The 51,264-nt window shown below is 40.3% G+C and overlaps 1 protein-coding gene across 3 annotated transcripts; it reads left to right on the forward strand.

Moving 5' to 3' along the window:
- The first annotated feature begins 921 nt into the window (after nucleotides 1–921).
- On the forward strand, nucleotides 922–35,895 carry CNOT6 (CCR4-NOT transcription complex subunit 6). 3 transcript variants are annotated; one of them, XM_067304592.1, is made up of 13 exons: nucleotides 922–1,113; nucleotides 2,925–3,304; nucleotides 15,964–16,077; nucleotides 19,374–19,560; nucleotides 23,625–23,710; nucleotides 24,694–24,798; nucleotides 24,890–24,958; nucleotides 26,513–26,670; nucleotides 27,183–27,337; nucleotides 28,265–28,419; nucleotides 29,416–29,646; nucleotides 30,927–31,129; nucleotides 31,826–35,895. In XM_067304592.1, the coding sequence occupies exons 3-13, from the start codon at nucleotides 15,966–15,968 to the stop codon at nucleotides 32,036–32,038; spliced, it is 1,674 nt and encodes a 557-aa protein (XP_067160693.1). In that variant the 5' UTR covers nucleotides 922–1,113; nucleotides 2,925–3,304; nucleotides 15,964–15,965; the 3' UTR covers nucleotides 32,039–35,895. The 3 variants fall into 3 exon arrangements, with proteins under 3 accessions (XP_067160693.1, XP_067160694.1, XP_067160695.1); XM_067304593.1 differs by lacking the exon at nucleotides 2,925–3,304; XM_067304594.1 differs by lacking the exon at nucleotides 922–1,113 and having other exon boundaries at nucleotides 2,663–3,304; nucleotides 24,694–24,783.
- Nucleotides 35,896–51,264: the final 15,369 nt, after the last annotated feature.

A 51,264-nucleotide genomic window follows, 5' to 3' on the forward strand; every position in this document is an offset into this window, starting at 1 on the left:
ATCTCTTACCCTAGCATCTCTTGTCTTACTGTAAAATCTTTTGGCACGGTGCTGGTAGTAGCAACACTTAACGACAATGTCCTTTATTTTTCCAGATATCTTGGTATACAGCCATTAACTGGTTCAAGTAAGAAACTAATGAGAGACCTAAGCCACGTTTCACACAGGGTGCTGATGGCAATTCTGGTTGCCATTTTACTGTAAACATTGTTCATGCAAATGTTTTGTAGCAAAGGATCTGGGGCGCTGTTTTGTTATTAAAGATGCTCACGTATAAAAGACATCTCCCTTCATAAAAGGCATTTGACACACTATCCGCATTTTGTCTGAGCACGTATACCGCAAGTTTCAGTTCTTATTGATTCTTATCTAGGCAGGAGAATTTAAAGTTGCTAAAATAAATGATTATTTTAATTAGGCTTCCTGGACTTGCGCTAGGAGCTGTTTCACTGATACATACTGATACATCACTGGGTTAATATTTGAAATATAGACGAGAGGTTCCTCTTCTGCCCCCTCCGTCCTGCCGTTCCCCCAGCTCCCGGCGCAGGCCCAGCTGGAGGCGCCCTTCCCTAGGGCAGCCCCCCCCAAACCGCTCTCCGCGCCGCGCTCCCGCTTCCCCAGCACCCCCGTTTCTGCCCGGATCTGCCCCAAACCGTCACCCCGACCCGTCTCCGCCCCGGGGCCGTTTCCCCCCCTCCATTTCCGAGCCCGCCCGGTCGCACCGGGCTCCAGCCCCGACCCCCCCCCCCCGCCCGCCCGCCGCGGCCCGGCTGCCCCGACCCGCTGCCCCCCCCCCCCGCCGCGGCCCGGGCCCTGCTGCGCGGCGGCGGCGGCGGCCATGGCGCGGGCTGTGGGCGGCGGCGGCGGCGGCGGCGGGCGGGGCGGCGGGAGGCAGAGCCGGAGGAGGCAGGGCCGGCCCGCCCGCCGCCGCCGCTGCCGCCGCCGCCGCCACCATCACCGCCAGCACCGCCATGATGCTTGTTTGCTTTCAATGAGTGTGAGGAGGAGGCGCGGGGGGGCCGCTCTGCCGTCCGGCCCGCGGCAGGAAACAAAGAGCCAGGCAGGCGGCGGAGGCAGGGCGGCGGGGGGACGGGGATGCTGCAGCCACAGGTAGGGGCCGCCGCGGCGCCCCGTCTCCCCTCGCCTCGCGGGGGGGCTCTTGCTCCGGGGGGCGCTGGGGGGGGAGTATTAATACTCGGGGGGGGGGGGTACCACGGCCCTGGGGGAGGGGAGGAGCGTTATTACGGCGAGCGGGGAGCGGTGCCCGGCGGGGGCCCCGGGGGCGGAGGTAGCGCGGCGGGGGGGGCGGATCTCCTCAGAGTTTGGAGGGGGCGGCGGGAGGAGTTAGCTGGGGGGGGGGAGGCTCCCCCCGGGTCGGGGGGGCGCTGCGCGGTTCCCGGGAGGGTGTCAGCGCTGCGGGCCGGGGCTGCTGTGGCGGCCGCGGCGCAGGCCCCTCCCGGCGCGGCGGGGAAGGGGAGGGGAGGGAAGGGGGTGCGGGCCCGGGGCGGCGCGGGGGGCCGGGGCGGCGCTGGAGGCCGCCGCCGCGGGGGGCGGGGGGGGGTTCGCGGGCCCCCTGCGCGGGGCGCTGCGTCCCGCCGGCGGGCGCAGGCAGGTAAACACCGGCGCGGCGGTGAGCGCGCACGGGCAGGGGAAGCGGGGCGGCTGCCGCGCTTATTTGCGTGGGGGAGGCAATTAAGAGAAATTAGCCTAATGACATCTGGAAGCCTGAAGTTTTTATTTATTTATTTATTTAACTGTGCAATTGAGTTTAAAATAATTAAACAAAGACGGCGGGGGGGGGGCTGGGAAATGACATCAATCTGACAATCGTCCGCCCGCACTCAGAGCGCAGTTTCCCACTTCCTGAGAGCGGCGAAGCGGGTTCAGCGCCGGCGGCGCCCCCTCGCACGAGACGCGGGCAGCGCCGGGGCGGTGCGGTGCGGGGCGCCGGGGCGCGGCTCGGGCCGGCGGCGGCGGCGGGCAGCAGCGGCCTAGCTGGCGGCGCGGAGGCCGGAGCGGCCCTGGCAGCGCTCGGCGGAGGGGAAGGGGGGAGGGGGGAGGCGTGACGGACGGCGCGGCCGGCCAATGGGGGCCGGCGGGGGGCGGGACTTGCGCGGCCACGTGAGGCCGGGACACACACACATGCGGGGGTAAACAGAGGGGAATTGGGACGGCGGCGGCGGCCCCCGGGGGTCGCTGCCCCGGCGGGGTGGGAGCTTCGGAGGAGGCCGTTGCTCTTTAATTGAGCTAATTTGGGGGGGGGGAGGGATCTTCACTGCCTTCGTGAGTCCCCCTGCACCTGGCCCGGGGTCTGAAAACCGGGGCTGGACGGGAGGCTTTTTGTGCCGCCTGCGCTCTCCGGGCGGGAGGAATCGCGCGGGGAGCCCCCGGGGTCCGTCTGCAGGGCTTGCGTCGTGCCGCCTTCTCTCGTCTTACAACGCCTTAGAAAATTTTAAGTCTGGGGCCGTATAAGGCTTTTAAAAACCCCATTTCTGTGCCTCTGTATTGCCAACGCGTTTCATTAGTAGCTTTTCCGCGAACGTTAAAAATTTGTGCAGAGCTTCCTCTGCTTTTTGCAATATAAAAAATGTATTCAGAACAAACATAGTAAAGCAGGCTTGTATTTTTTTTTTTTTAATAAACGTCTGTATTTCTGCAGATGCACAAAAAAATGCATTACTGAAAATATAAGTGCATAGGCAGGCATTTGCTTTGTGATTAGCAGGTTTTCTGGGTTTTGGTTCTTTGACTTTTTTGAGGGTTATTTTCTCAATCTAGATTTTGCCACGATGGGTAACTGTAATTCAAAGTTCAAGGGATTAAGAAATACCTGTGGTATTTATCTGGCTTAAATATGAAGATATGCAAGTGTTGACTGGTAATTGTATTGTATCTTGCATTTTTTTTTTTTTTCATTCTAGAGCAGGTCTCGTAATTGGGAATTTATCAACATTTCCACTGGGGTAATTTTACAGGATTATCCACCCTCTGTTCTTCCTGCTGGTTCATCTGGACTCTGTGGAGTTTGCTGCTAGCAATGAAGCCTTCTGTGGGGGTTTATTCATGCTATTACTGAAATGGAGCCCTTCGCGTTTGGATTAACTCTTTATTCACTTTGCACCTGAATCGCTTGGATCAGTCCATTTCTAAAAAGGATACTACCATGCATCTCTTTTCTGTTTGCATATTGAAGTTGAACTCTGAGTACAGTCTTGATGTGTTCAGGCTGTTTGCTTTGCTTGAATTTTAGAGGAAGAACTGAAATATAAAGATAGATGAGACTGTAATACTGCATGGGCAGGTAAATACTTTTGACATTTTATATATAAAGACTGAAAGACATGTCACAAAGGGTCATAAATTGAATGAGCATGGTACCCGTAGAACTGTTCTAGATATTAGGAGGACTTATTCTTCTAAACAAGTGCAATGTTCATGATGGGAAATGCTGCCCTTGAAAGGGGGCAGAACGCTCCCAAGAGCGAACAAACTGAAAACTATTTCCCAACTCAATGACAAAAGCATCCATTTTGTAAAGCGTGGCAGTGTAAATAAAAACAGGCTCTAGCCTATCACTAGGAACACCAAAATGCTAAGTATTTTTGTCTGCAGTGCAGTGTGTCTTATTATTTGGATTACCACCATGCCAGGTGGTGAACCTGAATTCCTCGTTCCGGTTGTGCAGCCCCTGCTGCAGAGGCTGCAGACCCGCTTCTTCTGTTTGCTAACAGACTATTGACATTTAGAATTATTCTCTTACTTGTTTTGTCATGTAATTTTGGCTGTACGTGTGAATATGAACAATTTGTACTGTAACATCCCTGGTCCAAAGGGGACCAATTTAAGTGAAGGCTGTGCATAGACTGTATTTTTATGAATGAAAGCTACTTTCAATCTTTAGAATCTAGGTGCATGTTTTATGAGCATTAACCCCATAACTTTTTTTGCTAGGAGAAATGTACAGTGCCCAAAGGTGGTAATTATGTATGAGTTGGAAAAGTAACCCAGACCTTAAAATCCCACAAGAATAATCTCTGCAGACCCTGTTTTTAGTCCTAGTTACATGAGAGAGAGATTGACCCTTGCCCTGTGGCATACAATGTATCTTGTTTTTTTTAATCTGTGTATTGAGATTTTAAACCATGAGGAGATCTTTAGACTGGATTCAGTAATGTTAGTTAAGCATTTTGACACTGAAAATACTGTGTGATTTTTAAAAGTCTTATAGTTAAGTACTTGAACTGGCTCACCATAGGGTTTAATCTGTTTTGTATTTCCTCTTTGATATTGGTGGTGCTCACTTGGAAGTGTGATTATTGTACAATATCCTGCAAGATTATTAGCACTGTATTAAGTCACGTAAGTTATGTTCCCACATTGAAATTAGGTTGTAGAAGTCCACTTAACAGGAAGGCTTGGCATAAACTTGGGTACCTGCATTCACAGTTTCTACATTGAGAGACTTCTGCAGTTAAAACCTTGTAGAGTTTAGAAATGCATAGGCAGTCCCTTAGAAAAAGCTGTTTAAATGCTTAACATGCACTTTTGCGCATTAATAACACTTCCAAGATGGTGCTCATTTAAAAAAAAAAACAAAAAAAACTTGGCAACAACTCAATTTTCTCTTTTGTAACACTGCAACATGAATCCTTTTTAATGCCTCAGAGGGCTTTTCTTAGTGAAGGAATCAAGGAGGGACGAGGAGCAGAAAATGTATACATAGTTGTTTACTTTGGAAATGAAGTACTGGCTCTTAGGATTCCAGTTCATGCTATGATGGAGATCTGCAGGAAGAGTGTTTTTTTTGGTTTGTTTGGTTTTTGTTTGGTTTTGTTCTAGACTGGGAAACCCCTTAGCTATTTTATGGAGGCTGTCATCTAGGTGTAGGTGGTCAGAGCTTTGACATTGCGGTGGTTCTCTTGTGCATCTTAGTTCGACTGTGTTCCTGATGTGCAAGCTTAACTCTGCAAGTTAAGCAGCTTCCTGTGTTAAGCCTGTTCTAAATATTTTATACCGTTTTCCAATGTCAGCATCTCCAAGGCCTCCTTCAGCTCTTTGCTGCCTTGTTAAGGAGAGGAAGGATGCTCAGTGTCAGCTTGAAGACTGGGGGTTTCTGGAACTGCTAAACCAATCTGGTGGTTCATGCCATTAGGATACTTCATCTTGCCATAGTTAGAAGACCATGATGCATACCATAATTTAATGTACTGCACATTGCAAGTGATCTGTGTAGCTTCACTGCTTCAGATATTTTGGAATATGTATTAATGAGCGAAGCACTGATCCTGCAATTTCATCTGACTTAAGTGGAGCTCCACAAGAGCACCCCTCTGCATAGATCAGTTTGCAGGGCCAGGGATCAGACACGACGCTTTAAGAGCTGGCTGCAGTTCACAGACAGATTTTTTTCATATGTATTTTGGAACACATTGAAAGGGCACCTACAAAGACGGGACTGCTTGAAACTAAACAAACAAAACTATGTTTGAGTGTATACAGTCTGATCTCTATCACCTGTCAGAACAAGGAGACTGCATAGCAGATGGCTAAATACTTAAAAAGTATTAAGACATTTTATGCCAAACTGTGACCATTAATACTTTTAATAATTTCTTAAGAAGTTTCAGCAATTGTCATCCACCTGTAGCTACACAACAGAGGATCTTTGCTTGACGAAGCAAAGGTCTGGTGGACTCAAAGAGAGGCATTTCAAGGCTGCCCTAATCATAATTGATCTGTAAATAGACAAATACTTCTAGGGACAAGTGTTTTTAGAAACAAGTGTTCTGGGTGAAGGATAATAATAAAGATAATTAAAGCTAAATCTTTGCTTGGCTGAGGAAGGTCATGAAAGATCCATCTCTGGAGATTTAAGAACTGATTTTACAATAATTGTCAGTCATGGCATAGGTGTAGCTGATTTTCCAGGAATGGGCTAGATAACCCCATGTTTTTTTCTGGTACCGCTGTTATACAAGTAGGAAATAAAAATAGTAGTATGTGAAGATTTTTCTCCAGTGGCCAAACTGGGAAAATTGCTACGCTGTTTACTCATTATGTACACACTGCTGAAAGCCAACCAGTGACATGATTGGATTTTTTTTCCTTTTTTCCCCCCTTTTTTTTAAAACAACAACAACAACAACAAAACTCGCTTCCTTACCTGGATGATATCGTTGTCCTGGTTTACATCATTGTCCTGCAAACAGCTGCATCGATGCAACTGAGGGGGGTGATGAAGTGGAACATAAGGGATAGGAAAAAAACCCTCAGGTTGTCTTTGCTGCTCGAGAGAGGTTGTGGAGCAGCGTTGTTGGACTTGTTGGTTGAATTTGAGGTGAAAACAATCTATGAATAGTCTGGCTGCTTGTAGCAGGATGTGGCTGGATAGGTACAGCGTGCGCTGTGTGAACGAGTTCTGTAATATGCTGAACTTCAGTTAGTTTAGCACCTCTAATATTAACAAGCATTTAAATAGCTAGAAATTGTATTTAGGAAGGGGAAGTATTTTGGAGCTAGATTCTGAAGTCTTTTGTCAAGCTTTTGTTCAGGCCTATGGCAGGAATGCTGAAAACGAACTAACGGGTGAATTTCATCCAAAATAGTTGGGTTATGTCTTACCCTCTAAGCTAGTTCCCTTGCAAGGCTAGGAGAGCAGAATAATGCTGTGTGCCATAACTTCATGTTTTCACCCCAAAACAACAGAACATGGAAATTATTCTGCAGATGCATAAAGGCAAATGTGATAAGGAAACTTAGGGGTGTAAATGCCTGTATTCAGAATGGTTTACAATTTGAATTGGACCATGATAACAAATTATGTAGTGCTTTTTCTATTCTAAATAAAAGTTAATTTGTTTCATGTTTTCATGAATAATCATAACTACATTTTCAAATATGATGGCCTGGGCACAATGTGTGGAATAAGAGATAGTATTACATCAATGTTTCAGAGCGTAAAACCATTTTCACTGGCTTTCTGAGGATATTTGTAAGTGAAGCTTTTGAGCCTTGGTCTCAGCACCTATTTGCATTTTTAAAATTGAGGCTGTGTTTTAAGATAACCCCTCAATTTAAAGCTGATCTTTTAGGTTCCATCTTATTATGCAGTATATAATTATGTAATGTAAGTACATTCTTAATGTAATTAGTTAACCTGGTCTTTAAATGTATTGACACTACAGAATATGGTAAAATAGAAAATAGGAAATTCTGAATGTTGTGCAGTACTTGTATTAACATACACTTCTAACTAATACATTTCAGCCAAAGTGTTTCTAGGGATACCAGTTAAAGGTCAGTCTTTGCTTTGCAATTTGGTTTTGCATTAGTGTTTGTTTTGTATACAGCAGCCTTTTACTATAGGCATAATTATGTATAATTGCTGATAATTAAGACAACTCTTGTAGTCATCTGGACTATATGTTATGCTGAGAACATTTGGACACAGTATTTCTAATGATTAGATGTTGTGCAGGGTAAGAGGCGGGAACTTGAGATATCATGATTCTGACGTAAATTAGGATGTTGTCTTGTAGATCTGACAAAAAGATGGAGCAGTCGAGGACCTGTTTGCCAAAACCTGCTTTCAGTACTCCTTGAACATCTGAGAGTTCTCTTTTGAGCCCAAACTGGCCTTTATAGCAACTGAACGTGGAAGTGAAAATTGCTTCTTTGCCTGTTTTGGCACTCATGAAACCATGGTATATAAGTTTTTCCGCTCCTTCCAAGGTTCAGAGGTGTATTCCCCTCCTCTCTCCATCAAAACAGTGAACTATAAGGTGCTCCTCTGTCAGCGGATCACGGTGGCAGGTACTGGAGGGGTCCTGCGGGAGGCAGAAGCAGAGGTTTGGAAAACAGCAATTCCCCTACCCTCACCACACACCTTATAACTCTGGAGTTTGCATTTCTGTAAAGTAGTTGAGAAGGACAAACAAACCTTAATCAAAATGCCCAGGGGTTAAAATCTATTATTAGAGTTGTCTTAAAAATGTGAATTGACTGATTTTGGATTTATTGCAACTTAGAGCCTGATCTAGAAGGTGCCATGCGGTTCTATTGTCTAATCACGTCATCTTCATTTGAAAACAGCAAATGTGTCCTTTAATTTTTATGGCTCAGTCAATCTAAAGCAGATGCTTTGCTTTTCTTACATTTCAGAAGGGCTGTGTCTCATTTTAGTCAGCTTCAGTTAGGTTAAGGACTTTGCAGGACTCCAAAATATTTGAAAGAATATTAAAATGTATTTGTTAACCTCTAAATTTACTGTAGGGGAATTTACTAATCATGAAATCAGGTAATTTGATTTTACTTGATTAATTATATTTCAGGCAGATTTGCATAAACTAATGTGTATTGACTTCACCAATGTCTTCTGTTTGTTTATCATTACGTAGCCATAATGCATATTCACATTCAGCCTCATTATCTAAGTCAGCAAAAGAGGAAGGGCAAGTTGTGGTTTTGTATTGGCAGTCATGTGAAATTCTAGTTTTAGAACTCCTCAAAATATGATGAAGAAGCATTACTTCCCTGATGAAGCCATTATACTATGCTAACAACCCCTAAAATGTGGTCCTACCAGGGAAAAGAGCACTTGGAATGAATCAATTGATTTAGTGTTGGGTACTCAACAGCATTTATTTAAGTTATTCCATCATTAGACTATAAACTGGGTTAAAGGAATCTAGGCTTTTTCCCACACATTATAGTTGAATCCCCCAGGGGTGAGGGAGTGTTTCAGGAATCGCGCTTGAGCTGCTTCCATGTTGTACTCCGGTTTCGCCTGTGCAAGCAGCTGCAATGTGCCGTCCCTCCCCACTCTAGGTCAAAGTAAATTTTTAATTCAGAGTATGTATTCTGAAAAAAATGAGGGTGTTATTCTTTAGCTAATAGTCCAGTCTCTTACATTTCCTAATTTTGTATTCTCAGTACTGTATACTTAGTGTAAAGAAAATTACTTGAATACCTGTATTTTAAACAATGCCAACAGTGTTTACACTATTCAACAAATAAATAGATGTTTATATAATGGGCTTGATATTTACCTAGGAGTAGCATACTAATAGGAAAAAACATCTGTGTTTTCTTGCAACACTGATGTTTTCTTTGTGTGCTTTAGTAGAGCAATGCTGTTCACTCATACAATATTAAATGTAGGATTGTATGTCAATACATAGGCAAGTCTTCAAATTTCTTTTTATTCAACATCAAAGTATGTATAATTTTAGTTCTAATATGCTTTAGTAAGGATTCCTCTGATTTGAAGAAGCTTTAATTCTTTTAGATTTTATCTTTTAGATGATGGTTTACACCTGCGTTTCTGAACTTCAGTTTACGTACTTGCACAGTTACGTGTTGTAGCAAAATATAACCACAAGCTATATTTCACAGCAGGATATGAGTACTGTTTCATATTACTGAGTATACCTGCTAATAGGGGAAATCCAGAACTGTAGGGGTAAGTTAAGATTTATTTTCAAAATGTGAAGTTTCAGTTTAATATATTCTGAATAACACATTGCTAGAAATAAGATTGGCATGAAATTTAGAAGAAATGTAGGAACAGTCTATCAGACATATGGAAAAAACATTTAATTCTTTACTATGTACACTTTAAGTTTTAGGATTTTTTTTTTTAACTGTCCTCCCAAATCATCTTAAATGGGAGTTAAACTGAAGTATGTAAAATTTATTTCATGTGACACTTGAGGTTCAGCTGGATTATGCTGAAGACTTGCTTCCTTTTTCATCGTGTCATCTTGCCTATGAATATATCTCCCATTGTTTTTAGGGTTAAAGATAATAATTTAATTATTGTCCATACACAGTATGGACTGAGGACAAGTACAGTCATTGGCTCAACTCATCAGTTCAAGCGTGTGAAATTCTGCAGGTTCTGAGTTTTGTCGTAAGCCTGTTCAACTTCCCTTGTTCTTTGTGAGGAGGAAGTAGATGTGGCACCTTGTCATCCCAGCCAGGGACGGTGCCTGTTTGCGTGGCGTTGTTGCTTCATTTGCCTGTTAAAGCTGAACTATAGTAAAATTACCATAGAACTTTGTAAAATGCCAACAGTGAGAGGACCAGGAAAGCAAAATAAGCTTGATCCATTTTAAAAAAAGAACTTGTTTAAAGAATGGATTGTATTTCTTTGACCAGAAATGAGCATACTTTAAGGAATGACTTATTTGGCAATCCTTAGGCTTTTTTATACTAATCGTTGATACACAATGTTATCAAATTAGCATGAAGGGGTTTTTTTTCTCCAAAGTGTAGTAGCTATTTTTTCAGATGTACTTCTGTCAAGCATTCCTGATAAAGAGGGTCACTACTTGGAGTTTAAAGCAGTAACTTGTACACTTCCTAATAAAACTCCACAGTAGAGATATTTTTAACCCTGTAAATACAGGTCAGCGTTTTTCATCTGCCTATACATTTTTAGAACTGCTGCAGCTTTAAGTTATCTAAAAAGCAGTGTACTTTGACTTCAGTTAGGATTTTAGACTTTGTTCAGTGTTACTATTTAACTAATGCATGGATGATGGCAGTTGGAAGCAAGATTTTGCTTCCTGCTGTGCAAGAACAGCTTTCAGGTAGGTGTGGCCGGGAAGACAATTAATGTTGTTGCTATGTTTGCAATCCAATCAACAGCTGTGCTGCAAATCCACACTCACATTACTAGTGTAATACACAAAGCTGGACACCCTGAAACCCTTTTTTTTTTTTTTTTCCCCCTTCCTTCTTTCTCCCCCTTAGCTTTAGCCAGTTTAACTCTCTTAACCAGCTCCTTTTGTCATCAGACAGAAGTCAGTGCTGATTCAAGAGCGAAGTGGAAATGCGCAGTCCTGGAGAGGAAGGAACTGCCGCAGGACCAGCTTAGTTCTGCTTAATCTGTTGTAGAACCACAGTGCAAGTGGCCAGGGGGGATGAAGAGATGGAGGAGGATCCTAAATTAACTTTGATTTCAAGACATACCAGTTGATTTAAGAAACACTTATATTTGTAGGAAAAGCCATTGGATTCCATTGTCAAAGGAAATTTTGGATTCCATGGAAAACAGCTTCAAGGTTAAAGGCGCAAGGTTGCAAGTGCATAGTTCGGTATGAACTTCCAGTATTAGAATTTGGAAAGAACAGCTCTCTCATCTGCTATCATTTTCTTACAAAGTCTTTGGCCAGCTAAAGGGTTTGTAATTAATAGGAAGTACTGCAGATTGCTCTCTTTTGCATTGCTGAAAAGTAGCAGGATAAAGTCATTTATTTGGTAGGTCATACTGCACTGCGTAGAAAAATGAAAAATGCACTTAAATTATCTTGTTACTTAAAATTTAACTTCATTAGATCTGGATTTGTATAGTTGATTCAGTATTTTTAATTAAAGTAACAAGAAGTTTGAGTAATTCTGTGCTTGATATGGTGCTGTTCTGCTTGGTTTATTTCTTCCTCTTGGCTGTCTTCTGATCTACATCAGTTCATTAGTGTCCCCTACCTCTTCCCCAAAAGTCAAAATAAGTAATCAATGTTTGTCAAGAAGTTTTGGAAGCAGGTTTCTGATCTTTCAGCGTAGTGAACATGAGGTATTTTAGAAGGTACTCCTATGTTTGTAAATGGGCTTGGTAGATGCTGCTTAGGAAGTACTCGGAGTTCTTTCTGAATGGTTGATTAGATCAGATAAAGTTAAAATTCCGTCTTAATATTAACTCACGGTGCTTTCACTTATTCATTGTTTTCTCTGAAGTTTTCAAATTCAGATTTTTTTGCCTCGTTTAAATTCTGATATGGAAGAAACTGATCTTTCTAGAAGAGTTTTTTTTTATAGTGAACTTGCTATCTGTATGTGTATTTATAATAAAGTTAACCCTTAAAGGACTGATAGCCCATTTGGCCTACAGTAGTTGTCTAATACATTTAGTTTTGAGATGGAGTTAATTCATCTGTCTTATTAAAGAAAGTATTTCAAGATACATAACTGCTGTAGTATTTTCTGTTTTTTAAAAAACTAGCTCTGTGCTTACTCCAGAAGTACTGCTTACCTAGCTGGTTCGATTAAGTCCTTCTCTCCACCACCCCCAATTTCATAAAAATGGCAGAAGGGGAGAACAGGAAAAAAGTCATACCCTTTTCCCTGACCTCAAAGCAGCTTTTCCAGACTATCCCTTCTCCATTTTAGAGGTAATATTTATTGGCAGTTTATATAGTTGCTTGGAGCATTAAATACCTTTTAGTCCAGTTTCCACCTTTTGCCTTCCTACAGGCTAGAAGACCACTAACCATTGCAAAGTCTTGTCAGGCAGTAGTCTGAGCTTTTTTCATTTGTCTGGGTAGTACTAAAGAGAGTTGGCCTTCTGGCAACCCCTCCAAATTCTTCTCTTCTAGGCAATAGAGTAAGGAGTGTTAATTCTGCGTTAGGATAGTGACCTGGGGTGGGAATGGACAGCCAGGTGTCTCTTAAGCTCTTGATTTCTTCTGTTTTCACAACTATTTAAATACAATTTTAGTAACCTGGTACAAGACAGTAAACAATTTCATTTGCTTATTTTCTTTCGTTGAATTTGAGTATGAATGCATATTTTCCTTCATTGAATTCGTGTAGTCTGGCATGTGTTCTGGGCGTCTCTGCTATATCTTTTATAAAGATTTTCTCCCTTACCGACTAGCTTGTTCCACATAATCACAGCCTAATTTTCAGTGGTGCTTTCCGCAGGCTGTGTAACTGAACAAATGTTATTATATTATAACTGCAAATAACAGGTGATAAGCTCTTTTGAGAAAGAGACCTAAATTGTCATCGCATTAGCTACTTATCAAAGATGCAGTTATTAATGGCTGTAAGTTTTTGTTCAACACTATTTTATGGCTCTTACTTAAAATTGCTTTAGTCTGACAAAACGGTATCGCTTAATCTGATGGTTTCCTTGTCAGATGTTTGCCTCAGCATTTAAGTTTTAACTATGGCAACCCAGCAGGTTTTAAATTGAGGAATTGGGGGATGGAGAAAGGACAAGAGACAGTGATGGCTCATAGAAGAGCCTGATGGTTTTCTTGAACTACTCTGTGCTGTGTGAAGTTGTGAAATGTTTCAAGGTACCGTACTAGTGTTTTACGATGACCTATGAAATATGACTCGCATTTGGCCTTGCTGTCAGGTCCCGAGGAGTCTTGAACTGTGCGTGATCGATAGAGGTGCACTAAAATGTGGCATGACAATTTGCCTCCTTTTCTGGAGTGGCTGGTATCAGAGGTGCCTGTCCGCGACTGAGCAGCTAAATGTCACCTTGTGTAGCAGCTCCAGTAGTCCTTAAGCAAGGAGACTCCCTCATGCATTTGCTGCTTTTTATCCTCTTGCTAATCCCAAATGCCAGAGAATTGCCCACTTTGAAGGGCAGCGGTGAGAAAGGGGAAAATGGCCAGAGCTGGGGTGGTGGTGGAGGGTGATGACGTGGATGAACTGGGTCACGAGGAGCCAACGTGAAAACCTTGGATGCTTAAATCTCCGCAAGTGTTACAGTGCGCATTAACAAAACCCACTGGAAAAGTATGTCATCCTCTCCTAGTACCAAGGAGGGAAATACACTGCTCAGCGAGTCTGTTAATTAGTGCGTGTGATTGACTGTGCTCTGGGGATTAGTTGTACTTCCATACTGAATGAGAGTTCCATCTCTAGTATACCTGCTTCATTTTTTTTGTAAGATTGGGACATATTTATTAAGGCAGGGAGCTGCAGGAAGAGAAAGCATCTAATGACCAAGGAGGTTCAATGATTCTTGAAAATCTACGGTGCTCCTGTGTGATACTGTCTTCATGGAAAAACTTACTCATTTATAGCAATTTCAGAAGAGATGCTTTATACATCGATTTTGCCATATATTATTACACTAGCTAGACTTCCCTTGGGGAGAAGTTAGGTTTTTACCTTTCTAGTGGTCAGAATTGAATCTTATCTCCTTTAATCAGCTTAGTTTAAAGAGAAAAGCGTTGTATTTTATGATTCTAGTGTTCTAGGCGCTCAAGTAGCTTGGTTCTTTAAGAAGCTGAACCCAGCTGGTATTTATAATTTCATCATTTGACCTCTAATTCACTTTTTAAAGGGGAATTTCCTTTCACTGTGTAAATCTGCTCTTGACCAACAGTGGGAGTGGGAAGGAGTGGAAACTCATAGAAGAAAGCAGCTGTTGTATTAAAGTAAGCATTTGGCACCTCAAAACTTTATTCTAATTAAGACACATAACTGGCTGTAAAAATTTTTTTAATGTGTGAAGTAAACATTTTCCAGCAAATTCAATAAACAGAAAATAAATCTGGTTGATAGTCTAATCTAGTAGGGATTATTGCTTCTTTATTTTGTATATAAGTACTACATTTCTTCTGATGTCATTTTAGCCAAGGATATGAAAAAATTGACACTGTAGAAAATATTAAAAGACATGTTAGATTATCTAGGAGTAGTTGTGGTTTTGACCAGTATAGCTTCCTCTGTACTGAGTGTTTTTAGATAGTTTTGTAATATTGCTGTAAACTGCAGTTTGGTGAGTATGACAGTATCAACTCCGAACGAACTTCTGAGGGATTCGTTTCTAAATCCTGTCTGCGTTAGTGTTGTTTAATTGCCTTGTCTATTGTATATAGATCATTTTATAGCTTGTTGCCTGTACCTTTCTGTATATATATGGATATGGCAGTTTAAGATGGTTGACTCTTTGAAATAAAAGCTTTTCGATATAGGTAGAGCCATGGAAAAGCATTACTTTTATTTGTGATAATTGCTATTTATATTGGAAATAAAAATGTAATTTAAAAAGCTATATAATTTAAAAACATGGGGCTAATATGTAAATGAATATTTATTTATTTAAATCAAAATATATTAAAGCTGTTTCTGCTCTTCATTTAAACTGACTGAAATGCAAATGTATTTCTCCTGGGATGGAGGAATAACGGTACAAGGAGGGTTGTAGCACGGGGCTCTAGTATTGAGGCAGGAATGGCTTTTTTCTCCCTTCTCTTTGCAGTGAGACAGCGCAAGTATGTCAATGTATAGGAGTGCTGGAAGGAGTTTTTTTCCGAGAGGAATTTTTGCCACTTCTCTTTCAGACTTCACCGCTGAATGTAGTAAAATGTGATAAGAGATTCAGAAATGCTTCTGGGAAAGTTAGCAGGAATGACGTGGAAGAGAATGAGAGCGATGGAGTTGCATTTCGGTGTTTAACACCTGGCAGAAATGAGAGGAATGTCGGCCTCAGATACAGTTTCAGATTCCAAAAAGTAGGATAAGGTTCAGATTGGAAATGCTATTATTTTGCAAGCTTGAACCGATCTTTCTGAAATCTTGCTGCTTTTCTTGGATGCCGAATTCTCTGAGGAGTTGAGAATTGCAGTAAAGCTGGAACTGATAGACAAGATTAATAGCAAATGTCTTCTTTATAGTTTATATGAAGGAGAGTCTTTTGTTGGTGTTCATCACTTTTTAAAGATGTACTGTTTAGAATAATAAGCATTTTTGAATTCTTTAACAGCTTTCTGACCAGTTGGGAAAATAGAAAGCCCAAAACTTATTTTTATGTCTTGGGGCAGTTGCTAGTGCTTTTATTTCTAGAAGTCAATGGTAAAGGAGACTGCAGATCAATGGATTAAGAGCTTTTAGAAGGGTACAGTGACATATTCATGAAAGATGTCAGGACAGGACATTTATATTGGTTTACGAGCAGATTTTGTTAAATTTGGGGGAGTTAGGCTGTAGTCTGTTGTTCTAAGACCATCAGGAATCTGTTTTTCTATTGTATAGCAGTCTTTCCTGCTCAGTGAAGTTTGTGAATGGACACGGAAAGGTTATCTTAATTTGACATTTGAAAAGTATTTGGAGCAAATACCCCATACTGCATTTAACTCTTAAATGGCAGTTACCTTGTAAAGACTTCTCGGTGTGGAATATCATGATGATTTCTTGCTCCTTGTGTCTCAACAGGAATGCCCAAGGAGAAGTACGATCCGCCTGATCCGCGGAGGATGTACACAATTATGTCCTCGGAGGAAGCAGCCAACGGGAAGAAATCGCACTGGGCGGAGTTGGAAATAAGTGGTAAGAAACCAGGACATCACCTGGAGTTGTTACCTCTCTGTAAGCGAAGGGTGACTGTATAGCCACAGCACTTGAGCAAGAAATGCAAGGATTATGAGGGGAGAAGCTGTTGTTCACTCAGTATGGTATGTTCTTCCATGCGGTAAATTGATGTCCAGCACAGCAGAGAAGATAGAATAAGAAACTGAGGCCTGACTTCTTGAATTTCTGTTGCATTTTTGGCAGAAGAATTACTGCTTTCTGTCCCCAAAACACTCTGTGATGCAGATACTGAAATGCAGCAGCCATGCCCAGTCAAGTAGCTGATATGTAACCTACCGGAGTGGGGTGGTTGTTTCCAATCCTGGTCCAGAAAAGCATATCCTATACCATTTTGGTGCCCCAGAGTCCATCTCTATAACATATGTTAGAGATCTTCATGCTCCGATTGTATGTTAAGGTATTACTAAGTGTAGCTCCTGTCAGGTCATAGGTGTCTGAGCAGAATTGTCTACGCTGAGGAGAGCCAGCGCATCGACACAGAGCCGTGGCCAGACCTGTGGTGTACGAAGGGAAGAGGTTGGGTTGGGATGTGTGGAGGGTTGTAGGAGGGGTAGGTTGAGGCGGGTGTGGGAATCCTAGTGTTAGGAAAATTGGGAGAAGATGAGGACATGGGTGTGAGCACTTTGTTTAAAGAGCCATCGTGTTTTAAGAAGATGGGACAGGTGAGAGCGTGGATTTAAGATCTAATTTGTCAAAGAAAAGAGGGCAGAGGTGAAGAGTGGGGGGAAAAGAAGATGAGCCTACAAATGGAGAAGGAGAATATGCGACTTGGCACAACTTCGATAGTTGGCCAGCCGTATTGTGTGATACCAGTGTATCCAAAAAATTTGTTTGGCAATCTCTGCCATATATATTTAGAGCTGTAAAGATTTTTTTCCTGTGAAAGGTTAATATATAGACACATGCTGTTCCTTGAAGTAATGTAACAGCATATTATGCTAGTCCATGACAGTGTAGTTCCTATTAAAGCAGAAGTTTTTGGTTTAAAAGCAGTTGTAAATCTTTGCTCTTGAAGGGTGTGTGGTTTTTTTAGGATTACAAAAAAATTTGAAGAGCAGTGCAAGCTTTGAGATGCTACTTTAATTTTGGATCTGTTCTTGAAAATCAGATAATATTCATAAAAATTAATTCTAACTGAGACTTTCTTTTTCCATCTGGAGACTAGTCTTTCTTGATTTGTAGAGTAACTTACAATTTTGCTACATCAAGTGTGTTTAATCAAGGAAATTTAGACCAGTATTTTAAGAAGAATATAAGAATTACTTTGTGATGTTGTAAATTTAGGCTGAAATTTTGCTTAAATATGGAACTACTTTGAAGGATTGCAAAAATTGTCTTGTGCTTCAAAATGACTGCCTAGTAGAGAAACTGGTGGGAGGAGGAGTACCAACGGAGCTCGTTGGATTGTGAAGAGTCTTCCCCTCCAGGTCATTGAATCTGGGTCTTGCTGCAAGTGCCACATGCCTTTACATGTGAATAGCATTCCCTACTCAGAGGTTACAGATGCAGAAACCCAGTTAAACGCTGCTTCAAGAAGCTTTAACTTAGGCTTGGATATCCACATGGATATCTGCTGCCTATGCATAGGAAATGCATTAAGGGATAGCTCTTTCCTTTCATGCCTCTTAATCTCACTGCAGACTGATTCCAGCCAAGTGGGCTGCAGGTGGTGAAGAGGACAGATCAGTGGTGTAGACTGGCACTCCTTTCAGCTCCAGAGCTTTCTCTGATCACAGTGACCTTTTTGCATTGTGGTGGGAGAGGTGTTAACTCAATTTTAAAAAATCAGAATAGAAGGAACTCTTGATTTCCATTAGAAAACCTTTCAAGAGATTTCTGAATGAGCGTTACAATAGAATGAATCCTTTAAGAACGATAGAGATTTACCTTGCAAAATAAAATGCAACAATGTTTTTGTTTTATTAATGTTCACGCTGTTTTTTTTCCTTGAAAAATTCTCAGTCATCTGCTACAGAAAGCCTTAAATGTGTTAATTACTTCCATCAAAATCCCCTGGTATATCTATCTCCTCTGAAGTTTTAGTCATTGAACTTTGAATATCTACTTTCAAACACACTTGATAACAATTTTAAATTTTCAGTAGGTTTTTTGTTTGTGTTTTTTAGTGTACAGTTTTGTTTTGTTATTCCTGTCTTAAAAAAGATTCAGATGAAATATGAATAATTCCTTTTCTTTACCCCATGCTCCCTTCAAACCTTGACATACCTTGTTAAAGGTAAAATTTTAAAAAGGTTACTTGGAGGCGGAGAGAAAATAGGTCAGTTGACTTCAGCGTACCTTTCTCCAGGCAATAAACATGAGTTGTTTTACTGTGAAGAAAAGCATTTAAGGAAAGGAATTATATTTTTATGTAGGCATAATGTTAATCAGAACGTTCTTAACATTGGCAAGTCATGGTGACTTTTTTTTTTTTGGACAGGCTGTAACAAGTGACTTTTTTTCTTGCTTTGGAGAAAGTGATGTTAATACTCCTCTTCCAATTCCATTGGTAGTAATATGGCCTTTTTAACTGGAAAAGGAGCCCTTCCTGGAAAAAAGGAAATCTCGGAGAAAAAATGTTTTGGGACCTTCTGATGATATCTCACCCTGCTTGCATGCAGCAATAGGAAAAAAAAAAAATCTTGATTCTGTAACACAAATTTATATTTCTACCCTTCAGTTTATACAAAAATGATACAGGTTTTTTAAATCTCTGGCAATATTTTATGCAGCTTTTAGTTGTATGCCAGATGGAAATCCATGTTCTCAACCAAGCATTTTAATCACCCCAAATCTAGCACTTCTGTGTGTTCTTGGATGGATTAATGGCACAGAATAAAGATTTTGGATTTGACGAATGTTACACAAATTGAAGAAGCATCTTTGGTTCCAAACCTGAACTGAAATTGAAAAACGATGTTTCTTACACCTCTGTTAATTACTGGATTCGTGGTCAGTTAGTGAATATGCATGTTATTTTGTGTAGAACTTTGAGAAAGGCAGTTTTCCAAACTGTAAGCATGGATTGGGGAAAAAAGAGGCTAAGCGTCCCTGGCAACACCTTGCGTTCTCCGTTACATTGCTGAATTTCTTGGCTATGTAGAATCAGTGTGGAATGGCATTTCCATTAAGGAAAATTACCAAAAAAACCTACCAAACAACCCACTCCCACACACACACTTATAAAACGTGTAATTATGGTTAAACCTAGTTATTTTAAGTGTTGTATTTACTTTTGTATTTTTCTTCTGCAGGGAAAGTGAGAAGCTTAAGTTCGTCATTGTGGACACTGACCCACTTGACAGCTTTGCATCTCAGTGACAATTCCTTATCCCGTATTCCTTCAGACATTGCCAAGCTTCACAATCTGGTATATCTGGACCTGTCCTCTAATAAAATTCGCAGTTTACCAGCAGAGCTCGGAAACATGGTGTCACTCAGGTGTGTAAGTTTTAAATCCTGTTTCCTTATGATCTTTGTAGAACCAGATTGGGCTTTGGCATTATTTTTATGTTCTAGTTAATAAAAAGCATAAATAAATCCTCCCTTTCCTCATTTCTTTTACCTGTTGTCCTGAAAACTTGATATACTCTGCAGCTATAGCAGTGCTGTCTGTCTTGTGGTCTCCCGTTCCCAGGTAGGACAGTACAGAGTGAGCTGTAGAAATGCTCTGTTTGGTAGCAGTCACCCATTCTGTACCTTTCCAAATGAGGTTTCAGCTCTTATGCGTCTCTTTCCAAACTGTTTAACAAATCTGTATGTGGAGTTCTTCTCTAAGAAATATTAATGCACAAAAAAATTGCCTTTAAGTCGTAGTAAGGTAACAAAAAGATCAGATTAAACACAGTCATACTAACTGCTCTTTGTTTTCCTGTTTATTCATCTTTAGTAATTATCCTTAATAATAATAGTTTTAATTCTCTTGGTTGTATAACAACTGCAATCTTTCTAACATCATCTACTTCCTATCTTTTCTATCATGTAATTTCATTCCTGTGTGAATTGGAGACAAAAAAACCTCCTATGTTATAAAGGCACCTTTTTCTCTTTGTTTTACAATGTCAAGATGTTTACCTCCTTTTGGAAGAGAAGCATGAATAGTCATGACTATTTAGATTATAATTAGGGCTGCAGCATTTCACTCTGTTTGTAGAACAGTGTTATGTAAACATATAAATGATTGATATAAGAGTAAATATTTACAGGCAACATTCTTTTGCCCTTGACCCAAAGGAAGAGCCTTATCTTAGGTTTATTAGACATTTACCAGTAATTGACTTCATTGCTTATAATTTTGAAGACATTTATGGTCAACTTTGTCAAATCCAGAAAATACTGAGTCTAAATTTAATTAAAATTTGATTAGAAGTAGAAGAGGGGGGAAGAAAAAAAGAAAGGAAAAAAAACAGAAAAATGGACTGCCAGTACGGTTTGAGTGAAACTGACAGCAAAGCAAGGTAACATGTGGAAATATTAATCAATGTATTTTCTTTAACTTTGGGAAAGTCCGCTCTGTTGGAGAGTATTGAACTAGCTGGTTAAAATTAGTATTTAAAAGCTCAATAAATTCCAAAGCAGTGAAAGTCTAAAATCCTTAATCAGTGTGAACCTTGCAGCTCTCTTTTGTAGTGTGTTGTACATTTGTTTTCAGCTGTAAAGTAGACTGTTCTGAAAAAATGTTTCATGTTACTATTTCACTTTAAAGCAGTTATTAGTAATAGCTTTCTTCCCTCCTTTATCCATTGTTCAGATATTGTGAGCCAGCAATCCTAAATTTACTGGAATATTCTCAAATTCATCTTTGTACTTCATCAGCATCCTTTCTTTTCATCAGTCTTTTTCTTTTATTTTAAAATAGTGCTGTAAACTTAATATTCATGACACTGAGTTAGTTGAGCACTCTATAGTCATCAGTAGTGTCAAAATATACTGTGCCATCTTCCCAGTGCTTTTCCCAATTAATTTTGACCCTGACTCTATGGAGTTTCATCTCTTCCAAGTCTTAAGCCTCTTCTAGGTAGAGCATGCTATATCTTGTGAATGTGAAATGTGTAGCGAAGGTCCAGGATCAAGGTAGTTTTCTATTTGTGACATAAACATAACATTTGAATCCAGATCTCTACACATGAAAAGCTAGTGCATTAATCCACTGCACTCTCTCTGTCCTCAGTAATTGCAGCTGATCCATGATTTCTTTTCACTGGGGTGAAAGTGAAGAAAAATCCGTAAGTGCATCCTGTGTGGTAGTGCTCTGCAGGTCTCAGTCGTGTTGTAGTTTGATGTTTCAGGCTGGCTCTTACTGCAGACACTTTCCATAGGTTCTGGGAAGTTGTTTGAACTAACGGTAATTCAACACTGGGCATTGCTAATATCATGAGCCACAGAAATAATTTGTGCTGACACACTTCAGAATTGGTAACAGGTCTTCCAGCTCCCACATCTGGAACTCTGTTTTTGGTCTGTCTGGCAAAGCTCGCCTAAGGCTCATTGCATCTCCCTTTTTACTGCAGGTACTTGGAGTAAGAGTTGTCAGAGAGAGCAGTAAGATTTCTGATCTTTGGGGAAAAAGGAAGAAAACAAGCATTGTAATATGTTCTCTTGGAAAGCCTGGATGTAAAACAGATTCTCTTGGTTATGCTTGCAAGCACTAGTGGGGTTTGTTGTGATCCTCTTTGCTGTGTAGAGAGGGAGTTCTGTGAAGACATAGATCTTCAGAGAAAAAATTGTTTCATCCAAGAGAGAAAACATGATGCCTACTACTGTGGCATTCTTCAAACTCGCTGTTTTTCCTCTAGAAGAATTTAGTATAAATATATTTTTTTTGTAATCTGTACCTACCTTAATTTTTATAGTCGTCAGCAGTGCCATGAAAAGCTCTTAGAGGAAAAAGTATCTGTCTAAAAAAATGTAGTAGCCTTTTCATGTCATGCAGAATATCATATCCTTTTTTTTTTTTTTAAAAAAAAAAAAGGCCATTTAAACCTTAAATGTTTATGGAGGTGCTGAGAACCTGTTGGGGATGTTGATTTTTATGTATCCTCTTTTCTAAGCCCTGTGTCTAGTTTGTACTTAGAAACCCTAGAACGATACATGGGCTTTTGAGTTTCTCCCTAAAATACATGCTTTTCTCTATGGGATTTTATATTAAAAAAACAAACAACAAAAAACCCTAGTTGGCCAGGTATACTGTAGTCTGGCAATCAGCCGGGTAGTGACTTGAAATTTCTAGGTAACCTGGTCAAATAAAAAGATGGTCCCCTCCCGTATCTTCCACCATTCCACCTTCCAAAGTGTCTTCAAAACAAGGCACTTTATTTTTACACAGGTTTCTAAATATGTGGCAAAACTGAAAGAACTTTGCAGGAAATTGTTTTTTAACAATATGTTAGCGAAGGACCAGGTAGAGGGTTTGGGGCTTTTTTGGTTTTGTTTTTTGTTGTCGTTTTAATGCAAAGCCAGGAGTAGTGGTGTTTTCTGTTTGCATCATATACTGTTGCAGGAATCTAAAAGAACTAACATAACTCTTGGTATACAGGTTTACTTTGCTCCCTGCCCTCCTACCCCGCCAAATTCTTTTCCATTCTCAGATACTGAAAATTATGAGGAAAGTCTTCACCGCTCTAGACTGGAACAGTTTTAAGAAAGTGAAAAGCTTGCTAACAAGTCCATTTTCTCTGCCCAGTTCATTGGGATATCAGAATTTCAGAATATAGATTCTGTTCCTGTCTGTGTTTTATTTTTGTAAGTTAAAAAGCATGTATTTTGTCTTAACAGCAAAACTGTAAAAACAAAAAGCAGAAGATTATTATTATTATTTTTAATAGAGGCACAGTTCAACCATTTTCTTTTTTTTCTTTGGTGCCTGAAAACTCATACCCAGTAGGTCAGAATACCTCTAGGCTGCCGTATGTGACAAAGGAAAGAAGTTTAACTGAAAAATTTTAATTTTCTGTGAGGCCTGTGGTCTTCTCTTTCTTACTCAATGTACAGTGTAAACCAGTGTTCACAAGAGACCTTACTCAAAAAGAGTTTTAACTGTGCACTAACCTGGTAATCTCAGAGCTCTAATAGAGTACTTTCGTGGTCCTGGAGTTTCTGCTTATTTGTTTTCTTGGATATGATTTTCCTTTATTTGGCCTTTAATCATAACTGAACTGTTTCGTGGTCTGGTTTGTCAGAACTGTTACTGCTTCATCACTAGTAGTTATTAAATGCTTTAATTATTCTTAATGTTTACAAAACTTCTGACTATTTAGGATGAACTTGCCAACCAGCTGCTTTACTCTTTACTTCAACTTAACATGTATTTTCTCTGTGTGTGTGTGAGAGTGAGTGTACAGCAAGATTTCCCTAACTCTTGCTGTTTAGTCTTCCAGTGTTTCACAATTGTGGTTTGCTAGTACATTTTTTTTTTTTCTCTTTTAGTTAAATTTCTTGTGCTATAGGCTGCTGAAGACAAACCTTGCTCTGTTTTCAGCCTTACACGATTCTTACTCTGTCTACAGGGAACTACATTTAAATAACAACCTGTTACGAGTTTTACCTTTTGAGCTGGGAAAACTGTTCCAGTTACAGACTTTGGGTCTGAAAGGTATTACTACTTTTTCTTTCCCTGCTTTGTTTTATGATATCACTCTTGAGCTGTCATGGTTGTAGACTGCTAGCTCATACGATGTTACTGAATAGCAATCCCAGATGTATCTACTTATTCCGGTTTTATAAATATTGTCATCTAGTGATTGTTTAAAAAAGAACAAGAACTCCTTGGGAAAAATTCTCAACGTGCAAAGAGGTTTGCTTCTCTTTCTGGGGCGTAAGAGGAGGCTTTCTGTTGCTTGCGTAGGCTCTGGATGCAGTATTTAAGTAAGAAATAATACGCAGTTCACTATAGATACTGTACTCCCAACACAAATGGAATATGTTATGCTATTTGAACAGAAGCAGCAATTTATAATCGATTCCCCCATTTTTGTCTCAGTACTTGGATTCTAGCTATAGAAACACTGAATTCCATTTCAGTGGAAATTTCATGGCATGGAAGGCTTGTGCACGTTCAGGAGCACTGGGTGATGCTATGCTTCTCAACAAGGTTACATTTCAAAAGTCTTTTTTTCCCCTTCCTTAAAACTGGGGGATTGCAATGTGCGTTGTCTGAAAACTTTTAGGACCTGCTTATACATTTAGCAGATAATAGACTCCAGTGTGAGCGGCGCATAAATTGCAAGTGGATGTTTCTCTGAGGTTGAGCAAAGCAAGCAGAGGTTTCTCGTGTCTTTTGCCTCCTCAGCTCTGTGCCTGCACATGATGCAGCACATTCTGCCATGCCAATTCTTCACTGCTGCTATGTCCAACTACAGACCTTAATGTAATCTTTCAGAAAACTGATGCAGGAGACACTGTGGTTAAGTTCACTAGACCTATTCACACATGTAATGTTTTGTGGGACTGAAGACTTAAGATCTGAAACCTATAAATAGTTTGTTATACTCTAATATCTTGTCTCAGAAATGCTGGCTCTAAACTCAGAAATGTAAATTCATACTAGCTCTGATATTTCTGTAAACGTGTTTGCAGGAAATCCACTTACACAGGATATTCTGAACCTTTATCAGGAACCGGATGGAACACGAAGGCTACTGAACTATTTGCTTGATAATTTGGCAGGTACTGCAAAAAGAAGTAAGTGATCACTCTTAAAATATTTGTTTCTGCTGCTTAAAATAAATGTGATTATCACTTGTTGTATCTCTCTTTTAAAATGTTCCAATAGTTTCAACAGAACAACCACCTCCAAGATCTTGGATTATGTTGCAAGAACCAGACCGAACAAGACCAACAGGTACTGTAACACTTAATGGATTTTTCTTTTTTCTCTTTCTAAAAGCTGTTGATCTTTACTGTCTGATGAAAAAAATTTGATGCTTAAACTAACCCATCATCTATCCAGTGCTGGCAGCCAGCTGAAGTATTCCTCTGTCATTTTGACCATTTGTCTTTAAATTTAATCGTATTTTATTACAAAAGTAGCTTCTTTTTAATTAGCCTACTCCTTAAAGGAATTGAAATTGTTATCCAAAAAGAGTTATATAGTTGAATTACAGTAGGCTTAATTGAATACTTTTTTGAAGAACAAAAAATGGCAGAATATGGTCATAATTCTTCACCAATATAGAAGCTTTTCTTTTAAGTAACCTATATATCATCTTTGACTCTGGATTTTTCTTGCTGTTGGTATTCATGCACTGTTTAAATGTTTACTGATTTTTATTTTATTTTATTTTTTTTCCTGCATGAAGTGTCTAAAATACAGGCTTTTATATTTATCTGCCAACCCAAACTCTTCTTACCGTATTTTTCAATAATTGCAGTGCCCTGTACTTCAGGACTGACATATGTATTCTTTCTCCTATTGATTTTATTAAGAAGGTTGCTTCAATGGGTACTTTCCTTTCTTGCCATTTTTAACTATGTCATTTTTCAAACAGCTCTTCTTTTGCTGTTGTTTCAAATAAAATTTGCATGTTCTCACTTTGAAGATATTATGTGACTTGTCATTTGCTGTCTCCTGTTTGCTTTCAAAATGCTGGGCTCTGACTCCCAATCAGCCTGGGATTATTGACGCAGTTTGCTAAATCTTCAAACATCTCCCCCCCACCAAGTTGTCCTTCACTCTTGACAGAACTCCCAATAAACTTCCAAGGAAAGTATCTCGTTATTGCACTGCAAATGCCTTCCTGCTTTAAAAGAAAAAAAAAAATGCCGCTGAATTACCTGTCATGTTGCCCCAGATTGTCTCGTTGTGTCCCTTCATGTTCCAAACAAATATAGAGAGGTATATTTTGTTTGTTATCTTTACAATTAAATTCTAAGCTTTTTGAGGTAGAAATGTTTAGGTTTTCATTTTGCCTGCATAGTGTACTGTGCAAAGGGATCCTAGCCCTGACTGTGGATCTGTTACAGTTTGTGGTGGTAATAATTAAATAGGTTTTAAATAATCTGTTTAAAGAGTTTGCAAACCTTAGTATAGTTAGCAAATCTGTTAAGCGTACAATACACTTATCTTGTTTTGCTTTTCACATTAATACATCACTTATTGTAAAGTGTGTTTGCCTGCTATTTACTGTATCAAGCATACAAAGAGCTCTCTCTTTTTCTTTTTTTTTTTTTTTCAATTGATTTTAGAAGGCGGCTGCTGTAAATCCAAACTTGGAGGGTAGTTTGTCATTCTAGAAGGACTAACAAATGCTTTTTCATCATAAGCGCAGGTGCTGTGTTTTGGTTGAAGCAAGTGAAGCATGAATTGATAAAATTACTGAAGACAAAAGTGAAAACAACATAATTGTATTTTTTGTTAAAAATATAAGAGTGTAAATGTAAAACTGTTGTTCTGCAGCCTTGTTCTCTGTCATGTGTTACAACGTACTTTGTGATAAATACGCTACCCGGCAGTTGTATGGCTATTGTCCATCCTGGGCATTGAACTGGGAATACAGAAAAAAAGCCATTATGCAGGAAATCCTGAGCTGCAATGCTGATATCATAAGCCTTCAGGTAAAAGATATATTTCTATTTTTTTCCCCCTTTTTGTATTCTTGTGTGGTGGCTTCTCTCTATTAAATGTATTTACAGTAAGTAGTCTGTTTTCAAAACCGTCTGAAAACAAACCAAAAAAAAAAGTGGTGTTTAGAACATTATTTGTTGCTTGACATCAAAAGAATGCTTTTCAGCCCACTCAGTTGGAATGTGAATCAGCAGCTGCTGATCAAAGAAATGTATGTGGGGGTGTCTTTGTGTGTGCGTGCGTATGTGGGGGTATAATTGACACATTTAGCAATAAAAGGCTTGAGATAATCATAACTCTGGGGATTACAGAAATTCATTTATATTTTCTCCTTAAAATAGGAATATTGCACTCGTATTTGCATTCTCTGTACTTAATTCTTATGATTTTTTTTAAAGCTAGTTTGAAAATGATTTATGCTTCTGAAGAGACTAAATAATATCAGTCTTTTGTGTTTTGGTAATAGTACGTTCATGCTGTGTGCTGTCTTACAACTTTATAGGAGGTTGAAACTGAACAGTACTACAGTTTTTTCCTGGTAGAATTGAAAGAACGTGGCTATAATGGATTCTTCAGTCCAAAATCTAGAGCTCGGACAATGTCGGAACAGGAAAGAAAACATGTTGATGGCTGTGCAATATTTTTCAAAACAGAAAAGTAAGTGCTGTGTTTTATGAAGCCTACTATTGTGTCTTGCTCTTTTTCGCACAATTTCTTGTGGCAGTCTCCAGCCCAGACAATTTGGCAGTAGTCACCCTTTTTTGTAGCCATTCAGTGTTTCTTATAGAGCATTCCTATCTAAGAATAGTCTGTACGAGAGAAATCACTCTGTCTCTGACTAGCAATAGAGAATTTTGCCCTGAATTTTTGTCTAAATTTAAATTCATTCTTTTGGAGCAAAATAGTTTGGAAGATCACCAAATTGTACTTTAATTGCTGAGTAAGTGTGTCATTATATGTTAATGGAAAAATAATGAAAAAAAACTTTTTTTTTTTTTTTTGAGTAAAGGAAAAGATTGCTGAAATGAGACCTCAGATGACGTTAACTTTTTGATACGCTAGCCTTCTGGAAAAGCAAAAGAAAAGGCACTTAAAATCACCGATCACTTCTGACAATAATGCCTCGCTTAAGAGCTGCAGCAGTTATTGTGTCATATTGTACTTGTACTTTTGCTTGGGTGTGAGGGTAATAATTTCCCTTCCTCCTCCTGCTTCCACTCCTTTGTGTCCACAAGTAAATGCAGGTGCCCAGTTTGATACCTTTTGGCTCAGAAACAATTATTTAGTCACTCTATTAAACCTGCAAGTTTGAACTAGAATGTGGTGCGGAATTAGAAACAAGCGCTCCTTTTCTATAGTCTTTTTTAATAAAAGAAAATCTGTTAATTGAAATCAGCTTAACATAAAGTATTCGAAAATTGCTAAGGAAATTATACCCTTTGATTTCAGGTCAGAAATGAAATTATGCAACCCACTGAGATTTTCACATCATAAATATATTTGAACTTTAATTAGAAGGGGAATTATCTATAACATTTCTTTTGGCATCTGTTTACTGATGAAACTATAATGTTTCTCTTTCAGATTTACTTTGGTTCAAAAACATACTGTTGAGTTCAATCAACTAGCTATGGCAAACTCAGAAGGTTCAGAAGCTATGCTGAACAGAGTTATGACAAAAGATAACATTGGAGTTGCTGTATTACTAGAACTGCGAAAGGAATTGATAGAAATGTCATGTAAGTCCTGTTTAGTTCAATTTTTGAGTAGGTTGTCTGTATTTTGTAATTGAAAAAACAAGATGGATTTTTGTTGCAGTAAAACAGAGAGGAACTAGGTTCTACAGATGAATATAACTTTGTGCATTGTATGCACAGGCAAATTTATTTCCAACTTATTTAAATCCAAAGAGGATTTAGGGGAAAATCATATTATTCAAATGATGAGATTTTTTTTTTCCACTTGTACATTTTGTTTAAAAAATATAAAGAAGAACTGAGTTTTGGGAAAGAGGGGAAAACAAACTTGGCTTATTTTGCTTGGAGGTATGCACAGGTATCAGAGAATCAGTTGGTATTAGTTTCATGCTTCTGAATCATATATCTGCATAATTTTATTTTCTTCACTGTCATGCTTATAAAACCTGCTTGCTCTGCCCTGTCACTCTTAGTTTAGGAAATGTAAATTGGCTTTATGAGTACCTCAGTGGGCCCCTATTCAACCTATGTTGTTCTTATCCAAATAAGGCTTTATTAATTCGGATTCTAACAAACAAGCCTTTTAAAAGGCACTTCTAGCAAGAGAGGGAACTTATTCCCTGAGAGGTTATGGGCAGTGCTTGTGTACCATCGCAAATAACCTGAGGAAAACTGTTGTAATTTTTTAAAATACACTATTTGTCTGTCAGTGGGCCTATCTATTATTTATGGTAATTAATGGTATTCTTAAATACATAGGTGTTACATATACCAGGCTAGTCTTGTTTATTAATGGTCTTCAATGTGAAACACAATTATTCCTAGCACTTTGTATCAACTAAAATGCTTACTAGATGTAAAGGGAATTGTATGACCCTCTTCATGTAAAACATAGCACATATCATTTAGTTTAACCCTCTTTAAGCAACCGGGTATTTGTTCTCCATTGAAACATCTTGTTTAAAATTAAACCTGATAAAAGATTCAGGTTTTCTTTTGCTGACATTGTAAGTGTAAATAATTCATTTTAAATTTTAGCTGGAAAGCCACATCTTGGGATGGAAAAGCAGCTAGTTCTTGTAGCTAATGCACATATGCATTGGGACCCAGATTATTCTGATGTGAAGCTGGTTCAGACTATGATGTTCCTGTCTGAGGTAAAGAACATTATTGATAAAGCTTCTCGTAGTCTCAAACCTGGTGTTTCGGGAGAACTTGGGACCATTCCACTTGTACTGTGTGCAGATCTCAATTCTCTGCCAGACTCTGGTAAGAGTACTATTTTTTTTATTTTTTTAGAATGTTTAAAGTGTTTAATAATTTAAATTGTAAGGTCTTTTTAAAAGGAATTTTCAACATAAAGAATAAGTTATTTGATATTATAACCTCTAAAGGTACTAAGAAAATGGAAGGAAGAGCTTCTTTCATGAGTGAGCTTATTGCCTGTGCAGTATTATAGATATATCTTGTCTTTCAGAAGCATTTTGTTTGCTATTTGGCAGTAAAGGAATGGAAAGGAAGAAAATGTCTGGAAGTATTAGTATGTTACTGATCACTGTGGTGGTTTTTAAGTGTGAAAATACAGATTCTTCTCTTTAAAGTTGCAATCATTTCCTGGAGCTTAAATGTTTTAGGACTGCTAAAATTCTATACATCTCTTACATGCCATCAGAAAGGGATTCTTCAGAACACTTTACTAACATAGGACTTTCTTTGACTTTTAAAAAGTGCTAGAAAAGAACAGATTAAGTGATCCCCTTTTTGACTCTTAGATACAGAACTGAAGTAGAGCTGTTCCTCCATCCTATCATTAGTTTGTCAATATAATAATCTTCCCCACCTGCCCCTACCCTCCTTTTGGCCTCTTCTGGGCAGCTCTTAATGTCTGTTGGGCTTGGTAGGAGTAGTTATTGCTTAGCATTACTGGAAATTTGATTCACTGTGATCCTGAGAGAGCAAGTATTTTTAATGGCTATTGCAATAGCAAATTCTTATATCTGATTTGTATCTTCAGAACAACTAGTCATTTCTTTTACTTTCAGAATCCCTAACAAAGTTGTTCTGAAATTAAGAGGCATGACTGTAGTTTTTCAAGACACAAGTCTGTCAACTTGGCTTTGTGGCCTCTTTCAAGTTAATCTTATTTGAAGTATTGTTATGGAACTTTGCTTTTTTGCAAGGTTTTAACATAAGAATTTTGAAACCAAAGACTTGGGCGTGGAGATGAAGAGGAAGCTGCCTACCTCACATCTGTGGAATTTTATTTCCAATTCTTTCATCCTCCTCCCAATCAGTTCGCTCTGTACTAAGCTTCTAGGGTTTTTTTCCTAATCAAAGAATGTCTCTTTAGTCTAGGTGACGTTTCCTTTTGACACTCATATATGTTGTCTGGGAATATTTTATAAGAACTGCTGTTGACTATTGTGTATCTGTTAAGGTTTTGCTCATATAAAGCATAAGAGTGCATATTTGACTTAAAGCAGTCTACACACAATTAATTGCTGAATGTTTGTTAGTACCATCTTGTGTATTCGTGTCTCTCCTAATAGGTGTCGTTGAGTACTTGAGCACTGGTGGAGTGGAAACAAACCACAAAGATTTTAAGGAACTGAGATACAATGAAAGTCTTACTAACTTCAGCTGTAATGGAAAAAATGGAACAACAAATGGGAGAATTACGCATGGTTTCAAGTTGAAGAGTGCCTATGAGAATGGCCTAATGCCTTATACAAATTACACATTTGACTTCAAGGTAAAGACTTTGCTGTTATTTTGAAAAAGTTTTCTCACTTGAAGCTAAACTAAAGTGATTTGTTGTACTAAACTGTTAAAGAAAGAAGCTCAGCTGTTTGGGTAGCTAATAGTAAGCTTACCAAGTTTGTATTTAAAACATAGCAAATTAGAGTACATAACACTTCATTTTCCTGGGAACCAAGTTTCATTTTTTTCTTTTTTACATCTTGTACTAGATTTGCAAGATTTAGGGTGCTGTTATTCTTCCTTGTAAATAGGAAGACTTTGTATTGTAATACTGCAAGCTAAATGAAATAGTAGAACAGTGGTAGTTAAGCTGCTGACTGCAAGGGAATAATAATCCACATTAACTGCTTGAAAGCTCTCAGTGCTTCCTTGCCCAGGGAAAACAAGATGGTTGTTTTCCTCTTCAAAATTAGAGAAATGTGTCTTGAAGCTTTGTAGGAGGTTTGAAATCACACCCCACAAAAGCAGGGCAGAAGTGATACAGGGTGGATTTTTTCTTCGTTTTCCTAATCTATTTTGGGCAACTCTTGGGATAGGAAGTAGAAAGTCTCCTAAAATCAATTTGCCATGGAGAAGGAATGGTAGCACTTAAGTTATTCCTAATATTGAGCATACCTTTTGTTTGGAAAAATGATAGGGGTAAAGAATTGTATACTACTAATCGATTTTATTTCCTTTCTTGTTTTAGGGTATTATAGACTACATCTTCTACTCTAAACCTCAGCTAAACATACTTGGTATTCTTGGACCTTTGGATCATCATTGGTTAATAGAGAACAATATAAGTGGTTGTCCGCATCCACTCATCCCTTCTGACCACTTCTCACTTTTTGCACAACTGGAGCTTTTGCTGCCTTTCCTGCCTCCTGTAAATGGAATCCATCTCCCTGGCAGGAGGTAGTCAAGTACATTTTAGAGGGCAACCTCAATCTAACTTGTACAATTGTAAAATCTGAATATAGAGGAGTGAGGTATGGCCAACAGGGATTTTTTTCTTAATGATCTTAATCTTAAATCTAATTATTTGCTAAAGACATAGTAAAAGCCAGGTGCTATCAACAGACACAATTCTGAGCCCAATATACTTTGTATACTGTTAGTGATTGGTGCATTTGCGCCTTTCTTTAATATGTTACAATTAAACTTCCTGTTTCTTCTCTCCAACACGACATTTTCATGCCTTGAAATAGGGAATTGTTATATACAGTATATTCTCTTTGCACAGTTATCTGTAGCACTACTTTTTTGAGGCCAGTAGGAACATCCAGAGAACATTCTTCCGTACTTCACTCCCTTCTTTTTCAGACTTGTTTGTAAAATATAGAATTTGAATTTAGCCTTTATTGATTGTATATGAACAACAGAAAACCTGATTTATGAGATTTTGTACTTAAAAAAAATCAGATTTGGAAAATGATTGTATTGTAAACTAAGGCTAAATTTTTATCTGTTTTCATGTGTTATAAAGGCCAGCTTGTAAAAGAGGTTGTCACAGGTTTTCTCTGCTAATGATTTGCACTGTTAGGGTTTTGTTAGCCCTTTTGTACTACTTTTTATGTTCAATTGAGAACATTGCTTTTAAAATCCAAATCTGTAAAATCCTAGTAAGTATCTTACAAAGGTAATTAAATACATTCTGTCTTTTTCTGATTTAAAAAAAGAGAAAAGCATAGAGTTCTCACAGAACAGATAAGCTAAGCAGTGAATATAAGTAGACCTGTATGGATTGAAAGTTGTTATTGATGTGTATACACTCAGATACTTTTCTAATCTCTAATTTTTGAAGTAAAATTAGGGATACTTGTGTATAGCTTCTTCATTTCTGTTTTAAATACTTGTCCTATCTCCGCTGTGCCTGCTTAAATTTGTTCTCAACTAGCACTGCCTGTGCATGCAGAGAGAGCCTGTGCATCCTCTTTTATTTTTTTTTAAATAATGTTAACACTTGTGAAAATTTTATGAAGATACTTTTGTATAAGCTGTGGCATCTTTTTTTCCTTTGTGAAGCATTGAATATCACACTTTTTGAACATGTTCAGGTTTGGGGTACACAGTTTCTAGCTTCTAATACCCATGCACTGCTTCTTTCAGTGTCATTGCACCGTGCTGTTTTTCCCACTAAGAATTACTATCATGTGAATTCTCTTTAGTTTAAGTGTGTTCCTCAGTTTCGGAAAGTATCATTCCTTGAAGGAAAAAAAACAACCTTACATTTTTCTATTGATGAAGCAGTGTAAAATAAATGCATTTTCAATACAGGTCCCACAGACAATTCTTCAGATCATTTTTAAAGTGACCAAGTCTTATTTTAAAGTGTCAAGCAAGACTAAAGTTATAGTGTACCCTCAGTGCCATTTGTGTCATGAAGCCAAGTAAGTACTTAACAGCTTACAAATGTAACTTGTGTATTCCTATCCTAAAAGGGAGAATTTATCTCCTTAAACTAATACAACTTCAATAATCAATGTAAAGAATTGAGATAGAGAGCTTGGTCTTAAACAGCTTTTGTTTCGGCTGCAGGCAGAGAAGCAAAAGGACACTGAGCATTAAGAAAAACTTTCTAAATATTGTGAATTTTTATATATAAAGAGAATGGATTGGTAATAATGATTCAAAATTTTATGAAAAAGTAGTCAGCACATAAGTGTGCTCAAACCGTTCTGTTTTAAGCTAAAAGTAAAAATGACAAACAGATCGGATATGTAAAATATATATTTTAAATTTCAACAGGAGAAATCTTGATCTTGAATCCTTGTCTGGGACCTGATCTCTTGGGGTTATTTTGTTTTGGTTTTAGTTGTGAAAACACCAAACATGTCCAGTTTATAATCAGTACATTGAAATGCTGGTAGTATTGCTGTAGTAGACTTAATGCGTAGTGTTATTTTTTTTTCTGTTTGTTTTTTTGGGTTTTTTTGTAAAGTGTGAATAAAAGGTGTTTTACTCATGTTTCCTTAATGATGTCTTGGTAATGTACATCATGACAATTTCCAGTGATGATGAGCCAATTTAGCTTGTCAAACTGAGCAAACTATTTTTCTTTTCTGATTATCTGGATTGTGTAATGAGTCCAGAAAGCTTTACAGAAGGGGAAGGGAAGCACTTACTCATTTTGTATTTCTTAGAGGGGGATAATTTACTTTAATAGATGCTGGAGCTTGAGTGCACTTGTTAGATTCTAAAGGTTTGAGCTTTATCCAATATCTTTTCTCCTGTATTTCTTAGTCTTAAATATATTTGAATTTATGACAGCATATTAAAATATGGCCCGTTTGTGCTTTTGGAGACGCAACTGTTCTTGTTTAGTTACGTTACAGTCAAAGGGTCCATTTTAAATAACCGTTTCCTCCGGCTTTTATATGAGGCTGTCGGATCCTGATCAAAAACCCACTGAATACATTGAAAACACTCCTTTGACTTCACTGGGTTTTAACTGGACTGGAGCCATGACTCTGGGGCTGAAGGAAGGAGAAATATTTTGAATATAGGGAAAGACCAGATGCGCCAAAACAGAGCTGAGATAAACTTTGTCAAATAATCTTTCAAAGAAAATATATTCCTGTGTCAAACAAATCTAACTCAAAAGTCTCAATTTCCAGCTATAATATAGAATAAGGCAATAAACCATGTCTTCACAAAATCAAAATGTTTGCTTTATAGTCTTTAACATAACATGGTTATTTTCAATATTTTTTGAGGTGGTTTTGGGTGTTGCCATAATGTACCTGCAGTGTTCTTGTTGTAAAAGCACATATAGCAAAAGTCACAGAAAATCAATGGGGTTGAAAGGTTTTATTTAGGTTCGAACAGGCTCTTTTCCACTTAAAGTACAGTCAGCCATATCTTGTTTGGGTTTATTTACATTTACAAAAACTTCTGGATATCAAAATGTAAATTGAAATATACCTTTTTAAGTAAAAGAATTGATTAGAGTACAAGACATTAATACGCAAGTTGCTGCTTTTAACATAACACAAGTAAGGAAAAAAAGAACATACAAGGCAGTGTGTTTTGTAATTATTTTGTCCTTTTAGCAACTTCAAAAAAAATTAATAAGTAAATTTGGCTAGCATTTTGACAGAACTGACTTTGCTTAGAATATTGTATGTATGCGTCTTTGATCTAACTTTAGGCAAATCTCTCAAGTTTGGTTAGAATGCAGATTTAGAAAATAGCTTATGGTTTGCTTTTCAACCACACAATAAAACCTGTATTAAAGACAAAATAATTACAACATCATTGAAAGAAACTAATTGCACCGTGAAACTTAACAAAATTTCAGTTAACCGCTTAAGTAGCGAGCCTTTTTCATCCAGCCGGACACAGTATTTTTTTTAGTATGTAACTGCTATTCTTTTCTTTTGGTTGCATAAATTTGTAACACTTAAGTGTCTTGGTATGTTTAAGTAGTGTCTAAAATAGAATATCTTAGTCTTTATTCACAGTACTTCTGTATAATGTGTAATGCACTGGACTAACTCTTGTTTACCATTCATGTAACAAAAACCAGCACATTATCTGCACTAAGCTCAAAGAATGTTGCATTTGTCTATAGGCAGCTCTTCAATAAGATAAATGGGAAACTGAATATGGTCTGATGGTAAACAAGGGCTTTTACTGTTCTCTTCAGTGGAACTTTCTTCTTGGTCAAATTTTAACTAGTTAGTATTATATTTATATACAGGGTCTTCTTTTTCTTTACCAATGTATTTTCCTACTCATAGCTGACCAATAAATCCAATATCTGTTTCAAACCTTCTTGAAGTCTAATTCATGTTTTAACTCAAGTTTTAAAGCTTTTCTCAAGTTGCACAAATAGCCAAAGTGGACAAAGCATGCAGGGGAAAATGGAAATATGCAAGAAACTTGATAATCCCAGATAATCCTGAACTCTAATTTTCTGGATCTGCAGTCCAGAAAATTATCTGAATCACTTGGGTTTGGATTGCAAAATCAAGCACTGGCTAGTAATGCCTCCAGAATTTATGGAAAGCCCAAGTCCAAACCTGAAATGTGCAGCCTACTCCCTGTCCCTAAAATAGACCTCAGCCCCAGATCTTCATGTCTGTCCAATTTCTGACCTTCATAAGTCAACACGGTGAGTTATGCCGTGTACGACCTACAGGTCTTGGCTGTGTCCAGTGCCTCCCACTCCCTCCTCCTCCCTTGCCCCCATCCCACAAAGCCCAAAGAAGATTTGGGGGTTGGGCAGTGGGAAGGGAAGGGCATGTTTTTCTCTGAAGATTCCTCTTTCCATTAATTTACCATTGGAGGGGAACAAAGGGAAGATGCCTCTTTTTTCAGGAGTGAGATTCAGCGAACCCTTGTGCTTAATTCTTAACACCATGTTTTTTCTAGATGTTTTTTTCTGTATCAGTGTATGCATAACATACCAGATTTTTATTTTATATGTTGTTCCCATCGCTACAAGCAGAAAACATCAAATATTTGAGCATACTTGCTGTGTAAAGCATTGAGGCACAAAAGACAAATCTCACTGCTGCTTTTCCATGTCTTTTCAGAACTAATGTTCAGGACATTGGCACTTTCTTGCTTTGAAATAACTGATCTGGTTTAGTGTGTTCACGAATAGCACATGGGCCAGTGTGTTCAGCTTGTGTGTAGTTTTTAAAATTTGCTGTCTTGGAACAGTTGCAAGCCCCCAATGGAGTTATGAGTTTTATTACAGGCTTCAGCAATTAATTTCTCCTTGGTTCTATGTCATGTGAAATTTTAATTCTTGCAACAGATTTGCAGTCTTGCCACTAGATGGTGCATGTAACACAGGCTTTATGTGCCCAGAGAGTTGCATAGGGTGTTTTAGCCTGACATCTGGAAAGTGTGGCCGATGGAATTATCCTTAAGAATATTTGCTGGAATTCAGGCCCAGGACCTAAACTTTTCCCTGACAGCAGTTGGTTTGGTAATACCCATGCTGATTATATGTTGGATTTATAAATCCAGCCGTCATGACAAGAAAATTTGGAAGACTTGCTCAAGTGCTAAAATCACTCTAGGATCTTTGTTGAATTTAATCTACTTAATATAATGTTTTAAGATGCGTACGATTGTTAGACAGTTTCAAACTGGAGTTTATGAACTCTGCAATAGTATCTGCTAACTTGAGATGTAAGTATGGGGGATCCATCCATAGGGAAATAGATGACTTCTTTGCAAAAAGTAGTGGAGGGCCTGATGTCCTGTCCAGAGAGAGTATATGGAAAAGGGCATCTCTCAATCTGACAGAGCTGAGCTTGTGTCTTGTGGTCCTAAGCCGGGCAGGAGAGAATTTGTCTTAACTTGCAGGAACATAGTTAGAGCTTTTTAAATATAATTAAGTGCCTGATCACCCTGGCCATGTTTCTAGCTATTTCCTTATACCCCGTGTCCGCTGGCTCTTCAGAGATGGTACAGAGCTGGTTTTGCACCTTCTGGGGGGGGGGAATTTCTCAAACTGGTGGCAGGTGGCTGCTTGGCGTTTCTTTTGTACTGACGCAGGTAGAGCAGAGGGCCCTTGAGACACCTGGAATCAAGCCTGACCAGAGAGCGGGGAGGAGAAGGGGCTGAGACAGAGGTCCTTGGAAAGGGCAAGAATATGTAAGGTACCTAAGGTGACCTTTTGGGAAAAACCTAATTTCATTGAAGGGTGAGTGTTCTGGTTACTTTCTTGCTTTTCATCTTACCCTCCTAACCTGGAGGCACTAATTGAGCTTTCTCTGAACGTTTGCAAACTCTGTTTGCATTGGAAGCAGTGCAGTTAATTAAGCTATGGGGACCTTTGGTGCATTTGAATATTTTCTTATTCCAAAGTACACCTAGTGTTCTCCCAAATTATGTTTTAAAAAGATAGAATGACACATTCTAGTTTAAATCTTCCCAGTGTGCAAGTGGATAACATGCTTTTCTTTTAAAAATGTTCAAAGTTTATTGCTAAAAAACAAACAAACAAACATATTACAGAAAACGAAAGTATATACATGCTCCTCTTGGGTTTTAATGACCACAAAGACTTAAACTTCGACTAATCATTCATAGCACATACTGGTGGGTTTTTTTTCTGGTTGCAGACAATGCCAAAGGTGCAGACCGCTTCCTTTGGGTCACAATAATGAACTGATGGCAGTTCTGATAGCTTTATTCTCTAAGGTGACTAATGGTTTTGATAGCTCTTCAAAGGCTGGTTTTATTGATTTCACTCCCTTTCTCTTCCTTTATAAGAAAATTAAAAAAAAAAAAAGCATAGCAATTAATTCTCCGCTTTTTGGCTGTGAAGACTAAAACCTAGTATATATATAAGGACTTGAACCAACCTATGCACTGGTTTTGATTTTAATTTAATTTTAAGATGTTACCATGGAATATGTCCGATTTCAAGAAGTAATTATTTACGTAAGAAAAAGGTTTAAACATATATTTCTAAGTCAAGGTGTAATTAGGTGACAGTCACGGAGGCTTAATAAGTGTTTTCCAAATTCAGGTCTTTGGACAATTGCTGATTGCTCCCAGTTGTGAAGCTGCTGTAAAGAAAAAAGGTGGCACTTAGGAAAGGTTGGGTGTTGGAGGCTGCCCTACTTCTGCTTTTCCAAAAATACAGGTGGCACTTTTTGCTTTTTGGGCACCATTCTAAATCAGGTAAACAGCTTCGCTGCAATACTGAAGGCCGTACGCTATAGATCTAAAGAAGAAAAACAATTTTACAAAAACAAAAGCAAATGTCCCCAGGAGACGTGTGCTAATACGGGAAAACAGAGAGTAAGTTTGGAAATCTTAGCTATAAGGACAAAATGAGGCCTCAGATCACCAAAACACTCTTTTGTGATTAAAGGTAAGTCATAATATTGTAAAATGCTAAGTCACAGATGATAGGACAGACAGAATAGTGTTTCCTTTAGCTGGTTACATTTTAAATAGTGCAAAAGAGACATGTCTCCAGCTGAAGTGCTGATACACTCTTTGGAGGATGCAAGCTGGTAAGCATGGTCTAATTCTTGTTTTTTTCCCCACTTCCAATCACCCAGCACTGAACAGCTGTCAACTTTTTTTTTTTTTAATTAAAAATAAGAAAAAGCAGTATAGCTCGTAAACTTAGTATAAATTATTTTAAACAACAGCATTAGGCCCTGTATGTTGGGCCCTTTGCAAATGTTGGCTGTGTTTGGACTCTGGTTCAGGAATATCAAGGTCTCTTTGTGCTGTCCCGTCACTACCCTTGCTCAGACAGTCGTGAGTGGGAATTCATAGATCTGATTTGACCTTCCAACAAGGGAGGCAATACGAGAATTTTGGGTCTGTTTTTGGTTTTACCGAAGTGTTGGTTTTCCTAAAGAGTAAAAATGGTACAAGATATTTACAGCCTCTTTTTTTTTCCTTCTTTTTTTGGCGAGTTTATTTCCATTTCTGAACCTGTCTATTAACGCCAGGCTCTTCCACAGCCCACTTGTTTCTCTCTGTTCACGTGCTGGCTCTTGCTCTGCAGCCCTCGCCATGTCCGCTGTATCCTGCCCCTGCAGATCGTGCTCCTAATTGCCACGCTCCCAGCCCCATGCCTGCGTCTTGCAGTTCTCCTCTTTCCTGGGTGCAGGATGGAAGAGGCACCCGGGGAATCTCTGTTCCACCCTGTTCCATGCTAAAAAAGCACTGCCAGGGTGGCAGAGAGCAGAGCAACCCATGGCTGGAACAGTAGAGTTGCAGCTTTGGAGTCATAGCATCTAAACCAAAATTTTGTTGGAAGAGAATTTACTTAATGAACACACCATTGTGTTCACATCTGCTTTGCAAAGGTCTCTTTCTCCTTGGAAATCACAGTAATGGTATGGGCAGGAGTTTCTCTAAATATTAGGTGATTATAAACCCCACTTTCTTGTTTTCTTGTTCTCTGCAATTCTCTGGGCTGTGCAGCGGCATTAACCAAACTCCAGTTGCCATGCAAGACTGCTTCCCAAGTCCGCATGGCCGCGTGGCGTTTGGATGCTACGGACCAAGTTCTTGTTAGTCGGACGTTTGCACTCATGCAGCTCAGCAGGAACATGTGCTGTCATTCATGGAATGACATTTTCTGCTGAAATCTCAGAAATATGAATTACAGTTCACTATGCAAAGGTGGTGACCAGAGATATTTTGGGTATGAATGGAGTCTTTTTAGGGTTTCATTTCTGGTAGAGGCAATCATCTTCATTTTAATACCGGTCTTGGTTAACACCTCTGAAGACTGAGCTTCCTCTGTCACAGCATGGTCACGAGTTTTCCAGTAAATAATGTCAGCTGTATTCGGTAAAAAGTCTACGTGCAGTGCCCAGTGAGAGAGAAGTTAGCCAAACATGCTTATTTTTCAAACTGCATTTTGATCTTCTCAGTTCATGAATTTGTGTGTTTTCATTCCCTTTGCAATGTTTTAACACAGTGTGTGAAACAACCAAAAGTTTATACTTGCTTAGCTGTTCTCTCTGTATCTCTGTATCAGTGTGGGGTATTCCTGCAAACATCTGTAAGTATTAAACTACAAGTATTTCTTGTGTGAGCTGAGGTAACAAAATCTAGGTAAGGTTGATACTAATCTCGGTAGCATTTTCTTCCTTAGGTGGAATCCATCATCCGGGGGCCAATAAGGGAGGAAGATGAAAAGCTAAAAACTTGGGTCCTGGCCCAAGACAGTCAACAGGAAATTTTCCATTAACTCCAGTGGCAATGGGTCCTGGGAAAACAGGAATTCCAGGAGTATAAAAAATGAAGTTTCCATCTGTATGGTCTGGAGACAGGCTTTCTTCCAGAGAACTGACTATGACAATAATTTCTTGCCTTCTTGCTAGCTGAAACAAATTACAGCTTTTTTGCTTTCAGAGGCCTGGTCTGAGGAAGAAGAGAGAGTGCCTATATGTAGACGAGTCAAAACCTTGGTGGTTCAGACGGAGGGTGTTCTGGGCAAGTTCAGTTGATTCCCATTTCTTGGGCAACTGCTCAGTAACTCAGCTGTTCTGTAACTGGGGGCCCCTTCACTCTTTCTGTGGCTTTTCCTAAGGAGAAAATAGCAGTCACCCATTTCATTGCACTGGTATCTTGATCCAGTCAGTGTGTCTCTGATGTGCTCCAAGAACATCTCCAGAACAAACCCTTCAAGCTTCTTAGGTGGAAGAATGTGCATTTTCTAGGTCCTGGTCAGGCTTCTGAGTGCTCTAGGTTCATGGTTGAATACAGCTGTGGTGACCTTGGGGTCTCTCTCCTGCCACAAGGCATTTACTGCACAAACCGATGCACACTTTTCACCCTCTCCCCAAGGAAACGGACACTTCTGGAGACAAGTGGTTCTGCTTTGTCCTGATGGACGTGCCCATAGTTAAATGGAGAAATAGACTTTTCCAGCACCCAGGGTGGGGTAAAATAAAAATGTTCCGAGTTTAGGTGGTTCCCAAGGCAAGATGGGGGTGGAGGTGGAGAAGGATGTGTCTGAATTGCAGCACCAAAACCAGGAATTCAGATTCCACTGAAATGCCACTTCAGGTGTTTACACCCCTTTTTGGATCCGGTCCTGAATCTTTCACACGTGACAGTGTGAAAACTGTGTTTACATCTAGTTACTTCATCTTCAGGAGATGGGCAGCCTTGTCATTACGTTTGTCTCTATATTACTCACGTATTAAAGGAACTATTCAAATGAGTTCAGAGAAAGACCCTACACAGTGCCGCAGCACGTGCTCTTCTTTTCCTAGCGCAGTTCTTTACTGGCTGCGAAATTACAGACGTTGCCCGTAATCTGTTCCTCTCTAAATAATTTTTATTCTAGGTTTTGCCAATCTTGTATATCCTAATTCTTCCTCTAAGTAAAAATTATTCCCAGTGTACAGAAAACAAAACTAACTCAAAAAGACAGTAACTTGCTGAAGGTCAGGGGTGGCAGGCTTGGGGAGCAGATTATGCCCGTGGTCCTCAGCTCAGATTCCTGTGCCATTTTCTGCAGGCAAATATCAGAACCCAAGATGTCACGAACAGGAGCATTTGGAGAGAGTGTAATGAGGGTGCAATTGCTCTGCTTTCAATTAGATCAAATGGTATTAGGAGAGCACAGAAACATGGTCATGTTCTATTCTAGTACCTTTGCACAGCGCATTAAGCAATGTCTTAAATCTGTCACGTGTTGTTTGTTCTCTTCTCTCTCCCCAGTGGGAGAAATGTGTGCAGTGGGGTGTTTCATCTTCATAGTGATTTTTAAGATACGCTTGTGCTGGCATGGAGCTCTCTGTACAAGGTACTGAACACAGTGGCTCCTTAAACATGTCTGCAAAGGCCCCGATCCATAAGGGCATATAGATCCATGTTTCCTGTTGAAGTACAAGGGGAGGGCAGTAAATTGGCTGGGAGCTCCTGCGGGTCGGGATGTGAGTGCTTATAGCAGGAGTGGTAAAATCTTATAGTCCCACAGTTTCATTATGATACAAGCAAGAAACACCATTCTCTAGAAAAAATGATGTGTATCACAAACCGCCACGTAAATGCAGCCCTTAATACTTTCAATGGGAAGGGAAAGAAAACCACTCTAATACATCCTAATTAGAATATGCTGTCTGATATCCGAGCCCCTTGTAACCTCACTGTTTCTCGGTCTGACAAAGTTGTGAGAGATCATCGTAACTGTTACTATTCCTGGAATACCAGGCAATAAGGAAAAAGGAAAACACAATAAAATTTTGCAAAATATAGGCTCCATTCTGAAATGAAATTGCTGGAATTGTCTAAATGGCGCTTCTGTGCCCCAGAGTTTGGGGAGGAGGGTGTGTTTCCTCGACAGTTTTGCAATAGTCCTTTTCATTCTTATTTTAAAATGTCAAAATTTCCGGGGCAATGGGAATCCCAATTTTCAGCCAGGTCGAACGAGAACATATTTAAAAGTTGCCATGTTTTCCTTTCTGTCCTGCACCATTTGTAATGAACTGTGGAAAGGAGGTTTTGTCTTTGGTTGTAGAATCCAAAGACTTCCACTGCCGGGCTTAGACCGTTTCAGTTGTCAGCATTAGGCTTAGAGCTACATTTCTATCACAATCCTTTTATTGAAGACAGTTGAATTTAGTAAAATAAACTTATAAACTTAGACTATGTTGTATTACACTTACAGGCACAACACGATGCACATGCTGGTGAACTGTGCCAGGAACATTTTTACATTTGCATGTGTCTTCAAATGCAGTTAAACAAAGCTGTAGATTTGAAAACAAACAGAACCCCCTTCCCCAAAAAGTCACTGTTAAAATGCATATGTTTTACTTATAATGAGAATTCAGCTCTTCAGGTGCATCAAGTGATATTTAGCTGAGTTTATCATAAATTCCATTTTCCGTACCGTTTTGAATTGGGCATTCAACGCGGAATGTGTATGCCAAAAAATTTAAAGACGAAAATTAAAATCATTGCTGGAAATAACACATAGCTTATGTCAGAAAAATGTGTAAAGCATATAGATTTTTATTAGGATCTTTTTAAAAAAATTTGGAAAAGATTATTTATGCTAAGTAATTTTATTTATAATGTGTGTTCTTAGGTCCATGAGAGGTTTCAGAAGAAAGCAACAAACATCACGCGTGTCGCTAGTGTAGTCGCCCCAATACCCTTTTCTGCCACAGTCTTCCTTTGATCTCGACCCCTTGAAAGCGAAGGCTCTTAGTGGCGCCACGGAGGTAGCGCAGGGCAGCGTGTTTGGTGCCGGGAGAAGAGGGCAGGACTCGAAGCCGTGTCCCGGCCTTGCTCCTGCTGGAGAAACGTTGCGTTTCAGCGCCGAGGAGAGAGGCGAGAAGGGGGCGAATCCCGGACGCGCCGTCACCGTTCGCCCCGCCGGAGCCGTTCTCGCAGGAGGTTAAGCACCTACTGAAATACGTGAAAGCTGCTGTCCGTGGGCACGGGGGGGAATTAAAGAGCAAAAAGGTCCTAGGTGCCCCCACCGAGGAGCAGCTAGCACGTGCCCGCCTGCCCGCAGAGCGAGCTCCCTGCTCCACCGGCGCTTCTGGCTTCTCGGCTCGCCTGCAGCCGAACCTCGTTTCTTCTCCTCTCTTTCGTGATAGAAACCTTTGCTGTTATCGGCCCCCTCGACGCTTCCCTAGGGCGCTGCTGGTGTTGGCTTTTGATTTCAGATAACGCCCTCGTCTATTCTTCTGGTTTGCCGCTGTAATACAATTAAATACTTTATTTAGTTAATTATGCATGGAAAAGGGAGGTAATATTGGTCGCACTTAATTTGAAGCAGAAGCTAAAAGTGACTTGTGTGATTTCAGTCCTTTGCAGGAGCTGATAGGAGTGCATATTTCTATATTCCTTAAGTCTTTCAGGCAAGTCGTTTTGCGAGGCAGGTCTGTACACCAACAGCAACCGTGTTCCTCTGAGAAAAGAGCGCAGAGAAAAATGAGGTGATATCTAGGAAACACTGTGTTATTATCTCCACACTCAAAAGTAACATTTGGAAACAGTGTTTGGTGGAAGGATTTGTTTCCTTAGGTAGTTATGGGGTTTATGTATAGTATTTTGATTGTTTTTACCAAAAGAGAACAGGAGGGTTTGCAAGCAGGGAATGAAGGCTTAATGGTGGAATGAAAGTATCCCAGCTGGAGTACGAAGTGGTAGCTATCAAGATAAAGGATCGAAGTTGTTCCTTGCTCCAGTTCATTTCTCCAGTTGCATAATAAGTATCAGTTACATAGTGAACATATACTCAGTGTCCTCATGTGCTAGGGAAATAATTCATATGCAATATTTTAGCTGGAGAATGGAAGTTTTGAAAAGCAGCAAACATCTAGATAGAGCTGAAGCCCAGATCCAAGAATGAAAGTCACTTCGAATCTTGGCAGAGCACACGCACGTGGCTGCCCGTAGCCCATCGCCCTGGCGAGCCTCTGCAGGTCCCATTGCGCGTGGTCCCTCTGTTGGGTTGACGTCTTTGCATAGCTGGAATAGTTGCAGCTGTTGAATAGCGATGTTTATACAGCTAAGGAGAGAGAGCGAACGCTGGTGGTAGAAATTTCTTTGCCAAACCTGTAACCAAGCGAGAATGCAGGGGAAACTCTGGATTTGAGGAGCGTCTGGTTACACCTTCGCTCCGAATGTTGCAGAAGCCGTTGCAGTTTCTCTGTTTCCACAGGTTATGATTTTTACTTACAACTAGCCTGTTATCTGAAATAATAAGTTTAATTGTTCATCCCATGCTCTCCCTCTCCCACTTTTCCTGCCTCCTTTTGAGAAGAGCGTGGTAGGAGTATGTCATGCGACAGCTACGTATTCCTATGATTGAAATGTGCATCTATAGACTTTAACTCGTTCATCCTGGTGTCACCCAGTAATCCAACCTATTTGCCTTTGCCTCATTCCTTTGAGTAACATTTCAGGCAGGTTCGATCTGCTGTGCTTTTGTAGGAGTAAACTGGAGCAATGGTTAGTACTGACCAAGGACTTTTTGCCTTCCTAAGTGTTTTGGTGTTCTTTTAGCAATGTTACATGCCAGCTTAAAATAAAATTCCCCCCAAACTAGTGCAGAACATGGAAATGCCATGTGTTTCCCTTCCAGTACAGTGCACAGGTGCTACGAGGAGTCTCCCTGCTTAGCCTAATGCCAGTCTCTGAACCCCCACTTACTGCCGAGCGTGACCAAGCTGTCCCACACTAGCCATTGCAGCAATAACCACCGGTTTCAGGATGGAGACCCAACTGGTTCATCTGCAACCATTCATGGTGTAGTCCATTATCATCTTGAGAAACAGTCTGGTCAGAAGCATGGAGGCAGCAGAGAAGGTAACACTTCAGTTTCCTATTATTAAAATTAGGTAGATGAAGGTTTTGCCGTGCTGGGGGCAGCAGGTCAGTCGTCACTGTGGCTCTCGGGGACTTCTAGAGCAGGCGATGCTTTATTATTCTAAGGAAAGAGAAGGCACATAGCAAGATATCTTGCTAGTTGCTTGTTGCTATTAAAAGGTAGGGAAGGGGAGGTGGGGAGGAGACTGTTTTAAATCCAGATGGTACCAGCTCAGTCCTCCAGGGAAGCACAGTGCTTAATTTCCCTTGTATTTCTTTGGCCCAGCTAACATTGCACAAATGTTCCTCATCACAGGACTGTCTAATCCTCTCTTGAATCCTGCTAAATTTTATCTTGCTGACATCCTGCAGCAATTAATTTCATGAGCCGACCCAGCACAGCAAGGAGGAATGTCTCTCTCCGTCTTTCTGAATCTTCTGCTTTTCGTTCTCCCTTCGTGCACCCTTGTCCAGACAAGCCGGGTTTGGGACAGAGGCAGCGTTGTGCATGTACGCCGCAGCCGCAGCCGAGCCCAGGAGAGGCAGGTTGCGCTGTCGTCACTCAAGGTTGGCGAAGGCCCGTTATACCCCGCTGCGCAAGGAGGAGAAGCGCATGGCTGTCGAATAGCTCCAGCGTCGCAGCATCCCGTCACCTCGCTGAAGTGATGCAGCAGATGTTTCAGAAACTCCTGCGGGGCTGTACCGAGCCAGGCCTGGGAACAGCAGCAGAGACACATCAGTGTCTTCTCGGGTTCATCCGTACCTGCTCTTCCTGGGCAGGACCAGAACTGGTGCTGCCATGGTTGTACTCCCCGGCCGCTGACTGCGGCACCATGTGCGGGCAGAGCCGGCAGCTCAGACATCCCCCTGTCCTGAAACTGGGGGCCTAAGCAGGACCTGGAGGTTGCTGGCTGCAGAACTGGGCATTATCAGTCTGTGGTTATATTTTCTTGCCCTAAAGAACAGGAATATTCTTGACTAATAGCACTGACTGCTGCAAGTGAGGATCATACTGAGGTTCTTTTGCTCTTTGTGCAAATCAACCGTAATCCCAAGACCACAGCTAATCTCACTAATGAGGTTTGAGTGTCTCATAGGCTCCGCGAGTCAGGGACGACTGCTCTCCATGCATTCATACAGCACCTGGCTGACCAGGACCTGGTGAACTGCTAGGCATTACCAACACGAGAGGCTACCTGTGAGCAAACGGCCCCATTTTCTCTGTGCGGTTCAATGCTTCTGTAGCATGACTTGAAGAGCATTTTGAGCAAAGTTGATATTTCTAGTGTAATTGCTTTGGAGACTGCAAACCCATGATGGGGAATCTCCCTTTTCCAAAGCTGAGCAATAATCTAGGTTAGCTCCACCTAATGCTCCATCAAGTGATATAGCAGGGTATAAAAACTGTAGCTCAGCGCTTCAGGTATGAACTAAAAGCCATTTTTCTCTCCTATGTGCTTGTAACCATGGGAAAAACAACAAATCATTCAGTTTAACTCAAATGACTTTTTTATGTCATAGTCCACCACCGAATGTGGTGTGGTGGCCTCCCTGCTGGCTAGTATTGCTTTCAGCTTGTGTGGCCACCGAGCTGAGCTTCGCAGAGCAGACTTGCTGAGCGTAGAGGGAAAGCCACTGAGTGCTGTGAGTGAAGCGCAGGCAGATAAAACGTTGTGGTTAGCACACAGTCCTTGCTAAGCTCACAGCAGGCCGATGGGCTTTCAGCTAGATTCATTTGAAAACAAAGAAAGAAATACTTGACAAAATGCTAACGCATGCAAATAAATAATAATTTCATTTCCCTCGCTAGCTACTAATAGAAATCTGTGTTTTAAATGTAGCAGAAAATTGTTCCCATTATGAGCTCATTCCAAAGCACTTAAGGGTTCCCTTTAATTTGAAATGGCATTGGGTCAAACACTATGTAGCAACTAGATGGTATTCCAGAAATGCCCAGTTTTTCTACAACTGTTTGCAACAGTCCCAGGAAGCGTTGCCTCCAGGAGCATTAATTCCAGGAAGGCTGTAATTGCCAAGGACATTTTATCCGTATTTACACGACATGTATTTCGTATCAACTTTCTCCAACTTGTGCCAGGCACAAGTTATGCATGAGCATCCCAGAGTGCAAGAAGAAGAGAAGAAACTTAGATGTGGTGTTTCAAGGCTCATCCATGCTGTCAACCGTGGTCCACATAAGTGGTGTCAGCTATAAAAGCATGCATGGGCTCTGGCAAACAAGGCAAAAAGCCGTGCCTGAATCGGCTGACTGTTCAAATACGAGACCTCAGGATATTATTTCCCTTATCAAGCTGATATCCTGGGTGTATCTATCTGAGGTGGGGAGCAGGACGACTCCACCGAGATACTGCAAAATGTGTCACTGATACCTCTGAAGCGTGACTGACGCGGCACGAGCACGCTGCTGGCTCTACCCACCAGCAAAGCGGAGCGGCCTCTGCGCTTGGTTAGTCCGTGCACGCGTTTGTCAGGCCATGGGCTCTCGTTTTGGATCTCTCTTCTGCCTGTGATTACAGCGGTGAACACAAAACGCTTTGCCATTAATCATGTTGCTGATGGGACGTGTGAGGTTTTTCATTCAAAGCCAACAGATTCCCGTTTAGTCACTATACGCAGTTTAAATTCACTGTACACCATTTATCATTGCTCTCCATTTAGGAAGGCTCAAAGTTAATGAAAATATGTCCTCAACGAGCAATTAGGCCCAATTGCAGCACTTATTCTTCCAGAAGAGCATTGTCTTGCCTGTCTTTCTCTCTTTCAGTGAATGGTCGCTTGGAGACAGACCCGGCGGTTCCAGGGCAGGATCGCGTCCCGCCGGCGCTGGTGGGTGCCGTACCCGGTCCTCTCTCAACCCCACTGCAGGGGCTGTGCCGCAGGGCTATTGCCTTTGCCCTCTTGGTATTTCTGCAAGGGATCTCTTGATGAATGGGCACGGGGCCATTTTTGCTCCCGTGGGAGAGTGTAACGATAAGAAGACTGAGCCTAGTCCCTGGGGAGGTTTCGGTGGAAGAAGATGACCTCTGAGAGATGAGAGAGCAGTACTCTGTTTTCCTTCCAAGCAGATACTTAGCAGTGCAGTGGAAAGGAGTCCTACAACCCTCAGGGCAAGGGGAAAGCCTGGCACGCTCTCCACAAGGCCTCTCATCTGAGCAGAGGGACCCTTTCTCCTACCTCAGGCTCAGGTCCGATTTCATTAAATTAGGCCCCATCTCATCTCCTGGAGATTTAATATTGGGATCTTTATCTTAAAGACCTTTTTAGGAACTGGTTTTGCCAGTCTCGCTAATGTGCCTCCTGCCTTGCTTGTTGCTTTTAAGTCTACTCTAGCCAGTCTCTCGTCATTGTTTCCTCCTCGTTAAGAAAGACCCATCTGTGACCTAGCCCTGCTTGCAATCACATTGCATTGGCTCATGTTTTAGCTTCTGATCAGTATCTGTCTTCCTGACCACCAGGGCTGGCATAGAAAGACTCTTCCTGGGGTGGACTAACATCTCGATGTGCTTCGACTGCTGTAAGAGTTTGAGCTGCCTCTGCACTGTACAGGTCTAATAGGTCCCATCCGTGAGGCTCCTGGAGCCATTGCTTCCTCCTCTTTGGTTGGAGCTAATCGGTATCTTTGTCGTTTCAAATCTGCCTCCTCCATTGCTGCTGCTTCTCTAGGCTGTTTCTGTGAAGCTCACTTAGGGATGGTCGTGGTGTTTATTGATGAGGAAAGGATGGGACAGTTTTGTTTCTCCCTCTCCATCTCTGCTTTGTAAATTCTGGTCATGATTTTCTATGTCCAATTGTATTTACTGTTTGCAGCAGTAAGAGCAGTTTGCATGATCAGGCCAGCAAAATTGCAAGTTAGCCGGTGGATTGCTTGCAAACCGGTTGTGAAGGCTGAGACTGCAAGCTGCCGGTGGGATTTCAATGCCAATTCCCCGTTCAAATTAATCCAAATCCCTTAGGCAGGTCTGATGATCTCAATAAATTAGATTTTTCTGTCAGTGGCTTCAAATGCAGAGATTGCCCTGAGATTGGCCATGTAAGCAGCAGGGCTTTTAGCTCATTCCATGACCTAAATTCATAGATATGGTTTTCTTTCTTGTCTGGGAGCCCTTTGGAACAGGTTGCAGCTCTTGCAGATTCATCCCAGCTGATGGTTCCTCAGCTGCTCTTTTGTATTGAGTAAAAAAACAGAGAGAGAGACAGATTTTTTTGTAATGATCACAGGAGCTTTCCCATGGGGCAATATAGGGAGAATAGGGAGAAAAGAGCTGTTCAGCTGCATAACTGCTTGCCGTGTCACACAATCCAAAAGCCTCTAATTTATTTAGTTTCCTCTGGTAGGATTTCAGGCTCCCTCTGCAGCCAAAGGACAGCTTTGAATTGCCTTCTAGAGAGGCCTTGATTAAAAAAGTAAATAAAATTTTAAAAGCCTGTGTTCCTTATCAGGGCAGCTAAAAAGAGATGGTGTGCCCGTCCCTGGTGGAGGCTGAGCTCAGAGGACCCGTGACAATAATCTCAGCTGGTTTCCTGCGGGAATCGGACAAAGCCTCTGTTCACACTCCCGTTTCTCTCTGAACCAGGACAGAACATTTCAGTGGAAAGTGGATAATTTTGTAAGGCTGCAAGTGTTGGAGAATTCACCCCTTAGCCAGGCAAATTGTTCTGGTAGTTAATTGCCCGGCAGTAATTTCACAAGGGTCGTTGTTCTTGTTTCCAACAAAGGAGGTGATAAAGAAGGTAGAAAGCTTTGCTTTTTTAAAACAGGATTTTACTGAACCTGAAAGCTGGAAGCTTTGAGGTTGGCTAAAGCTAATAAAAGCAGCTCTCCCTCTCTGCCAGCCCCGAATTAAGTAAGCAGCTTTCCATTTTACACTTATTGCACAACTGGGATTTGTGTCTCTCTGGGCTCCCAGTCCTCGGGGCTCCCTCTGCCGCTCGCCCTCCGGCCGGGAGCTGCCCTCCTCCGGCCCTTCTCCAGCTGCGCTGGGATTTTCTCTCTCTCACCCTGCTATCTGGTCACTTCTGTCACCCTAATTTGTCTGTTTGTTCTCCTCTTCGCTGCGTCCCAGCAGTATTGGCTCCTCTCGCAATGTTATTTAAAGTGTTAGGATGTTTGGTGACTTTTTTTATTTCTTTGAAAGCCCAGCACCTGCAGCCAGTCCCTGGAGAAGAACCTGTTTTTGCTGAAGAAATGAGCCAGAAAAAGCCAGTTCTCTCCAAGGCTTCATTTGTCCCAGCTTGGCTGCCGTGGACAGCAAACATCCAGCACTCGGCAGGCGTGTAGCAGCCCGCTGCTGAGCAAACCTGGAGCGCTTCTAACGCCCCGCACGCCCGCGCTCGGCCCGGCGGGTC

Source organism: Apteryx mantelli, chromosome 14, assembly GCF_036417845.1.
Source record: "Apteryx mantelli isolate bAptMan1 chromosome 14, bAptMan1.hap1, whole genome shotgun sequence".
Taxonomy (NCBI): domain Eukaryota; kingdom Metazoa; phylum Chordata; class Aves; order Apterygiformes; family Apterygidae; genus Apteryx; species Apteryx mantelli.

Bases quoted from the DNA above. Each gene is read 5' to 3' on its own strand.
- CNOT6 (XM_067304592.1), top strand. From the start codon at position 15,966: ATGCCCAAGGAGAAGTACGATCCGCCTGATCCGCGGAGGATGTACACA. The intron at 26,671-27,182 runs GTAAAAGATATA...ACAACTTTATAG, and splicing joins CTGATATCATAAGCCTTCAG to GAGGTTGAAACTGAACAGTA. The intron at 31,130-31,825 runs GTAAAGACTTTG...TTCTTGTTTTAG, and splicing joins ATTACACATTTGACTTCAAG to GGTATTATAGACTACATCTT.